The 72,089-nt window shown below is 35.8% G+C and overlaps 3 protein-coding genes across 5 annotated transcripts; 1 reads left to right on the top strand and 2 right to left on the bottom strand.

The window, feature by feature from the left end:
- Positions 1 to 29,879: 29,879 nt before the first annotated feature.
- On the top strand, positions 29,880 to 33,655 carry LOC111376220 (ankyrin repeat-containing protein At5g02620-like). The gene is made up of 3 exons (XM_022999172.1): positions 29,880 to 30,265; positions 31,391 to 31,832; positions 32,361 to 33,655. The coding sequence occupies exons 1-3, from the start codon at positions 29,880 to 29,882 to the stop codon at positions 33,291 to 33,293; spliced, it is 1,761 nt and encodes a 586-aa protein (XP_022854940.1). The 3' UTR covers positions 33,294 to 33,655.
- A 62-nt stretch (positions 33,656 to 33,717) lies between these two features.
- On the bottom strand, positions 33,718 to 43,999 carry LOC111376215 (exosome complex exonuclease RRP46 homolog). Its single transcript, XM_022999168.1, has 8 exons — positions 43,788 to 43,999; positions 37,896 to 38,009; positions 37,422 to 37,522; positions 36,431 to 36,451; positions 35,525 to 35,597; positions 35,324 to 35,391; positions 34,824 to 34,953; positions 33,718 to 34,056 (listed from the first exon to the last, which is right to left on the bottom strand). The coding sequence occupies exons 1-8, from the start codon at positions 43,891 to 43,893 to the stop codon at positions 33,941 to 33,943; spliced, it is 729 nt and encodes a 242-aa protein (XP_022854936.1). The 5' UTR covers positions 43,894 to 43,999; the 3' UTR covers positions 33,718 to 33,940.
- Positions 44,000 to 63,664: 19,665 nt separating this feature from the next.
- LOC111376214 (protein EMBRYONIC FLOWER 1-like) lies at positions 63,665 to 70,152 on the bottom strand. Of its 3 annotated transcripts, none has more exons than XM_022999164.1 (8): positions 69,901 to 70,152; positions 68,644 to 68,831; positions 67,783 to 68,108; positions 67,568 to 67,699; positions 67,306 to 67,413; positions 66,115 to 67,211; positions 64,732 to 65,677; positions 63,665 to 64,411 (listed from the first exon to the last, which is right to left on the bottom strand). In XM_022999164.1, the coding sequence occupies exons 2-8, from the start codon at positions 68,805 to 68,807 to the stop codon at positions 63,963 to 63,965; spliced, it is 3,222 nt and encodes a 1,073-aa protein (XP_022854932.1). In that variant the 5' UTR covers positions 68,808 to 68,831; positions 69,901 to 70,152; the 3' UTR covers positions 63,665 to 63,962. The 3 variants fall into 3 exon arrangements, with proteins under 3 accessions (XP_022854932.1, XP_022854934.1, XP_022854933.1); XM_022999166.1 differs by having other exon boundaries at positions 67,801 to 68,108; XM_022999165.1 differs by having other exon boundaries at positions 68,644 to 68,822.
- Between the last annotated feature and the right edge of the window lie 1,937 nt (positions 70,153 to 72,089).

Genomic DNA, 72,089 nt, shown 5'->3' with positions numbered 1-72,089 from the left:
GATTGAACCTCCTTATTACATCGTTTGCACTCTCTTTTCCCTCCCTCTTATTACTTTTGTGTTATCTTACTTATTCATTATTTTAGTTGCTTAATTTGCACTTATTTTCGAAAAAGTTTCAAATAACCAATTCACCCTCTCTTGGTTAGTTGTTCTTGGGCTTTCAATTGGTATCAGAGCTTGGTGCCCTTTTTTTTTTCTTTTAAGATTCTACAATCTTAAGTTATGGCTAACCAAGTTTTCAAAATTTTGAAAGGCACTCTACAAATCGGCCTCCTTTCTTTGATGGTATACATTATAACTATTGGAAGGCTCGGATGATGATATTATTCAATCTATTGATTACAATATTTGGGAAGTTATAGAATATGGTCCATTTGTTCCCACTAAAACCATTAAAGTAGATGGTAGACTGGACCAAACTATCCCCAAGTCTAGAGAAGAATACGATGATGAAGATAAGAGAAAACTATTATTAAATGTCAAGGCTAAAAATTTACTTTATTGTGCACTTGATAGAAATGAATTTAATTAAATTAGTACATGTGATTTGGCATATGATTTTTGTCATGCTCTTGAAGTTACTCATGTCGGCACAAGTAAGGTTAAGCAAACAAAGATAAATATGCTAGTTAAAGAATTAAAAAAAAATTATGAAACAAAATGAGCCTATTGTTGACATGATTACTTGTTTTACCGATATTGTAAATGGTCTTAAAGGTTTTGATCATAAATTTATTAACGGTGAACTTGTGAGTAAAATGTTCAGGTCCTTATCGGAGGAATGGGGATCATTGAGGATGTTGATCGAGAATACTATGGATAAAAATATATGTCCTTTGGAAGAGCTCTACGGCACATTAATGACCTATGAGCTAAATAATACCGAGGTTAAGGAGAAAACAAGAAAAAGCAAGGAGGAATCCAAGGAGCCTCCTAAACGACAAATTGCATTAAAATCGACAGTTGAGGAAGGAACATCAAGTGAAAGCATGAGCGATGAAGAGCTTGATATGGTTCTTCTTGTCAAAAATGGAGAAGCTTTCACAATAATCGAAGACTCCAAAAGAAAGAAGAAAAGGGCAAAAATATTATTTGCTATGATTGTGATAAGCCGGGTCATAAGAGAATCGAGTGTCCGAATAAAAAGAAAAATTTCAAGAAAAAGGCACTTCAAACCACATAGGATGATAGCGACGACGAAGAACAAAATGAGAATAATAGTCAAGATGAAGTGGAGAATATGTGCTTCATGGCAATTGAAGATGAGGTATGTTCATATGATGAGTTTTCAAATTCATATGATAAATGTTTGATAAATTTGAAAAACTTGCTTTAAATCATGCTATTCTTAAAAAGAAAAATTATATTCTAAAAGAAGAAAGTAAGAAAATTTCAGAAAAGCAAAAAGAAAATAATGACCATAATCTTTTGATAAAAGAAAACATCTCTTTGAAAAAAAAGGTCAATGAGTTAATAAAAATAATCCATAAGTTTACCGAAGGTAAGAAAAATCTTGATTTAATGCTTGGTAGTCAAAAGTACGTTTTTGATAAAGGGAGAATTGGATACAAACCCTCTCTAAAACAAAAATCACTAAAAAATATGTTTGTTAGAACTTCAAATACTTCATGTAGTTTTTGTAATAAAACTGGACATGTAGCCTTCAATTGTATAACTAAAAAGAAATTATTCCTTGAAAACAAATACAAATGGATATAAGAATTCACAAAAACTAATTACCAAGGACTCAAGTTTGTATAGGTACCAAAAGTCAAAACTTAAATTGCCCTTGTAGGTACCAAAAAAAACAAAAAGCAAATGGTTCTTGGATAGTGGATGTTCGAAGCATATGATCGGAGACCAGTCATTGTTATCAAATTTCCAAGAGAATTATGGAGGCCATGTGACCTTTGGAGATAATGCCAAAGGTAAAATAATCGGCATTGGAAACATTGGTAACCACTTGTCCCCATCTATTGAACATGTTCTACTAGTTGATAACCTTAAATATAATTTATTGAGCATTAGTCAATTATGTGACAAAGGATATAACATAAAATTCGATTCTACTAAATGCCCTATTAAGGACACTACATCTAAAGAGGTGATTTTCATAAGAAGTCGAAATAAAGATGTTTATATTATAAACATTGAATTTGAAAACAATGAAAAGTGTTTACTTAACTTGAAAGAAAAATTATGGTTATGGCGTAGAAGACTTGGACATGTAAACATGCATCTTCTCTCAAAAAATTTTAAAAATTGTTTTGTAAAAGGTTTACCAAATTTGAGATTTGAAAAAGATAAAATTTGCGATACTTGTCAATTTGGAAAACAAGTAAAGAAATCTTTCAAATCAAAACTTTATGCTTCAACTACAAAACATTTACAACTTCTCCCTATGGATCTTTTTGGATCTTCTGGGATGACTAGCTTAGGAGGAAAACATTATGCTTTTGTTATAGTAGATGATTTTTCAAAATTTACTTGAGTTATATTTTTAAGCTTAAAATAAGAAGCTTTGAAAACTTTTTAACATTTTTGTAAGAAAGTTGAAAATGAAAAAGGCTATTCTATTACAACAATTAGAAGTGACCATGGTGGAAAATTTGATAATGTTGGCTTCGATTATTTTTGTAAGCAACATGGATATGAACATAACTTTTAGGCTCCTAGAACACCTCAACAAAATGGTGTAGTAGAAAGGAAGTATCGCACATTGTAAGAAATGACTTGGACTATGTTAAATGAAAATAATTTGCCTAAATACTTTTGGGTGGAGGCCATTAATACCGCTTGTTACATTGTTAATAGAGTATTAGTAAGCAAAAAGAAAATTAAAACTCCTTACGAACTTTGGAAAAATAGAATTCCAAATATTAGTTATTTCAAAGTTTTTGGATGTAAATGTTTTATTTTAAATACAAAAGACAATTTGGGAAAATTCGACGTTGGAGTTTTCCTAGGATATTCATCGACTAGCAAAGCCTATATAGTTTTTAACAAACTAACTCTAGTCATTGAAGAATCCATGCATATTACTTTTGACGAGACTAACTCATTTGATCAAGAGAAAGGCAGTGATGACGATGTAGGATTAGCTCATTTTGAACAAATGAAAATTCAAGATCAAAATAAGGAGGCACCAAATGAAGAAATAAAGTAATCAAATGGTAAAATAAATAAAAAAAGACAAACTGAAGAAAAAAGTGATCCCTTATTGCCAAAAGAATGGAGGTTTGTTCCATCTCATCCCAAAGAGCTTATAATTGGCGATCCATCAAAAGGTATCACTACTAGAACTTCTCATAAAAAATATTTTGGTAGTTGTACATTCATTTCTCAAATCGAATCTAAGAATTTCAAAGAAGCCGAATTTGATGAGTTTTGGATTCTAGCGATGCAAGAAGAATTAAATCAATTTGAAAGACACAATGTTTGGGACTTAGTCGCTAGACCAAACAATCAAACCGTTATTGGAACAAAATGGGTCTTTAGAAACAAAAGAGATGAAAATGGAATAATTGTATGTACAAGGCTAAATTAGTGGCCGAAGGTTACAACCAAGAAGAAGGTATCAATTTTGAAGAAACATTTGTAGCCGTGGCAAGATTAGAATCCATTCGTATGCTTCTTGCATTTGCATGTTACAAAGGTTTTACACTTTTTCAAATGGATGTTAAAAGTGCATTTTTAAATGGTTATATTCAAGAAGATGTTTTTGTTGAGCAACCTCCCAATTTTAAAGATTACAAGTATCTGGATCATGTATTTAAACTTAGAAAAACTCTTTACGGTTTGAAACAAGCTCCTAGGACCCTAGGACTTCGATATTTAAGTGGAACTAAGACCCTAGTGCCGTTAAAATAATTTTTCAATCTAATCCTAACGAATCTCATTCAAGTGCTAGGATAAATGATCTTTCAAAATTTAAGTGGAACTAGGACCCTAGGACTTTGATATCCAAAGGGTACACATCTTGATTTAATTAGTTATTCGGATGCCGAATGTAATGTTGACCGTAAAAGCACTAGCAAAAATTGTCACTTTCTAGTCTTTGCACTAGTGTCTTGGTCTAGCAAGAAATAAAATTATGTGGCACTATCCACCGCCGGGGTGGAATATATCTCAACCGCCAGTTGTTGTGCACAAACATTAAGGATGAAACATACATTATGTGATTATCATTTATCTTATGATCATGTGCCTATCTTATGGTATAATACTAGTGCTATTAATCTATCAAAGAATCCCATATTGCATTCACGAACTAAGCGTATTGAGATTAGACATCATTTTCTTTGTGATCATATACAAAATGGAGGTATTGAATTAGAATTTATAAAGATCGAGGATCAATTGGCTGACATTTTCACCAAACCTCTCGCACACGATCGTTTCTCTTCTATTCAAAGAGGTCGAGGAATTATTGATGAAAATTTAATTTTGAAAAAAATGGCATTCTGACGCATCCTATCCAGACCAGACAGTCCAAACTGAATCGTCCGGATTGACAGTGTATTTTGAACGCTGTCAATCCGGACGTTTGGATGTGTGGCAAATCAAAGGTCACTTCTTCTTTTCTTCAATTTTTCCCTCAAACTCTCTCACCACTATCAAATTCCTCTCCTAACATCGCTTTCCTTTCAATTTCTTGTTCTCCACAAGATTTAAACTCCAAAATATTCACTTTTCCTAAAATCATTTAAAATCTTCATCTTCTCACTCCACTCGAACCTCCTGTGACATTTGGCTAATTTTTGCTCAAATTGCTCAATCTTGTGTCAAATTACACTACCCACTGTAGTATGCATCACATATTTAAGCATTTTACAAATTCAATTGTGAATTTTGGCCATGAAATCTCCAAACCCTAACTTTCAAATTTTGGGCTTATTTGAAATTCTTGGAAATATCATCAATCTTCAACAATGTCGAGATCTCAAAGAGGAAAAAGGGTGAAAAGAATCGAGAAACGACCCCCTCCATTGTCATTGGATGAAGAGATGGATTTGGAGCCGGAGGTGCCACCGAACCCCTTTGAGAAGTCGCCCATTTTAGCTGGTAAGAATGTTGATTTTGCGGATTTTACAATTGAAGCTCCCGCATTTCACATTGAGGAATATTTTGTAAACATGGGGCGGGTAACTATCACTACTATGGAAGAACATGTATACCCACATCTTATAAAAGAATTTTATCAAAAAATGCAAGTTGCACCTCGTTCTGGTGAGATTACATGTTTACTTAAAAATGTACCCATTAAAACTTCAAAAGCATTGATTTGTGAAATTCTTGAACTTGAGCCTTGTGACTTGGAAGTATTCGTGCATGAATCTCCACCTACTGTTGAAGGTTACGATCCTTCCGAGGCTTGTCGACAAGTCACCGAGAAAGACTTCGTGAATATCACAAAAGTTAAGCACAAATCAATTAACTCTCCCATGCAAAGTTTTGCTAAATATAATTGCCCACATTATTTTTCCCTAAAAAAGACACCGAGACGAAGTCAATTACTTTGATCTCTTTATTATGGACTCAATTGTTGTTGGGCGTCACATTGATTTTCCTACTATAGTCATGGGACTTATGAAACTAGTGCATGCATCACATCACACTAAAACTTTACCTTACGGGATGCTTCTTACAAAAATTTTCAAACACTTTAATGTTTCACTTGACGGGGAGGATTTTATTACATTATGCCCTACCGATACTATCAACATCTAAACACTAAAAAGGATTAAGATAGTAAAGGAACACGAGCAATAGGTGGCTCACACGAAAGGGTTCGATCCTACCTTCGATCCATCTACTCTTCCATTTGAAGATAAACTACCCAAGACTGAGTCTAATGAAGCACATGCACGCGATATTCTAGGCTCTAGTACATCTCATCCTTCAAGACATCATTATGGATTCACCGGGGAACAGTATAGTCTCATTCATGGGCGTATTGACTCACTTACCTCGACAGTCGATAGCATGGATAGCCTACTTCTCCAGATTCAGGCTCAGCAAACTGCTATCCATGATCGACAGCTTGCGATGCAGCAGCAGCATCGTGAGATGCAGGTTCAGCAGGCTTCCTTTTTCGCTAATATCTATGCCCGAATCCCACCATTACCACTGCCTCCGGCCCCTTAGTTTATTTCCTTATCGTATTCTACTAGATATTTTATTATCTAAATTTATATTTCTTTTATTGAACTTTTATGCTTGACTATTGCATCATTCATTCCTCCTATGTACTTTGCCTATTTTCCCTTAAATGGTTGACTTTCTCCATGCTAATATTTCATTTCTACTACTTGTGTTCTTATTTTTCCTTATGCCAAAAGGAGGAAGATAGGTAGATGATTATGCAAAATAGGGAGAATATTGTAAGGGGAAAGGAAATTTATTATGCAAAATAGGGAAAATATTGTAAAGGAGAAAGGAAATTTAAGTGAATTCGATAGGGGGAACATTACTTATTGTTGACGTCAAAATTTGTAAGACTGATCTTGAGCCAACTTTAAGGAAAATGGCGAGTTATTGCTAAATGGGTCATAAATCAGTTGAGAAAATATAATCGTGTAATGGTTTTTTTATATGAATTCCTCTCCCTTGGTATAATAATTTCTCTACTATTTAAACATGTTTTCAGTCAAAATTACCTCAAATCAGTCAAATAAGCTATAGTATCAAGCTCGAAACTCGGGTTGTCGAATTCTCTTATGATTGGTCAACGAGGTAGGTAGCCATGTTCAAATTTTCCTGAGATAATGATGACCCTCAAGCAACTTGAAGATTTCGAGCTACGAATTGGTAGCCATGGGCGACGATGATGTCACTCCTAACGAATGGGTTGATTAGAGAGGCTGATGTGACAAGGGATAATTATGATGTCTCTTGAGTTTACGGTGGTAAATCCAATATGGGGCTCTTAGCCGAACTTGCATTTGCTTGATGTGGGGCCTACGATCTCATGAGATCGGAGTTTGGTGGTCAACAGTTACCCCCAAGTCAGTTCTGCTGTAAGGGGGGACTGACCTTGTAACTCGATTGGTGTTTTCCCAAGAAGTGTAATTATTACAGTGCCAAGTGTCACGTTATGATGGGAATGAGCTGTATACCACTCATGGTGGCTTATTTGGGAAGTTTCAAGCTGATTACATCTGGTCCATCCATTTTTCCTCCATCTTTTGGACAGACGACTTAGATTGAGCCTTTTAATCTTTCATCCTTTTAAATTCTTTTTGAGCCTCTATTTTACCCTACTTTATGCAATTTTTCCTCTCCAAATTAGCAAGAAAAATCTTTTAGTACATCCATCTTTATTCTTAAGTGAGGTCATTTTTTTCTTTAGATCCCAAGTATTCTTCTGCATCTTTTCTTCATCCTTTCAATATACATTTTCATCTTGATTTGTATATGAGTTCGAACGAATCTAGGGCTCATTCCTGGAAAACCAGCAGGAAGAATCAGTCCCTTCGTATTCCAGCTCGTCATCTAGTTGTAGGGAGATCTTCATCCCTATTTTCCTTTTGGTTGTTAACCTAGTTATTGTAGCTCAACCTAGGTAGATGGGGCGGATTAGGAAGGATTTGGGCGATGAGGAGGTAGAATCTCATAAAGGCAGTGAGGGGAATGCCCAGGAGGAGTGGGGGACCAGTTCCTATAGGTCTGTCATAACGGGAGATATGCTAGCGAGCTATAGAGGCAAGTATGTCATTCCCAGCTCGATCATAATGATAATCCCCGAACCTTCTAACCGTGCTGATAAACCTCCCGTAGGATGCGTGGTCTTACACTCTACCATTTTACAGGCTGGCCTTAGGCTCCCCATTACTAGGGTCATACATAAATTTCTTTCCTACTGGGTTATAGCTACAACACAGCTGTGCCCCAATGGGTGGCGGACTCTGATTTTCACCCTAATTTTATAGAGTCAGTTAGAAAATCCTGAGCTCGGTGTCGAACAGTTCAATTCTTTGTTTACCTTTAAAGAAGATGATAGGAATTCCAATTGGTGGTACACGAGTGTTAGACCTAGGACTGGTGGTTTCCTAGTGCTAGACACTCCTTTTTTCGATTAAGAAATGGAAAGATGAATTTTTCTATGTGTCGGGAGACTGGGAGTTCCATCCTGCAGAGGTAAATAGGGAAGATGTTGTTCCCAAACTCTACCATTCTATGTGTAAGCAATGTCCTTTGATACTTAAGTCCGAGTTGATGTTGAAGAATTAACGGATCGCCTTTGTTTTGTTTTGCATATTACAAGAAGGTGACCTTAACCAAAGATACTCAGAGATGAGCTGAGGCTATAAGGGCCCTTCCAAAAAGACAAAGGTCTTGTAGATACGTGATCTCTTATTCAAACTTATTTAGGGTGGGTTTGATTCAACCGTCTCCTCAAGTCAAACTTTAGCACAGCCTTCCGCATCAGCCCAAGCTTGCCCTAGTAAGAATTGAAATGCTTTATTCCCTTACTAAATTATAAGAAAATACTGAATATTTCATGCATGTATTTTCTGTTCGTCGTCAAGAAATTTTGGGGTATAAAGCGGCTAAAGCGAATGCAGCGGCTAAGAGGAAGTGGATCGAGGTTCCAGATCAGCCTGAGAACCGATCTAAGGAGACCAAAGAGGAGGTCCTTCCTTTGAAGAGAAACTGAACTTCTACACCGACTGAGACCTCGATCCTTGAGCCGATCTTTGCGGATCCGCCTAGTCTAATTCCAATATTCCCTTTCCAGCCATCACCAACTCCGGTGATATCTGTTTCTGTTCCTCCTACTGCCACAAGTAGGTCCTGCTGACCTCAAGAGAGGTGCCCTGATTTGCAGAGGCTGAGCGTGGATGCCTTGGTGGGCTACCAGCCTGAGATATTACTAGACTTCCTCCGAGCTCTGTCCCCTTTAGGGAAACAATAGCTGCCCTTGCTCTCCTATTCTGCCAATCTCCTGACCAGGAGTTGGAATGATAGAGAGCAGAGTTTATTAAATGAGATGCCACTTGGGGATGCCATTGTCACAACTTAACTCCACAGCCATTGATCTATCCTATATATGATGGCAGTAGCTGATAAGGTACATTATCCGAATTTGTATAGTTGGATTTTATAGCGTATTGTGTCTAATAGGTTTATTTGACTTAGATCAGCTGAAAGCCAAACTCAACAAGTTGATGGAGGCTAAGGATTAGGCATTAAGCCTTTATCAGGGCATGGAAAGAAAGACGGCTAACTTTTCTGCGAACGAGAAGGACTATAAGGATAGGTTGAATAAGATGGGTGTTGAGCTAAACTCCAGGCTAGAGTCCGAGGTGAAGTTATAAGAGGAGATTAGAAATCTAAGAGCTTTGGGGGAGGAGGCCACCGATAGGGCTGAGGTGGAGCGAAAGAGGTTTGAATTAAGCCTTTATCAGGGCATGGAAAGAAAGACGGCTAACTTTTCTGCGAACGAGAAGGACTATAAGGATAGGTTGAATAAGATGGGTGTTGAGCTAAACTCCAGGCTAGAGTCCGAGGTGAAGTTATAAGAGGAGATTAGAAATCTAAGAGCTTTGGGGGAGGAGGCCACCGATAGGGCTGAGGTGGAGCGAAAGAGGTTTGAGGAGGAGCGATCCCGGGTGGAGGAGGCAGTGAGGAAGGTTTGGGAGGCGAACGATAGGGCGAGGGTAGCAACCAAAAAAGTGGAAGAAGTTGAGGCAAAGGCTATGAGGACGGTCGAGCTCTGGAGGTCATCTTATGAATTTGATGCTTTGGCCTAGGATGCCTATGTTGTGGCACTAGAAAAGGTCATCAAGCACATTCGTAGGGAGAGACCTGGGTTTGACGTGGCGTTCCTTGAGGAGGCGGTAGAGGAGCAGAAGAAGGAACTCTAACTATTGACTGAGGAAGCTGGAGTTCGAGTTGCGCTTGCTGACGAAGATGCTGCTGCTGTTCCTGAGGACATTCTCCCCTCTGGATAGGCCCCCTTCTCCCTAGTTCTTCTTAGATTTTGATGATCTTTGTATACCTCTTGCCTATGGTGTTTTGCAATGACTGTTTGCGTTATGATATTCAAACACATCGTTGTTTTGACAGTACTTTTAACCTTAAGCATCACTTATTTTGTTAAGTTTAATGACTTCTGGATGTCTTGATTATTGTTTGATTGACGTGCCTGCCTTTATACGATTTTTGATTAAAATTCCATAATGTGCTTATCGCGACCTAAGAAGGAATTTCCGCTAAGGGTCGTAATACTTACGACCTTAGCTCGGCCTGCATTGGAGCAGGGCTTCTGAAAATTCCTGAAGAGGAATTTCCGCTAAAAGTCGTAACACTTACGACCTTAGATTGGCCTGCACACAGAGCGAGGCTTCTGAGAATTACTAAAGAGGAATTTCCACTAAGAGTCATAGCACTTACGACCTTCGATTAGCCTACACATAGAGCGGGACTTTTGAGAATTTCTGAATAGGAATTTCCACTAAGAGTCATTGAACAATATTTTCAAAATAAGGAGTCTCTTTTATTTATACAATCATCATTATAGATAATGTCCACATATTATGGATCTTCCTTATTTTACTAATAGTACTGCCTAAGGTGCTAGGCGTTCCAAGGGTGGGGTAAAGGTCTACCCCCAAGTCTTCTAGTTCATACGCTTCTCTTGGTAGGATCTTTGTTATCAGATAGGGACCTTCCCAATTTGGTCCCAGCCATCCGCTGCCGGCCTCCCTCATAGCGAGGAATACCTTTTATAGGACTAAGGATACTACTTCGAATTTTCTTTTTCGTACTTTTTGATTGTAGTACTTGGCATTCCGTTGTTTGTAAACGATGTTTTTGAGTTCAGCATTGTTTCTTTTTTCTTCAGCAAGGTTAAGTTCTACATTAAGAGCCATATGGTTCTTTTCTCCATCATAAGCAGTTATGCAAAATGAGGGAATGTCAATCTCTAGTGGGATTACAACCTCTACATCGAAAGCCAGTGAGAACAAGGCTTTTCCTGGGCTGGTCCTCGTAGTGGTGCGATATGACCAAAGCACACTAGCGAGTTCTTCGACCCATCCCCCTTTAAACACATCAAGTTTGCTTTCAATTTGTGTTTAATGATTTTGTTAATGGCCTCAACTTGGCCATTTACCTGCAGGTGGTTTGGTGTTGAGAAATGTTTCTTGATGCCGAACTTTTCACAAAAGTCTGAAAGACAGATGTTGTCAAACTGTTTTCTATTGTCCGCGACGATGGAGTGAGGTATGTTGAATACATATGATTGATTTTCATAGAAAGTCAATTGTTTTTTGTTCGATAATCTTGGCAAGTGGCTCTACCTCAGCCCATTTGGTGAAGTAATATACTGCAACGATTGCAAATTTGACGCCACCCTTTCCAGTGGGCATAGGTCCATCGGGTCGACTCCCCATTTTGTAAAGGGCCAAGGTGCTGTCACCGGGTTCAGTTCGCACGACGAAGTGTTTATGATGGGGATGAGACACAAGCACTTGTCGCATATTTTGACAAACTCGAGGGCGTCACGTCTTATGGCAGGCCAGAAATATCCTTAACGTAGGATCTTATGGGCCAAGGATTGTCCATCGGAATGATTTTCACATATTTCCTTGTGAACGTCTCGCAGGGCGTGTTGTACTTCATCTTCGTTTAAACACCTCAATAAGGGTGTAGTATATCCCCGCTTGTAGAGGACATTATCAATGAGTGTGTATTTGGCCGACCTGATTCGGAGCTTTCTCGTATCCATCGAATTTTTGGGGCATTTCTCGATCTTCAGGTGTGCGATGATCTCGTCTTGGTAGGTTGGCTTGGGATCTATCATCAAGGGCGCTCTTTGGCTAATTCAGTGGTAGGTAGTGATATCTTCCATGGGAATGCTTTCAAATTCTTCAATTCTCTCACAGGTGGCTAGGCAAGCCAGAGCATCAGGGTGGCCATTCTGAGATCGGGGAATTTGCTTGACTTGGACAGTGTTGAAGCTTTCATGTTCTTTCCTTGCGACCAGTAGGTAATTTTCCATTCTTTCTTCTTTCACCGGATATACACCGTTGATCTGATTTACGACTAGCTAGGAGTCGCTGTGTATGATAAGGTTGGGAATTCTCAACTCTAAGGCCATCCTTATTTCGACAATGAAAGCTTCGTACTCGGCCTCATTATTCGAAGTTTTGAAGTCAGAAGACAGGGCTTCACAGAATATACGTTGTTCTGGGCTGATTAATACAACGCCAGCCCCAGATCACTCTCCGATAGATGAACTATCAACGTAAAGTTCCCAAGGAGTCTCTTTTGGTGGTTCATTGGTAGGCACATTGCAGAACTTGGAGACAAAGTCGGCAAGCGCTTGGCCTTTGATGGAGAAATGGGGTGTGTACCTTATGTCAAATTGTCTGAGCTGTACTACCTATTTTACCATCTGACCTGAAGTGTTGGGCCTTTGCAATGTTTATCTAAATGGAGAGTTGGTTAGGACTTCAATGGGGTGTTCCAAGAAATACGACCTTAATTTCTGGGCTGCCATCAGCAAGATGAACGCCAGTTTTTCTACGGGTGAGTATCGTAGCCCGGCTTTGTGGAGCTCCTTGCTCACGTTGACATTCTTTAGCCCATTCGAACTTCTTTTCTCATTGCAGTGTGTCAAAGAAGGGTTTGCATCGATCCATAAATCTAGAGACGAACCGGCTGAGGGCGGCAATCCTCCCTATCAAACTTTGCACCCCTCTGGGTTTGGTTGGGGCCTCCATTTGGATAACAGCTCGCATTTTTTTGGTGTTTGCTTTGATTTCTCAGTTTTTTACAATGTGTCCTAGGAATTTTCCAGAGCTGACCCCAAAGGCACATTTACTAGGGTTTAGCTTCATTCCGTACTTTCTTAAAATATCGAACATCTCAGCCAAGTGCCGACAATGATCTTTGGCTCTGATGTTTTTTACTAACATATCATCAACATATATTTCCATTGTTTTTCCGATCAGCTGGGAGAACATGGAATTCACAAGTCGTTGATAGGTGGCCCCAGCATTTTTGAGACCAAATGGCATTATCCTGTAGCAGTAGAGACCTCGGTCAGTGACAAACGAGGTATGTTCCTGATTTGGTTCGTACGTCGGTATCTAATTGCATTTGGAGTACGCATCCATGAAGCTGAGTAATTCATACCCCATAGTGGCATCCACATTTGATATATTCCTGGTAAGGGGAAGCTATCTTTAGGGCATGCCTTGTTGAGGTCGGTGAAATCTATGCATACCCTCCAATCTCCGTTGTGCTTTTTCACAAGAACCGAATTTGCGACCCACTTGGGATACTTTGCCTCTCAAAGGAAACCAGAGTGTAATAGTTTCTACACCTCCTTGTTGAGCGCCTCATATCTTTCGAGATTTAGAGGTCATTATTTTTGTTGCTTCGACCGAACTGAGGGATCCATTTGCAATTTGTGGCATGCAATGTTGGTGTCTATCCCTCCATGTCTCCATCGTTCTAGGCGAAGACATCGAGGTTCTGTCTAAGAAAATTCACAATTTCACTTCGGATAAAGGGCTGCAACTCACGCCCCACTTTGAGTTTTCTCGATGTGTCGTTGGCACAAACTTGAACTTCTTCCAGCTCTTCCACGGGTTTTTCCCCTTTGATTTTGATCCACGGGTCTAGTGAACTAAGCTCGGGCTCCCATATGTAAGCCATATACACTCTTGGGAGGGTACATTGATCGTCGGCGTAGGCTTTCAGTTGACACTTTTCGATGAGTTTCCTATTTCCTTTGACTTTTCCCACACCCAATTTAATTGAATAGTGGTATAGGGACACTACTGTGATCAAGTTAAATATCATGGGTTGTCCCATGACAGCGTCATAAGGCGACGGAGTGTTGAACACCACGAATTCAAAGTTCATCTTAACTTGACGAGGTGTCGATCCAGACTCGACTTTGAGTTTGATCGATCCTTTTGCCGTGGTCAAGGCTCCACTTAATCCAAGGACCATGTTTGAGTACGGCCTCAGGAAGTTGGCAGGTATGTCCATCTATTTAAGAGTGTTGCTGAAGAGAATGTTAAGAACACTCCCTGTGTCCACCAAAACTTTTGGGATGTTACCCCCACTACAGGTAATGAGATGACCAGAACCCCGAGGTAAGATGTGGGTCTACCTCTTTTTCGTCAAAGGACAATTGGTCATCCATGGTTTTTTGGAGATGCTTCTCTGTTATGCCGATCTCAGAGAGATTTGCAACGATTGGCCTCTTCAGTCTGGCTTCCCTGGCTTGTGTATTTGCCCTGTCCTTTAGCATGTTGACATGTGGTTTAAGCAGGTCGATATTACACGCTCTAACCCCAGCCTGATCCCCTCAGATTATTTCAATCCTGTAGGGGTGGGGAACTTCATATAGTAATGATAAATTGACATGGTGGCTTTCAGCTTATACGATATGAGTTGTCGAATCCTTCCTTGGCAAGGAGCTTCGCCCAGTTCTACAATAAAGACTATCTAACCTCGAGCTTCAATAGGATCTCCAGAGAACCCCCTACAATTTTCTTGAGTATGGTTGAAGATAGTGTTCCGATATTTGTAACTGACTCAGAGTTTGTGAGTATAGTATGTTAACCGAACTTCCATTATCTACCAATGTTCGGTGGACTTTTACCCCAGGAACTGGCATGGTTATCACTGGGGCATCGCTTTGATCTTGGAAGATTCCTTGGGAATCTTCCTCCGTGAACCAGAACTATTCAGGGTCTATACCGATCTGCGGGGTCTGCTCTCCATAGTTTGACATGGTTCGTACATTTTGGGCTTGTTTTCGTCTTACCCATCTAGATCCTTAAAAGTACTGGTTTCCTCCAACCATCATTTTGATATCGACGTGTGGGGTAGATTGCAATTAGGAATCGCCTGCTGAGCTCATATGAGTGGTCCCTGCCGCATAGGCGGTTGCGGCTGAGGTCGGTCTGCTTCTTTTAGTTTGGCATCGAATTCTTGTAGTCGACCTCAGTGAATTAAGGACTCAATTTCCTCCTCCAATTCTCCACAGCTGTCAGTGTCATGACCTACCATCTTGTGATATCGATAGTATCGTCCTTGTTGGTGTCCTACCTGCCTGTTCTTTGGGGCTACCGACCTGCAGAATGCCTCTTTCTCCCCAGTTTGCATGAACACCTCTTCCAAACAAGCTTAAAATGGGTAGTACTCTTGAAACTTGTATGGCTGAGCCTTAGGAAGATCTCATTCCCTTCTATCCTTCCTTTCGAACTGGGCGATGTTATTAAACTTTTTCTCTTTCCCTGTATTGCTGAGATCAGGATCACATCTGGTTTTCTCTTGGTCAGAGGTTACTTATTCAGCACTTATGTATTTCTCAGCTCGGTTCAAGAACTCGTGATAAGTTCTTGAGCCGTCCTCGTGTACCGACCACCAGAATCTCATTCTGGGCCTCAGTCCAGCCAGTATGACCATAAGTGCGGTGTCGTCGGATATCTTCTCCACTTCCATGGATTGTTTATTGAATCTGTTCAGATAACTTTTGAGGGATTCACTTTTTCCCTGCTTGATACTTACTAGTCATTCCTTGGGCGTGGTTCCGACTTTGAAGCCCATGAACTGGGCCAAGAATGTTGTGGCCAGGTCGTTCCAATTCTTTATCGACCTCTGATGCAGTCTCCTGAACCATCTATGTGCTTTGTCTCCTAGGGTCAGGGGAAAAGCTCGGCACATGATGGCATCGCTTGCCCCCTACAGTTCCATCCACTAGGTATAATTGTCGAGGTGGCTGAGGAGATCCCTGTCTCTTTCGCATGCAGTCATCTGGGGAATCTTTAATTTTTTAGGTAATGGTTCCATAAGGACATCCTCTGTAAAAGGTAAATGTCGCTTTGTGAGCAGTCTTCAGTGCCGCCTTTGTTTTTTGCCTCCAAGTCAGCGATGCGTCTTTTTAGTGCGCTCAGTTCGGGTTCTGTCTGTTCCAGAGGACCTTTGAGGTCGGATTCAGCTTGTCCTTCTGTAGGGGTAAGCGAGTGCTGGGTCCCCAACCTGTCGAATACACTGCAAGTCCTTCTTGTCATGGAATCTTTACTCCTTACTTCGTTAGTTCAACTTCTTAAGGATTCTCCTTTTAAAAAGTAGAGAGTCCTCCTAGTGGGGGGACGTCTTTCCCTTGTCCATGCAGGGGATTCCACCTCGGTATCTGGTGGGGACAAGTGGGCTTGACTCCATTCCAATCGTCCCACTGCATTTTTCAATTTTCTCAAAGCTTCTCTCATGGCGGTCATTTATTGGTCTTATCATCTTGGAGAACTTGGTGGAGTATTAATTTCATGAGGGTAGGTATGAGATGGATTTCTGGAACTTGAACTATAGCTCATGGTTCTCCGATTTTGTGGGGAGAATGGGGGCTATTTTTCACAATTGGGGCCCTCCTTCTAGCACCAAACTGTTGACGTCAAAATTTGTAAGACTGATCGTGAGCTAACTTTAAGAAAAAGGGCGAGTTATTGCTAAATAGGTCATAGATCAGTTGAGAAAGTGTAATCGTGTAATGGTTTTTTATATGAATTCCTTTCCCTTGGGGTAACAATTTTTCTACTATTTATACACGTTTTTAGCCGAAACTACATCAGATCAGTCAAATCAGCTACAGTATCGAGCTCGAAACTTAGGTCGTCGAATTCTCCTATGATTGGTCGACGAGGCCGGTGACCATGTGTCAATGTTCTCCTCAGATAATGATGACCCTCAGGCAACTTGAAGATTTCGAGCTAGGGATTGGTGGCCATGGGCGGTGGTAACGTCACTCCTGACGAATGGGTTGATTAGAAAGGTTGATGTGACAAGGGGTAATCATGATGTCTCCTGAGTTTAGGCAGGAAATCCAATATGGGGGCCTTAGCCGAACTTGCATCTGCTTGAGGTGGGGCCTGCGATCGTTTCTCATGCGATCGGAGTTCGGTGGTCAACACCTGCAATTTTCAATATTTTTGTTTGCGCAAATTCAATTTGTTTACTATTTATATTGCAAATCATCTTGTTTATCATAATCAAAAAGGGGAAATTGTTGATTTAATGGTTGACTTCTTGTTTTGATTATCACAAACAAATTGCTTTTAATTCTACCAAATTGAATTTTAGTGTTGTTAGTGACTATTGTGAAATTAACGAAGAATGAAAACACAAGAATCGAAGTCAAGATTCATGCATATAGACGAACTACCTTGGCGCCAAACGATCAATGCACAAGCAAAGTTTGGAACGAAGAGATGAAATCAAGCTTTCAAGTCAAAAATTCATTTGAAAAGAAGATTTTGAAGACATTAGATATAGATGCATGTTTTGTACTCAAATCTTAAGGTATAACTCTTCAATTTCTCGCATCGACTATAGCTCAAAATTTTTTATGCACGAGACTCCGTCACGACAAACAATACTTGCATAAAAAATTATTCTTAAAAAGATAAGTATCTCGATTTTCAATATTACACAATTACAAAATACTTATCTATACAATAAATGTGAAAATCCTTCAAGTACTTGCATGAAAATTCATCACGAAGGAGAAAGTCCAGAGGGGCAATTTTCTGTCCATTCGGACATCCAGATGGATCCTTCAACAATCATTTCAATGATCGTTTTACAAACAACCAGTTAACCGTCCGGGTCCTAAGTGGACGTCTGGATCCCGTGTTCGGATTGACATTTTTTTTAATGTTTGATGGCTATAAATATTCCACTTTCTACCACAATCATAATAAGAATTCTAAAGCTTTAAAGTGCAGCATTTATTGATCTTTTCTACCTTGTTTTCAATTCTTTTAAGATCAAATCATTTGACTTTTGAAAAACTTTTTTAGTTATCAAATTTGTGTGAAATTCCTATATCTTAAAAAGGTTTTCTCCTTTACAACACTTGAGCTATACTTTTTGTGAATTATTGAAGTGTTTTATCTACTTCTCTCTCTTGATTCTTAATTAAGTTGATATCATTAATTAAGAGAGAAGTCTTTGATTGTAATTTTAATTTTCTTTTAAATTTTGAATTGTGTGTCGATTGAGGTCCCGGAAAGCTCAACGTTGTAAAGGATCGGTGCTCCTTGTTTGTAAATCATTGAAAGCTTTGTAAGAAGGTTGGATTGTACTATAAGTCAATCAAATATAGTGGAAAAGGTTTTGCTCATGACGGAGAGCTTGGTAACGGGAGACGTAGATCATTGATTGGATCGAACCTCCTTATTACATCATTTGCTATCTCTTTTCCCTTCCTCTTATTACTTTTATTTTATCTTGATTATTCATTATTTTAATTGCTTAATTTTGCACTTATTTTCGAAAAAGTTTCAAATAAACAATTCACCTCTCCTCTTGGTTTTGTTCTTGGCTTTCACAATCTTCACACAGAAATCAAACGTGGGTTAGAGGAAAATGGATCCAATTCAGCCCAGCAACAATGACAGATATAAGGTTGAATCACACTCATTCAGAGCCATTTCCAAAGAAGCAAGACATGGCACTGGTAGCACATTTTCTATATGGTAGAGAGGTTAATTGGCCACTTAATTCATCTCGGTTCCTGCATAATGAGCTAACTCCAGAGCTCAGACTCTTGCGCATCATCTTCTGCACTAACATTTACCCTACATCCCAGAGGACGAAATTCAATGAAGAAAGAGAGAGGTTACTTTATCATATGGCAAAAGTGCTTAAGTGAAGTGAACGCGCGTAGGCAAATGCTATGGAACCCACGAACAAGATGGAAATCTTCCCAAGAAAGCCAAAGCAAGGTTTTGGATTCGAATTTGATAAATCTAGAACCAAACAACCCAAATCGCCGACGATGTGCTGACCTCTTGATTACGCAAAATTATGAAATCTCACCCGGTTGATTTGAACATCACAAGAATTAGATCTTGATAAGTTCGAAAGTTGTTCAATTGGAAGAACAAAGAGAAAGCAATCAAAGCCTTTCAATTAATCAATATGTCAAATGTTCTTTACAATGAAGGAGTAAACTTCTATTTATACTAAATTCTAGAATAGAAGTCCAAAAGGAATAAAATACTAATAATCTAATAGAATCTCAAAAATAACCAACCAATATCATAAGAATTTGACTAGGAATAAAATTCTAACAAAATATGGAAAAAACACGAAAAAAAGAAATTTTGTACCCGAAATAACACTATGCAACCGCATAGTGAAACCTATGCAATCGCATAGTTCACTTGAACTATGACTGCATTGGCCCTACCACACCCTATGCGACCGCAAGCCCCGTTTTACTATGCGGTTGCATGGTAGACCAGTTTGCCACCATTTTCGTCAGCTTGTATTGAGTTGATCCAATTCAATTCGGCTCTTAACCCGAACATGAAAATTGCCTCGTTTTGCATCCCGAACATCGTTCCATCAATTGTTTCTTGAACGAGCAATCTCATCGCCTCTTCTACTCACTTCGTCCTTGCTCGAGTCATTGGACTGCCCTTGACTATCAACGGATCTTTCTTCGGGCTTGACGTTGGACTTGACCTTGACGCTTGTGGCTCCTGGATCAAATCATCCCCTCCCTCTTTGAAAGAATTCGTCCTCGAATCTGTACTTGCGTCAAAGAGAGAAAGATCAGACACATTAAAAGTTGCTGAAATGTTATACTCACCAGGAATATCTAATTTGTATGCGTTGTCATTGATCTTCTCAAGCTCCTGAAATGGTCCATCTCCCCATGGCAACAACTTTGATTTTCTTTGTTTTGAAAATTGCTATTTCCTGAAATGCACCCAAACCCAATCTTCTGATTCGAATGTAACAATCTTCCTGCCCTTGTTTGCTTACTCTACATAGTGCCTACTCTTCTTCTCAATTTGCTCTAGCACATTTTCATGGAGTGACTTCACCAGCTCGGTCTTCCTATTCCCATCCAAGCTACCTCGTTCATTCATAGGCAAAGATATTAAGTCCATATGTGTTATAGGATTAAAATCATAAACAATTTCAAATGGAGAAAACGATGTAGTGGAATGTGTGGCCCTATTATATGCAAACTCTATGAAAGGCAAGCACTCTTTCCAATTCTTCAAATTCTTATTAACCACAGTGCGCAAAAGTTGTGTCATGATCCTATTCACTACTTCATTTTGTCCATCAGTTTGTGGGTGACAAGTTGTAAAAAATAGTAATTTTATGTCTCACTTATTCTACAAGACCCTCCAAAAGTAACTAAAAAATTTGACATCCCTATCTGACACAATACTTTTAGGTAATCCATGCAAGCGCAAAATTTCTTCAAAGAACAAGTCTACAATGTTAGTGGCATCATCGGTTTTGTGACATGGAATGAAATGTGCCATCTTACTAAACCTATCCACCACTATAAAAATTGAATCTCGACCCTTTTTAGTCCTAGGCAAACCTAACACGAAATCCATTGAGATGTCTACCCAAGGTTTACTAGGTACTAGCAAAGGTGTATAAAGCCCATGAGGTAGTACCCTAGATTTATCCTGTTTACAAGTTATGCATCGACTACAAATTCGTTCCACGTCAACTTTCATTTTAGGCCAATAAAAATGCTCAATTAATATTTCTAAAGTCTTTTCTACCCCAAAGTGTCACATTAAAACCCCCCCACTATGTGCTTCTCTAACCAATAATTCACTCATAGAGCAATTAGGAACACATAATTTGTTTTCCCGAAACAAGTACCCCTCATGTTTAAAGAACTTATCTACAGCCCCCTTATGACATGAATTGTAAATGCTAGAAAATTCAGAATCATTAGCATACATGTCCTTAATATACTCAAAACCAAACAATTTTGCACTTAAAGTAGTTAAAAGCACATACATTCACGACAATGCATCTGCTACTACATTTTCCTTACCTTGTTTGTAACGAATGACATATGAAAAAGTTTCTATAAATTCCATCCAGCATCTATGTCGTTTGTTTAACTTACCTTGACCCCACAAATGTTTCAGTGATTCATGATTAGAATGAATTACAAACTCTTTTGACCATGGGTAATGATGCCATGTCTCCAAGGCTCGAACAAGTTAATAGAGCTCCTTGTCATACGTAGGATAGTTGAGAGCTGCACCACTTAACTTCTCACTAAAGTAGGCTATAGGTAAGACTACTCTAATACCTATTCCTGATACGTCACACTCAATCTCGAAAGTTTTGTCAAAATTAGGAAGTGCTAAAATCGGTGCTTTACACAAACAATATTTGATGGTGTTGAATGCATGTTCTTGTTCTACCCCCCATTGAAACCCCACATTTTTCTTGACAATTTCAACTAGTGGCGTGGTAATGGTGCTGAAGTCGCTAACAAAATGACTAGCCCATCCATGAAAACTTCTAACTTCAGTTATGTTTTTAGTGTTGGCAATCTTAATAGCCTTTATTTTCTCTTCATCTACCTCTACACCATTAGCACTAACTACAAAACCTAGAAATACAACCCTATCCATGCAAAATGTGCACTTTTTAAAATTGGCATAAAGTTGTTCTTTCCTCAAAACCACAAGTACACACCTCAAATGTTCTACATGCTCATCAAGATTCTCACTATAGATTAAAATATCATCAAAATAAACTACAATAAATTTTCCAATGAAAGCACGTAAAACATGGTTCATTAGCCGCATAAAAGTGCTTGGTGCATTTGTGAGTCCAAACAGCATGATTAACCATTCATATAATCCATATTTAGTTTTAAAAGTCGTTTTTCATTCATCACCCTCCCTCATGCGAATTTGATAATACCCACTTTTAAGATCAATTTTACTAAAAATACATGCACCATGTAGCTCATCTAACATATCATCTAGCCTAGGAATTGGGAGACGATACTTTATCGTAATGTTGTTGATGGCTTTGCAAGCTATGCACATTCTCCAAGTTCCATCTTTTTTTGGCACCAGCAATACAAGTATTGCACATGGACGCATGATTTCCTGTACATATCATTTGCTCATCAATTCCTCAACTTGCCTCTGAAGCTCCTTTGTCTCCTCTGGATTACTTCGATAAGCCAGTCAATTCAGAATGATAGCGCTAGGTATGAAATCAATTTGATGCTCAATCCCTCTAATGGGTGGCAGCCCACTAGGCATGTCCTCCGGAAACACGTCTTCAAATTCTTGCAACAAAGAAATAGTCAAATTAGGGAGAGATGTGTTATGCTCCTCAAAGTTGAGGAATTATTCCTTGTAAACCAACAGTATCATTTGTTGCCTCTCAACTATTGCCTTTTTTCAATTCACTCCTTCTCACAAAGAAGTTTTGTTTCGACTTTTCTCTCCTCTCGAAAAACTCTCTTTCTTTTCTCTCATGTGGCCCCATTCTCTTTTCCTCTTTATTAGTCACCTCACTATTTTCTCTATTTCTCCCTAACTCCCTCACTCTTGCTTCGTCTTCATTTTTCAATTGAATTTGATCTTCATATACTTGTGCCGGTGTTAATGGTGCAAGAGTGATAGACCTCACATTTTTCACAAAGCTATAGTTATTTTTATACCCATCATGCATTGCTTTCTTATCGTATTGTCATGGTCTGCCCAACAAGATATGCCCTGCATGCATAGGTGCAACATCGCACATTACCTCATCCTGATATCTATCAATGGAAAAATTAATCAACAGCCTTTTTGTCACCTTAACTTCCCCACATTCATTTAGTCATTGTAATTTATAAGGTCGAGGATGTTTTAACAGTGTCAAACCCAATTTTTCCACCATGATAGTGCTAGCCACATTAGTACAACTACCGTCATCTATTATCACACTACATACCTTGCCATTGACGTGACATCGAGAGTGGAATACGTTTTCTCACTACTGCTCCAAGTCATCCTCCTTGATTTGAGCACTAATTCTGACATGTCTACATAATCACTCTTCCTTTCAGTTTCCACTTTCCCGCTGTCTCGCAGAATCATGGTTCTCTTGTTTGGGCATTGAGAAGTAATGTGCCCACTCCCAAGCAACGAAAACATTTGATGTCTCTATTTCTTGATGACTGTAACTCCCCTTTTAGCACGACCTTGCTAGCACTCTTCTCCTTGCCTCTTGGTACCTCAGTTCTTCCTCTTGCAATAGTTCTTTCTCCTTTGTTATTGTCCCACTTCGGTTTCCCTGAAGAATTAGAACCTGAAGATCCCAATTGGTACCTTGTTGTCCCATTTTGCTTCAACTGCCTCTCGACCTTCATTGCCACATGTAACATGTCTTCAATTCCCACATAGTGCTGCAGTTCCACTGTATTTGCAATGTCCCTGCTCAATCCACGCAAAAATCGAGCCATGGTAGCTTCACTATCCTCCTCCACATTTGCCCTAATCATTAGTGTCTCCATCTCTTTATGGTAATCTTCCACACTCCTGGAGCGTTAATATAAATTTTGTAATCTTTGATGAAGCTCTCGGTAGTAGTGAGTAGGTACAAACATCTTTCGCATTATAGTTGTCAATTCCTCCCATGTATTGATAGGTCGTTCTCCACTTCTCCTTGCCTTAAAGTCACCACCTAATTCGACCAAGTGATTGCATAGTCTGTGAATTCAAGAACTGCAATTTTCACCTTCTTCTCTCCTGAGTAATTGTGGCGATCAAAGATTAATTCAATTTTCTTCTCCCAGTTCAAGTAGGCCTCTGGATCACTCCTACCTTTAAACGAAGGAATGGTCATTTTAATGTTATTCAAATTCTCATCCACCTTGTCTCCACCGAGATTCCTACCTCTTCTTTCTTGCCTAACTCCTCTATTTTTATCCCTTCCAATATCTACATCCACAATCAAATCTTCATCCATCCCACTATCAATCTCAAATTCACTAAGCTCCTTCATCCTAGGTTCCCGTCTACCCTGTCTCCGTACATTAAGACCTTTCCTTCATCTATTGGCAGGCAATGAATTTTGCCTTTCCCCCCGAGCATCCTGCCTATCCATCTGATCCCTCATATCTACACATATCTGCTCAATTCTTCGCACCAAGTCCTCTAGCATGGAAACCCGATCGTCAATTCTACCTAAACTTGATCCTTCCCTGTCAAACATCCTAAAAATAAGTTATTTTTTCTGCCTCATAATTGTTCACTCGAAATTTCACTCAATATGGCTTTTTCCCTCGATTGTTCTCACCACTCTGTCTTTTACCACTCATTGATTTCACCAAGTCCCCAAAAGAAAAATTTTGAAACTCAATCAAATATTTAATCACATGGAATTCAAACCAGTGTGAGTGAGATTACAAGGGCAAGGAATTTAGAACAATTTGACTGGAAATTCAAACTAGAAAAGTAAAGAAATTGACTCAAGAAAGCAAACGAAGAAAGAAAATTACTGATTGAAAATTTAAACTAGTCACAAAATAATAAATTGACTCAAGAAATCGATAATTCCCAAGATTAACAATAATAATAACAATTTTTTTTTTTAAAATTCAAATTTTTTTTTTGAATTTTTTTACTGTACGAATGAACAATAATTTTTTTTTTTTTACTCTTGGGATAGAAAAATCAAAAACAAAACTGACGCAACAAACGGAAGTTGATTCGGATGCAAATTGAATCCAAAAACAACTTTTGAAGTTTTTTTATAACTTTTTTTGGATTAAAGACTCTAAAATACTAACTAACTCAAATAACAGTAAATCAAAGGAAAACTGACTCAACAAGAATTAAAAAGAGATATAACCTTGGATTTGAGCCAATCTTTGATACCAACTGATGTGAACCCGCGTAGGCAAACGCTACGTAACCCACGAATAAGATGGAAATCTTCCCAAGAAAGTTAAAGCAAGGTTTTGGATTCGAATTTGATAAATCTAGAACCAAGCAACTCGAATCGCCGACGATGTGCAGACCTCTTGATTACGCAAAATTATGAAATCTCACCCCGTTGATTTGAACGCCACAAGAATTAGATCTTAATAAGTTCGAAAGTTGTTCAATTGGAAGAACAAAGAGAAAGCAATTAAAGCATTTCAATTAATCAATATTTCAAATGTTCTTTATAATGAAGGAATAAACTTCTATTTATACTAAATCCTAGAATAGAAGTTAAAAAGGAATAAAATACTAATAATCTAGTAAAATCTTGAAAATAACCAACCAATATTATAAGAATTTGACTAGAAATAAAATTTTAACAAAATATGGAAAAAAACACGAAAAAAAGAAATTTTTTCCCTGAAATAACACTATGCGACCACATAGTGTAAGCCTATGCAGTCGCATATTTCACTTGAACTATGACCGTATTGGCCCTACCACACCCTATGCGACCGCAAGCCCCGTTCTACTATGCGGTCACATGGTAGACTAGTTTGCCTCCGTTTTCGTCGACTTGTATTGAGTTGATCCAATTTGATTCAACTCTTGACCCGAACATGAAAGTTACCTCGTTTTGCATCTCGAACATCATTTCATCAATGGTTTCTTGAACGACAAATCACATCACCTCTTTTACTCGCTTCGTCCTCCCTCTAGTCATTGAACCGCCCTCGACTATCAACGGATCTTTCTTTGGGCTTGACGTTGGACTTAACCTTGATGCTTGTGGCTCCGAATCACATCAGTAAGTTTGACCTGGGAGCCTATATATATGCCTTCATATGAGAGCTGGCCTCGTCCATAGATACTCAGCGTAGTATTATGTTTTCTTGCTTAATCAGTAGAACTTGTCTGACAGTCGGGGTACCACTGTTGCCAAGAGAAGAGAGTGTTGCTCTAGATGCCCCCAATCAGCAGAAGAACAATTGAAAATTTAGAGGCTAGGCTGAGAGGAGCAAAGAGAATACATCGTTCCGAGCAGGGAGCTCAACAACCCCAGCAAGTCCTAAATGCTGATATAGGCATCCTCAGTAGATAGCTATCTCAGATGTAGATAACTCAAGTGCAGCTGGGTAGATCTATTAGCACTATGACAAATTCTTTGGAGGAAATGCAGCGAATACAGTTGGATATGCAGAAGAAATTACAAAGAGTAAATGTACACGTGTGAGGGTTCCAGCTAAGTGATGACCGGACACACTATGATCAAAGAACAATCACTTATGCTTATAGACAAGTGGATGAGCAAATGATGCGTTTTGAGAGTCAACTGGAGACAATTGATTGGAATATACACTAGATAGCAAGGACCGTTGAATCTCTCATAACCACTAGTTCATCCAACCAGGCAGACCAACCTGACACCTCCACTCATCCGCATCCACCCGTCGGGAGTAAACCAATCATAAGCTTGACATGAATAACTGTTTCTTATGTTGATTACTGAATTTCAATCCTGAGACACGACATGTTGTCAAGTCATGTTTTATGCAGAGTTAAGTCACTATCTTATTTGAGGATAAACAATAGTTCAAGTTTGAGGAGTTTGATAAGTGCATTTGACACACTTATTTGGTCCACAAAATATGACTAATTATTGATCAAAGCATTTGGATTATGGCTTAATTCTGTATAATTTTGTGTTGTAGGACTATATTGATGGATATGACGAAATTCAAGATAAAAGAAAAGAAAAATGGAGAAATTCAAAGTATGAGGACTAAATTGTAACATTTCAATAATTGATTCTGACCACAAAATGAAGATTAAAGGTGTTGTGTGTTCAATTGGATGCAAATTAAAGTCAAGGAATTGAAAATGCAAGAGAAATGACTTGAAAGAATAAAGAATCGACTTCAAGGGCTAAAATACAACATTCGAAAGTTTTTGTAACTGACTGATAGCCTAGTTGTTTAGAGTGGGCAATTGCCCAACGTCAAAAAACAATTACAGAGAAGAAAACTTTGAATTGGGTGACTGCCCGGGTTTTGCTTGGGCAATCACGGCGAAAATTTTCTTGTTTCCTATTTTGACTGAAATTTTTATGGAAACAAATCTTTGGAGGTATTTTATAACCCTAGGGCCGTCCCTAAGCATACACCACGCATTATAACATATTCATAAGGTTTTTAGAGAGGAGAATAAGGCAAGAACAAGGAGATTGATATCAAGAAATAAGGATTCAATTCAAGATTTAGTAGTCATATCTTTTCTTTATTATTTAGTTTGTTTTCTTCTTCCCATCATGTTAGGCTAGATTTTTATGTATTAGGAGATCGATGAACCTTATAATGTGATTCTTAATTCCTTTTCATATTTTTGACATTAAACCACATTTGATTATTTTGAATGGTTTATATGCATTCAATTTCTTCCGCAATTAAGGGCCCGTAATTGTGTGAGTTTGGGTGACTTGTTTCTTGCATTCGAGAGAAGATAAATAGGTTCGACATGGTATAAATCATCATAGAGTCTGATAGAAGATAGAGATGTACCGCTATACCCTACGTGAATCTTTAAGTGCTCACAAAATCACATGCATTCTTGTATATTTTTGTATAGGCTGGTGGTATATGACAGCAGGTTTAACAGTACTCGAGAGAGAATATTAGATAAATTTAGGAGCATTGATTCTTCAAAATTTCATCGTGTTGTCAATTTGTAAAATTAGAGTTAAATTGAACATTACTTGGGAATTCGTGATCCTGGTGCGCTATACAATCACTGAATACATTAAATTGTGTTTTCAACATTTATTAGCATTTTAGTTCATTTAAACATCAATTTGCATTCTGTTCATTGCATGCATAATTAGCTTAGGCTAGGGAGTAATTAGGTTATAAAATCACTCGTGATAATTTAGTTTTGGTTAAGATCTTGATAAATAATATCGAACTGAATCAATCACTGTGGGACAACATTCAGACTCTAGAATCCACTTTATTACTTGTTGCGAATCGTACACTTGCGAATACAATTCGAAATCATTATTTCATAAACTCGACCAAACCCAATATCAAATGTAAAACCCTAATCTGTCATTTGCATGAAGTGTGAAATGTTTTCTTTGATTTGAAACATAGCCTTTTGTGGCCACTGATCCTTTTGCTCTTCTCTCCGGGTATTTGGCCATCACTTCTCAAGCATTCTCTCCAACATATTGCTTGCAAATACATATAAAATGACTATTTTTTATAATAAGAGAAGGATCCTTGGTCGAAGTGGTGATGAGTGTGTTTTAGATGGAAAGTATCTGCACATAAGGTGTTATGAGCATATTGTTAATTTGATTTTGTTTGCATGGTTGAAGGAAGCACATAATTCAATTATTAGTATTCGTAATGATGTAAAATATATCTTCTCCTGCTAGAGAATAAAAGTTAAAGAAGTGTGCGAGTGAAGAAAAATTAATTGAAAAATCAGAGAGAGAGAGAGAGAGAGAGAGAGAGAGAGAGAGAGAGAGAGAGAGAGAGAAGACGTGTGCTTTGATATTAATAAAGACTTGACGCCAGACTTAGAATTATTATACTGTTATTTATTGGAGATTTTCTTATTTAGCAATGAAAAGTAAATTAGAACTGAGGCCCTACTGATTTAAAACGTGAGAGAATTTTCTAAACCAAAGATGGGTTTGCATTGTAACATAGAATTATTGGCAGCACTTTTTAATTGCTAAGAAATTTCAAATGGTTGGTAGGAATATGGTCAAACCACCGCGATTGTTACGCTACAAAGAATGTGTCAACAACTATATGGAAGTTTATAGAGGAAAAGTTTTGTTGCTACATAATTGTTGTCGACATCATAGACTTCTCTTGAATAATTTGACATAAATATTTAAAGAAAGTCACTTACACGTGAATCATTTAAATTTTGTATTGAATATGCATATAATGTGTAGGCACACATTTTTTCCAAAAAAAATTTTAAAAAAAAAAATGTTCCCAATTTCATTAAATTGATAGACACGGTACTTTATAGTAGGACTTTTACATTCTCTAATACCATGTTGACGTTGATCTAAAAATTAAGGGTGCGTTTAATTACAAGCATTAAATTTATATGGAAAGAAAATAAATTTTAAGCAATTAAATTATCTAGAATTTATTTGCATGAAAATTGTCAATTAAATCTATTTGATTAATTTAATTTTCAACTTAGAAAATATTATATTTGTCCAGTTTTTTGGTTGGTAGAGTTTTTTTTTTTTTTTTTTTTTTTTTTTTGTTTTTTTTTTTTTTTTTTTTTTTTTGTGTGTGGGGGGGGGGGGGGGGGGGGGGGTAGATGAGAAAGAGAGAAAGAATTGCTTGAAAAATAAAAACATACTCATTATAAAGAAAATATTTTCATTATTTTCAAGGAAAATATGGTTATGTAATCTAGAGGAGGAGAATTTTTTATCAATAAAACAGCACAAAAGTAAAAATTTGAGTGAAAAATGACATTTTTCATAAAAAATATTAATAATCAAACGCACCCTAAGTGTTAGAGAATGATATATCCTTTAAATATTGTCATAAAACTTCATATGCATTTTAAAATTAAAGTTGGTGGAAAAATGGCTTCACTTTCTTTATAAAGTTCACACGGAATATCGGGAGTGAATTGTTCAAATGGTCACTAAACTTTGCAAAAGGTTTATAAGGGGTTAATGAATTTTAAAAATCACTGAAATGGTCACTAAACTTTGCAAAAGGTTTATACGGAATCACTGAACTTTAAAAATCACTGAACTTTGCAAAAGGTTTTTCAGGGGTCATTGAAAATCTTTTACAAAGTTGACTGATCTAGTGAAAACTTTTTACAAAATTCAGTGATCATTTAGGTGATTTTTAAAGTTCATTGATCCATAGAAAGTTTTTACAAAGTTTAGTGATCATTTAGGTGATTTTTAAAGTTGAGAGAATCTTAAAAACTTTTTGCAAAGTGCCAATTCACTCGAAAATCGGTGGAAAAATGGCTTCACTTTCTTTATAAATTTCACACAGAAAATCATTCGTATTAGCCATTTCTCCTTCATTCCTCACCTTCCTGATTTAAATTTTTAGACGGTGGTTCAAGAATCTTTTTGCAATGGATCGTCGGCTCCACGAGGCATTGGTAAACGGTGAAGTTTCGCTCCTTCACAGCCTAACCGAAAATGATGAAAACATCATTAAACAAACAGTCCAAGGATCGCAGCACACCGGACTGCACTTGGCTGCAAGATTCGGGCACGAAGAATTGGCATCCGAGATCATAAAACTGTGTCCAGAGATGGTTTCAGTGGAAAATATAGAGCTGGAAACACCTTTGCATGAAGCATGCAGAGAAGGGCATTTGGAGATCATCAAACTATTGCTGGAAAGTGATAGTTCGATCATTTACAGAGTGAATTCTCACGAAGAAAGTGCACTTTTCGCAGCGTGTGAGAGAGGGAAGATTGATGCAGTGAAGCATCTGATGAATTTCCCTCGGCTGTTTGTGCTATATATATATATATATAGTCCTGTTTGAGCCCCATTTTTACCTCATTAAAATGAAAAATATGACCGTTATTCATCACATCAAGTCATCATTTTTGAATTTCTATTTCTGGGGTGGGGCCCATAATGGCTCTATTTCTCATTCTTATTATAATGTGACTCTTTTAGAGTATCTTCAATGATGGTGTAAAATTGAGTGTAAATTGGTTCTTCAAAATCATTTTTGCATCCTTATTTACATCCCGGTCGATCTGAATCCAAAGTCTGCTTTCAACGGAAAGATCTAAATCTATTTTTTTGACTCTTGTCAATGTTTAAAAAAATATACATATAAATTTACATTTTTTTTATTATTATTATTAAATTTTTTTATTTTTATTTTTTACATTTTATGTTGAAAAATGCAATTTGCATCTCTTAATTGGAGAGATTTCCAACCACTTCGAAGATTTAAATCTCAATTTGCTCCATCATTGAAGATGATCTTAGAAACTAAATTTTTACTTATTCATTTAAATTTCTTTAGCGTACAGGTTAGATTTCTTTTTTTTTTTATTAAAATATCTTTAATACGAGCACAATTTTTAGAGCATGTTTGGTACGGATTAAAAGCCAATTAAAATCAATTTTTTGACTGCATGAAATGGTTGTCGAACTTGTAGTCCGAATTTTCCATTGTCAACGTGCATTGACCCATGAAGTCAATGGTTGTCGACAGAAATTTTTATGTATATTTTTTTAATCAATTTCTATTTGTCAACGTGGATTGACCCATGAAGTCAATGGTTGTCGAACTTGTAGTCCGAATTTTCCACACGTTTTATTAGGAATTTATATGAATCTATCACCTTTATGTTACAATAAAAAGATCACCACATGTTAGGTTAGTTGATCCTATTTTTGCTGTGTTAAGAGTTTTCCACATGTTTGGTTAGGTATTTATATGTATGTTATTCATATAAAAGTTTAAAAAGAAAAAAACAAAACAAAAACGTAATTATTTTGTTTTCATCTTGTTGGGAAAATTGTGTTGGGTAGCTAAGCATCTAATTGCATAAAAATCTTAATGGTGAGGGTTGACTAATTCATATTCCCGATCTTAAATTTATTGAGAACAAGATTTAACCGTTCCCCCTCTTTTCCAGAAATAGTGAAGGAAATACTGAGAGTACGTCCCGACTTTGCTTGGAAAAAGGATTTTCATGGATGCACACCACTGCATTTAGCATGCAGCAAAGGCCATTTAGAGATAACAAGAGAATTTCTAAAGCTGGATTCAGATCTTTCCTCTATACAAGATATTGAAGGCAAAACACCTCTTCATTGTGCAGCAATTAAAGGCAGAATAAACATAATTGATGAAATAATTTCTGCAAGTATGGAATCTGCTGAAATTTTGACACACAATAAGGAAACAATTCTGCACTTAGCTGTCAAGAACAATCACTTCGAAGTAATTAGGTACTTAATGGGAACACTTGACACAACAAAGCTTCTCAACTTGGCTGATAGTAATGGAAATACTGTTCTGCACTTGGCTACCGCGGGAAAACTCGCCGGTGTAAGATCTCTTAAGTCTTAACTCTTTGATTATAATTATGGAATATGGTTTTGGGTTCAAGGGTTTACACGAAGATATTGTATAAAGAAAGGGAAGAATATGCAACTCCTTAGAAGAAGAAAAGAATATGGTTACGTGTTTAGGGTCTAGGTTACTTTACATCATTTTTGAAAATTGTGCGTGAGCCAAACCTAACGTTAGGGGGACATGTTGCTTTATATGTTTAACAGCTTGTGCTCGGTATGAATACTGACAGGCCTAATCTCCTGTCCATTATGGGCGACATGATAAAAGAACTTTTTTTATGGCTCTCTGAAATACAAACTTCACAATGCTGACGTGACAAGAGAATATTGTGGTTCTCTCAAACTCAGTGAACCATAATTAAGGTTATCGTGTCACATCGGTATTGAGAAGTTTTTATCATGTCTATTGAGGGCAAGATCAATTTCATGAAAACTGATTTCTTAAAACTTGTCTAGTTCAGTATTTGTAACGTGACTTGCCTTGTAAATTAATTGCTTATAGATGGTTGTATACCTGCTTAAATTTGGGATGGAGGTTAATGCTCTTAACTGCAAGGGAAAAACAGCTCTTGATGTGGTTGAGGCAGATGCAAGCAACTCAGGTGCTCTTGTAATTGTACCAGCACTACAAGAAGCCGGTGCGAAAAGACGTAATCAATTATCTACTCAACTGCTAGACGTTCGACAAAATGCCAGCTCCACTTCTAAAAGTTCAGGTGAAAATGTTGCAAGGATGAATTCACGGCCAAACAAGAATTTAGAAGCATCTGATTCTCCCCATCATCGTCATCACAGGCGAAATCGCCTACAGAAAAAGCTGCTTGATCTCCACTATGAGAGTCTACGAAATGCTCGACATACCATAACAATAGTTGCAGTTCTAATTGCAACTGTTACATTTGCAGCAGGCATAAACCCTCCCGGTGGATTCTGTCAAGAAACTGCGTATGCAATTCTTGGAAGGCAAACTTCTTTTAAGGTTTTCTTGGTATGCAATATTGTAGCTTTATTCCTTTCTGTTGGCATTGTGAATGTTCTGGTAAGCATTATCCCTTTCAAGAGGAAATCCATGATGAAATTACTTACAATAACTCACAAGGTAATGTGGATTTCTACACTGTTTATGGCATCAGCTTTTATAGCAGCCATTTGGTCAACAATGCCAAAGGGAAAAGGAAACAGATTGGTAAAAGTGGAACTAGTAGTAATAGGAGGAGGGTGCACAATGATTGTATTTTGCGGGCTTGGAATAATGTTGGCAATGCATTGGCGTAAAAAGAACAAATGGAGGAAAGAAAAAGACAGAAGGCTTAGAGACAGAAGCCCGAGAAGTAATGTCAGTGGCGTAGAAGAAATGACAATAATGAGAAAAAGCTTCGAGATGAGTAGTAACTCTGATGTTGATAGTTCTGACTATGGTTACCACTTGTATTAGGCAATGGAATTTAGGAGTTTTAGGCAGGGTTCTGAGTAACGCTTGAATGACAGACTGAAACGTTGTTACCTCAGTTTCTGCACGCAATGATGTTCATTGATGGTTGATGTTATATAAGCAAAATTATATACGAGATCAAGTTGGGATGTAATGTAATAAAACAAAGCAAATCTTGATGAATGAAGTCTCACATTGGATCATCAGATGAGACATGGAAAACAGGCTGACCACGACCAAGCAAACCATACTCATTCAGTTCATCTCTTCGAATTTTCCTAATATTGTATTTTACAGAGGAATGTTAGTCTTTCTCATCTTTACCCTTTCCTATACGTTGTCTTCAATGGATAAGGTTCCTGCATGTTAGAAATAAGGTTCCAGAAGAGTTGTGTACTTGTGCCTTTTTGAAGAAACAGAGAGTGCAAAAGTATTAAATGCTTTGTATTTCCCTTAATAGTATCAATTCCAATAGCTCTTTAATGGGTATCGTTCATCTAAGAAGCTATAGGGTAGTCAATGCATAACTATTTCACAACACATCAAATTTCAAGCAGAGTCAGCAACCACGGGAAAGCACTATACAAGACATGCCATGAAAATCAAAGTACTTTCTGATGCAGATATCCTCTGCATTGCCCTCAATAAATTCAGCCGGCTATAGATACATCACTTTGTACCTTCGACTGCAACTTTTTCCTAAGAAAATTAGATAGCGGCTTAATTGCAGCGCGCCCTTGTTCCAGACACTGAAAGTAATCGTTCACTGTGTACAAATGTATGCAAGCTGTAAGATATGTGGAGGCAAATAAAAAACAGGCACATGTTTATGCCCAGGTATTGTAATTATTTCAAAGAAAATTGAAATACAAATGTGATATACATTTGACAGGTGGGGGACAGAGCATAACGTGCACCAACAGACCTCATCTTGAATAAGTCATGATGACCAAATGAAAAATATCTAGAATGAATTTTTTAGATATATGGGCACAGTTCCAGATTACGGCCTCAAGGGTGTAGGAGGGGAATAGATGTTAAAACTTCAAAGAACCACAGTGAAATCTACAGGCTTTAAGTTAAGCAAAGTTGAAAGAAAATACATGAAATGTCATTTTAGTTATAGAAATATATAGAGTAGAAAAAATGTTGCTTAAAATGGGTCTTACTGCCGAAAGAAGACTAAAGACCACTTTTGAACTAAAAAAACAGAAGGCTGCTTCTTTTGTGGAAAGAAGCAAAACCAATACAAAACCAAACTCATTATGAATTTTAAGCTCATCCATGGCAACAGTAAAAACACGAGGTAAGCTCGATGTAAGCCCATTACTATCAGTTAAAAGGAGAACATCCACAATTCTACACCAAGAAATACTAGAGAGAGACGTCAAGAATCTTAAACTGCTTAGCCATGACACCCAAGTCATCACTGTGAACTAGCAGGGAATCCAATGTCTCCCATACTTTTACCACTAGTTTGTCGTAATAGAAGGTTTTGAATGAACTAAAAGATACGTGAAGTATGACAAATACCTGTCATTACACCATGAGTAACAGATGTGATAATTCCATTTTCAATTGATTCTCCTTCTTGCTTTGATCCTTCATCAAGTACAGACAGGATTGAGTTTCGGAAAACTAAATATACCAGTGCCTTCATTTTCTGCCATGTTTTATGCAAGCACATAGTGAGAGAGATGTCTAGGTACAATACATACATACATACATGGGAGGAGAATCGAATATGTATTTACATGGAAGCACTGCAAGGAGTCAAAACTATAAGTATTTTCCCACATTTATGCTATTAACAGAAAATGGGTATTGAAAATAGCCAACAGAATACTGGATACAGGATCAATATAGCAGTGACTTACGGTATACTTTATATAGCAATTATAAAAAGTATATAAATGCAGATGATACATTCGTTCAGTAATTTAACTAACTCGTGGCAAAAGAAATTTCATATACAAGGGAAATATAGAATGAGAATGAATAAGTCAACGAAGAATAATTAGAATTTAGAATACCTCTTCTTCTAGCTTGTTGGGATCCATTATACAGTATTCATGTTTTGATAGACAACAACTTATGGCAACTACAGAAAACAATTGCAACAAATGTTAGTAGTACTCAACAAATTTCAATGAACATTTCAACCATATCGAAGCATGTTCAGTACACCATTCCCCAGAACACTAATGGGAAGAATCACAATATATAATGTTTACCGGCAAGATATTTCAAAGGAAATCCAGCATCTACAAGGGCAGAACATGCTGCATTTATAGCACAAGGGAGAAGCTTAACAAAAGGTTAGTCAAGGAAGTTAACAAGATAATGGCCTTCAGAACACGGAATATTAACATGTATAGTGCTTAAAGAAAAAATTTTCATGAAATTAATATAAAACCCAAAAACATCATATGTTAGCATGAAATTGTTTTTCTCCCTTAATGTTTCTGAAACCTAAATTTTCTTTCCTTTCAAAAAATAGAACAAACCATAAAATGAACTCCTTTACTGGAACTCATAATAAGAACTACCAGGGTGGTCATTTCGAAATTTCTGTTAAAATACAGCAATGAGAGAGAGAGAGAGAGAGGTCAAGAAACCAAAGTTCCAAATATTAAAGATAACAAGGTCAAATTTAACGTTTCATTTCTTTTCTTTGGTAAAAGTATATGTTTAATTAAAAACAGTCAGCAAGTACATTAAAAAGGCTTACCATCCTAAATTTACTTTTTCATTTATCCCTTGTTTGATCCCCATTATTGTCAAAATACATTTCTCTATCTTCATTTCAACCACATATTCTTCAATGAAATAATATTACACACAAACCAAAAACATTTCCTTATTTTTTAATCAAACATTTTCCATCAATCTATTATTCCAAAATGCATTCTTAGGAAATAATGGGGCTCAAACATGCCCTTAATTTGTTTAATTGGCAAATAAGCTTGCTCCGCAAATTATACCTTAGAATTTCCCCGTGCTATAGATTTAAAATCAGGTTTTGATTCAAGGAAATAGGAAAGTCCAAATACTGCATTAGTAGCATAAGAAAGCAAGCAGTGTTTCCTCTATATATGCCGTTATTTCAGTAAATTAAGCTGCATAATCATGAAGGATACTGAACCATCGTCATTAACAACCTGCATGAATGTGAAAGTTGAGGAGTCACACCAACATATTAATGCAAGCACAAAAAGATGCATAAAGATTGGACTAAAGAGACCCTGTTTAGTAAGTGAAAGAGGTAAATTATCGTATCCTATGTTTCACGGTCTGGTGAAACCACTAGCCCTCGCAGCATGTTGAATCCTAAACCACAGGCCCAAAATGCTTAAAGATATGCTTCAAGGTCGTCTATACAGTATATTATAGAAACATTCACAAAGCCACAACATATCCGATGTGGAATGATGTAGTACTTTATGATCAATAGTTGCAAATTTGAAAAGTCATAAAATTCAAAAGCAAGAAAAATAAATATGAGTTAGCCATCAAAAAACCTTTTAACTTTATTGCAAATATTTTAATCAAAAGCAAGAAAAATAAATATGAGTTAGCCATCAAAAAACCTTTTAACTTTTTTGCAAATATTTTAATGGTCTCTCTATCTCTATCATCTTATAACTTTGTAGTAACCCTGATAGTCCATCCGAATTAGGATTCACAGTAGGTTCAGACAATACTGCATTACTACTCTTGCATAAAGCAGTTGTCTAGTTAACCTTCTGTTACCCCTCCCACGTGCAAAACTCCATGATTGCTAGAAAAACAACAAACAATAGTAACAAGTTAAGCCTTATTCCAATAGCTTGGTTAACTAAGAACCATGTTTGATCTACCTATTTCTTAAGCATGCAATGATGAAGAGGTCAACATCAGTTCATATTGGAAATAAGTTTGTTTCCATGGTCATTGAAAAGGCGAATGATGTTTGTAGAATTGAAGAAATAATTTATAAGAATGTTAACACGACAACAGATATTGGACAATTCAATTTCTTTATAACACTGAAGTGACCCATTTAGAATGCCAAACTGGTTCTTGTTAAATTTAGTTAGCAACAAATTTGGAAGAAAGGTTCCAACTGAGTCAGTTGTTCAACAGTTGTACCTGGATAATAATCGATGTGGTGGTATTCGGATGAACATTCAAGAGGCAGATATTTTGCAAAGTTCTCTTCAGTATCATCTCATACTCCTTTTCCGCTTTCCCTAAAATTTACCAAGTTCAAAAAAACATCAATCAGTGGAAACAGCATCAGCATCTAGAGCGTTCAAACAAAAGTCAATATTCAGCAAACTCAACCTATACATGATGATGAAGTGGTGCAAGGTTAACTTAATGAGAAATTGTCTGAGAAAGCTAACAATACAGTATATGAAAAATAGTCAATTTGTAGGGCTTCAATCTATAAAACAATAATACGACGACGAAAGGACATGAAGGCATGCATGATATATATCTTGCAAATATGCAACCATAAGCTGTTACACATTTGAGAGGTCCATTGTAGTGGAAAGCTTTTATAATTCTTTTGTTTACAATTTTATATAGATCAAAAACAAACACTGAACATAATCTCACCAATTTGGCCAGATTTGGGCTTCCAAATGACTTCAATACAAGCTTTTTCCGGATTCTCATTTTTCTTTGTCCCAGCCCTTGGCCCATAAACAGCAGCAAGAATTTTGGTTTCCCCTGAAACCAAACACAAAAAACACCAATAAGCAGAGTAACCAAATTCCAAACAACATTAATGAAGAACAAATAAAACAGTTTTCCATTTTCCCAATATTCATCAGATAAGACATAACATCAAAAATCTATATCAAGTCTCATCTCGAAAATTCAGTAAAATAAGTGATAAAAACAATTATCGGGCTGGCAACTGTTGAAGTATGAAGAGAAAATGAAATGCCACTAGGATAAAACAGGTCAGCAACCCCACCTCAAGCCATGTCAACAGCAAAACATTCTAGAAGATGAGAGACCCGACAAGTTGCATAAGGAATATACTGTGGATACCGGTTGAAGAAGAGTGTAGAAGAAAATTCTGTTAGGCAACATGTATAACATTTATTCCGTTTTTTTATCTGTTATGTGTGTATATATATACTGTAATTGCAAGCATTTGAGAATATACAATAATCATTTCTTCTTCTCCATTTACGTGCTGCAATAGCCTCATTATTCTTCTTCATTCATACCTTCATTTTGTAATATGGTATCAGAGCCATAACAATGGCTGAAAATCACAGCACAGATACCCAATCTGCCACGCATGAAGACCTCAACCCAAATTCCCAATCTACTGCACATCAAAACCTCAATCCAAATCCTCAACAATACCAGAACACGTACTCCACACCAAATCCTGATGACCCTGCTCATCCCCACAGTCCATACTATATAAGTGGAAGTGATAGCTCTGGGACAATATTGGTCACTCATGTACTTGATAACACCAACTACTATGCATGGGCAAGATCTATGAAGAGGGCCCTCAGAATTAAAAACAAACTTGGGTTCATTGATGGAAGCCTAACACAGCCAGACCCCAGTAGCTTTCTGATAGAACACTGGCTCCACTGCAATGATCTTGTGATAGCCTGGCTACAAAACACCATGTCTATGGAAGTAAAATCCTGCACTCTTTATGCAGAAACCGCTAGAGAGCTATGCCTGGAACTAGAACATCGATTGGCTCAACAAAATGCCCCACGAATTTATGAGGTAAAACAAGCCATCAGCAACTTAATGCAAAACCAAGATGCTGTGAGCGTTTACTTTTCGAAATACAAAACTCTCCTTGATGAATTATGAATCCATACCTAATTGCACTTGTAGAGGACTTCGCACTGTTGTGGATAATCAGAAAAGGGATTGGGTCATGAGATTTCTTATGGGCCTGAACGAATCTTATAAGGATATTAAAGCTCAAATTCTTCTAATCAAACCTTTGCCTGATCTCAATGAAGTATATTCTATTATACAACAAGAAGAAAAGAGAAGGCAGATTTCAATGGACTCTCCAACCAATGACTCCATGGCAATGATGACTCGTGGAATTCGAAATGGAAATCAGCACTCAACTAATCGAAATGCTAAGTATTTTTGCACTCATTGTAAAATTGCAGGGCACTCGCTGGAAAGATGCCTCAAGGCTAATCCTAAGATACCAATGTGTTCCCACTGTAACTTTCCTGGTCATAGCATAGACAAATGCTTCAAAATCCATGGATACCCCCCAAGGACACAAACCCTACAACAAAGTTAAACCCCCAAATCATTCTGTAAATCAGGTTACCAGGAGTGCTCATTCTCCCATTACAAAAGGGCAATACACTCAGCTCATAGCACTTCTCAACAAGCAGAGTGTTTCACCATCAACTCATTTGGCAAGCCAAGTTTGTTCAATCATTACTCCTTGCACTACTGAGGATCAAATGCCTAATGCTTCTGGTATATCTCTATGTCTCTCTGCGTTTGCATCAAAATCCAAGACACGAGCTATAACACCTTGGATCATAGACACAGGTGCCACAGATCATATGATCTGTGACATTTCCTTCTTCACTAACATTGTGGCACAGGTTTCCCACTCAGTCACACTCCCTAATGAGAATGGTGTTGCTGTCACTCATACACCGTGCAAATTTCAGAAAAGTTAATCCTGCATGATGTACTTTGTGTCCCATCCTTCTCTTTTAATTTGATTTCAGCTAGAAAACTAGCAACCAATTTGAATTGCTGTCTTATTTTTCTGTCTCACTTTTGCTTTATACAGGACCTTTTAACCTGAAAAACAATTGGGATGGGTAAGGTACGGCATGGTCTGTACCATCTCCAACAAAAGGAAACTTCACCATCAGCATTCTTTGATATTGTAAGCAACACCAAAACCATCACAGCAGCTGTCACACACAATGAAGAGTTCGATCTATGGCACTACAGATTAGGACATCCTTCATTCAACAGTCTTAAATCCTTAAATAGCAATCAGATCTCCACAAATAACAGCAAGCCTTGTATGATCTGTCCTTTAGCCAAAATGCACAAACCCCCTTTTCCTACTAGTCAATATCAGTCAGCAAAATGTTTTGATTTAGTTCATTGTGATCTTTGGGGACCATGTAATGAAGTAGCATATGATGGCTCAAAATATTTTTTAACAATAGAAGACTACAGTAAATGCACTTGGATATATACCTTGAAATGCAAATCTGATGTTGGTGTTACTTTGCAAAGGTTCTGTAAAATGATTGAAAATCAGTTTGAAGCCAAAATCAAGACAATTAGAAGTGACAATGGAGGGGAATTTAACATGAAAGAATTCTATCTTGAAAAAGGAATTGTGCATCAAAAATCGTGTGTTGAAACTCCACAACAAAACTCTGTAGTGGAGAGGAAGCACCAACATATTCTCAATGTGGCAAGGGCCCTAAGGTTTCAAAGTGAAATTCCCATGAAATATTGGAATGACTGTGTACTCACTGCCGTATACCTCATAAACAGGACTCCCTCACCCCTCCTAAAACACAAAACACCTTTTGAAATTCTCCTCAACAAGAAACCAAACTATTCCCACCTTAAAGTTTTTGGATGCCTGGCATTTGCCACTACCCTCACTCACAATAGACACAAATTTGATCCAAGAGCTAAACGATGTATTTTCTTGGGGTATCCATTTGGAATGAAAGGTTATAAGCTGGTGGATTTAGGAACTAACAAGATCTTTATTTCAAGATATGTCACATTCTATGAAAACATTTTTCCTTGCAAGGCTACAGATCAGTCAAAAACTAATGCATTACTTGATCCATCAAACTTGCCCTTTGTCCAAACACCAGCCATAAACCATTATCATGTGATTGAACCTCAAGATTTAGAACTTCTACAGTCCTACAACAAAAGCAATGGGCCACTAAATGATCTACCATCAAACATCATCACATCACCAACAAAAAATCCTAGTTTTACAATCTTCCCAGATAACTCAAGTTCAGAAAATCCTTTAAACGAATCTGAAAATATCACCTCACCATCCATAAATACAAGTCCTCACCTACCTAGAAGATCTACCAGAACCAGAAAATTTCGGCCATACTTGCAGAATTTCGTATGCCAGCAGGCCAGCTCACCTATCCCTTTCCAAGAGTTTGAAGGGCAAAAGGTTCAACCAGCTCCAGGTAATCCTTTCCCACTTGAAGCAACTATTTCCTATCATAAATTATCACATGCACACAAAGCTTTCACCACATCTATCACTTCCCACATAGAGCCAAACAGTTACAGTGACGCATTAAAGTCCCCAGAATGGTGCAAGGCAATGCAAAATGAGATTGATGCACTGGAGCAAAATAACACATGGATTATCACAGATTTACCAGATGGGAAATCAGCCATAGGGTGCAAATGAGTTTTCAAAATCAAACATAATTCAGATGGGTCGATTGAAAGACATAAGGCACGACTAGTCGCCAAAGGATACACACAACGGGAAGGACTAGACTTCCACGAGACCTTTTCCCCAGTTGCAAAAATGGTTACTGTCAGAACTTTACTGGCCGTGGCAGCCATCAAAGGATGGTTCCTATGCCAATTTGACGTAAATAACGCACTCCTACATGGAGATCTTAATGAAGAGGTGTACATGGAATTGCCACCAGGCTATTCGAAGGCATCTCAGCCTAGGGTCTGCAAATTGCGTAAAAGTCTATATGGCCTAAAACAGGCCTCACGGCAATGGTACTCAAAATTGTCAACCTTCATCATAGGTCTTGGATTTGTCCAGTCAAAAGCAGATTATAGCCTATTCACCAAGTCTCAAGGGAACTTATTCACTGCCATTTTAGTATATGTGGATGACATCATTGTGGCCAGCAATGATATGTAATCAGTCAACTCCCTGAAATTGTTGCTGGATGAAAACCTCAAAATCAAAGATCTGGGAATGTTGAAGTATTTCCTTGGCATTGAGATAGCAAGAATAAAAGAAGGAATCATGCTTTGTCAAAGGAAGTATGCCCTAGACATATTGAGAGATTCAGGCACAATCGGAGCCACGCCAGCAAAAATTCCTTTGGACCAGAATATGAAGCTATTCAAAAACCAAAGTGAATTGCTCAAAAATCCATCTATATACAGAAGGCTAATCGGAAGACTTCTCTACTTAACCGTAACCAGACCTGACATATCTTATGCTGTCCAACTCTTAAGCCAATACATGGATGAACCCAGAATTCCACATATTAATGCAGCACACAAGGTACTTCGTTATATTAAGAGAAGTCCAGGCCAAGGTCTATTCTATCCAGCCTCATCAATGCTGCAACTTCAAGCATATAGTGACTCTGATTGGGGATCATGTCCTGACACACGAAGATCCATCACAGGCTATTGTGTTTTCTTAGGATCTTCCTTAATCTCCTGGAAATCAAAGAAACAGCAAACAGTTTCTAGATCCTCAGCAGAGGCTGAATATAGGGCCATGGCAAGCACTTGTTGTGAGCTAACATGGTTACTGTTCTTACTCAAAGATTTGACAGTATGCCACCCACAGGCAGCACCTTTGTATTGTGATAGTAAGTCAGCAATCCATATTGCTGGAAATCCTGTTTTTCACGAAAGAACTAAACACATAGAGCTTGATTGTCATTTGATACGAGACAAAGTTCAAGAAGGAAGTATAGTGACTGAACATGTAAAGACCAGTGCTCAAGTTGCTAATATTCTTACCAAGGCATTAAGTTCACCTAGTTTTTATTCTCATCTGGCCAAGATGGGAGCAGAAGATATCTACTCTCCATATTGCGGGGGGATGTTGAAGTATGAAGAGAAAATGAAATGCCACTTGGATAAAACAGGTCAGCAACCCCACCTCAAGCCATGTCAACAGCAAAACATTCTAGAAGATGAGAGACCCGACAAGTTGCATAAGGAATATACTGTGGATACCGGTTGAAGAAGAGTGTAGAAGAAAATATATATATATATATATACTGTAATTGCAAGCATTTGAGAATATACAATAATCATTTCTTCTTCTCCATTTACGTGCTGCAATAGCCTCATTATTCTTCTTCATTCATATCTTCATTTTGTAATAGCAACAGACATTTATCTTATTCCTTTTCGTCTGCATTTCAAGAAATACATGTTTAAAACTTCCAAAATGAATAACTGTTGTTCAGGCGAAAACTTTTGAATTTCATACAATAGAACTAGAAAAGTCATAATAATACAAACCAAATAAAGAATACAACTTGAAAAGTAGATAATCATTACAAAAAAATAATAATAATAATAAAAATAAATAAATGTATTATCACTGAAGCAAATAATAATTATATTAAAAAAATGAAGAAGAAAAAAGAACCTGCCCAAGGAAGTATTTATAAGTAATTAATTAACCAATTCAAAAAAGGAACGAATAAATAAAAACAGAAAGAAGAGAAAATTCATAAAAAATTGTACCTTGAGAAAAACTAGCAGAGCCATGGGCACGGTTGAGAACGCTACGAGTACAGCTCAGTGGCCTCAGCTGAGTCGCTGAACGCCCATCTTCTCTCTTTTCGTCCATAATATTGATTCTCTCTCTCCACACACGCGGAGAAGGAGGTTTTAGCTAGGGTTTATATTTTTCTAATTTTGTGGGATGTTGTCATGTTGAATAGAAGCGCTACTTGAGGGAGGTAGAGTAAGTTGCCGAATTTTATTATAAACAAAATAAGGCTGGTAGGGATTTTTTGCCTCAAAAAATTGATTTTTTGATCGTTATTTTACTATTCAAGTCGTAATTTTTGACTTCTTCTATTACATGTGGACCCCACTTTTCTTCTAACGGTCAAAAAATCAATTCTCAAAATCCCTACCAAACGGGGCCCAAAACATAATATAGACAAACGTAAAGTGGTGTAGATTAGTGGAATATTGTGTCTAATTTTATAATCCTACAAGTAATGAAAATTATGAACATATTTTTTCTTTATAAGAAATTTTTTAAATTTATTAAATGAATTTTTGTTAATAATGTACTTGCCCGGAACAGGATGAAGGACCTCCAAGTCCAAGGCACACTGAGGATGGTCAATTCAGAGATTTAGCTCCTGTTTGGTTCTGATTTTTTTGGTCAAAAAAGATTTAGCCCCTGTTTGGTTCTGATTTTTTTGGTCAAAAAATCAATTTTTTGACCGTTATCATGATCATTCGTCATTTTTTACTTCTTTACTCACAAGTGAAATCAACTTTTCTCTTTAACGATCAAAAAATTAATTTGAAGAATTAGTACCAAACAGAATAATTTCTTTCCCTACATGTCTATATGTACACAAACCATGCTACGTGTGTGATGTAGCCGATGGAAGTAACGGATGCATTGAATCACAAAGAATATTGTTATGCTTTTTCCAACAGAACCCACATATGTGAACTAGGTGGCAAAATCTAACGGCCAAACCCCATGGACGAACCTCTGCTGTGGCTGAACCCATGCTATAGTTGAGCCATGTGGTAACCGAGCTCTTGAGGTTAAACCTCTCGGGCAGGGGAGGAGACTAAAGAAAGAGCCTGGCAGAAGATTTTTTGAATCAAATCTATTGAAGTGATTGATATAATAACTCCCTACCACCGTTGCCACAACCAACATATTTGGTCAAGTCTATCGCCACAGGCTATGACTTATGGAAAACAAATTGACATTAGCATTTATGTCTCAAGATTGATGGACGTCCATGATGGGAAGTTAAAATCACATAGATGAGGCCACGTGTCCTCTTATCTAACGGTTCTTACGCATTCTCTTACAATATAAAAGCTCACAGTGAAGGCCACTGAAAGATAATGCAAGTTTAGACTTTGATATTATAACTTTGCTCTCCACATTTTTATTTTACTCCCAATATCGACCCCTTTTTTTCATTGAAGGCTCACGTTAAAAGTCCTTCCACACTTGTATATTTCTTCCCAAAATGACTTGATCATTGGAGTATGCGCGATCGGCTCCATCCCCACCGAAGAAGGCCACGTGTAGCAAACGGTTTGTCTTAGTGTGCAGGAATACGGCTTAATTTGACGTGAAAGATTTTGAGATCTGTTGGCCACATTAAAGATACATTTTTTATGTCAACAGATTGACGTCATCTATGGGAAATCACACGTTACAACCTCAAGGGTTTTAAATTGATGGCCTTGATGAACCTGCGCTTCTCACGCGCCCCAAATTCATCTCAATTCTTCTAGTTGTCCTAGAATCATCATCATCACGCAGTTAATGCTCACTTAACACGAAAAGTGGGTACCATCAAAGCCATAATCTTGCCCTATCTTAAGAACTGGCATCGTTGTCAAATCATAATGCCACACGTGCAAAACCTCTCTTTAAAGCCTCATCACGGCTTCCACCTAAGTACAATAGGTTCACCTCTCTTGAAGGTATCGCTTCTTCTTTTTGAAGCCTCATCACGGCTTCTACCCAAGTACAAGAGGCTCGTCTCTCGTCAAGGCATTGCCTCTTTGAAGCCTCATCACAGCTTCCACCCAAGAACGACAAGTTCACCTCTCTTTAAGGCATTGCCTCTTCCATTTGAAGCCTCATCGCGGCTTATCAATCCTGAATCTTAAGCGCACAAGTCGCAATAACTTGATGCATTCACCATTTCTACTTCTTCAACTTTGAAGTCCATGTTCTTTTTCTTTCTCCTAAACTTTCAAGTCTAGGCATTGTATAAATATCCATCCCTGGACTTTGGGGACTGTGTGTTATAACATGTTCTTTTTCTTTCTCCTAACTTTCAAGTCCACGTATTATATATAAATATCTATACCTGGATTTCGGGGGCTATTGTTATGCCTTTTCCAACAAGGTCCTGGATACGTCCTACGTGGCAGTCAGTCCCATGAGGGCAGAACCCATGTATGTGAACTAGGTAGCAAAATCTTATGCCAAACCCCATAGACGAGCCTATGCCATGGCCAAACCCATGCTATAGCTGAGCCTATTTTGTAGATAAGCTCTTGAGGCTAAACCTCTTAGGCAGGGAAGGACTAAAGAAAACTAAAGAAAGAGCCTGGCAAAAGATCTTTTGAAATCGGATCTATTGAAGTGATTAATGTGACAACTCTCTGCCTCTACCACCACAACCAACCTATTTGGTCAAGTCTACCACCACGGGCTATGACTTATGGAAAAGCAAATTGTCATTAGCATTTATGTCTCAAGATTGATGGACGCCCATGACAAGAAGTTAAAATTACATGGATGAGGTCACGTGACCTCTCATCTAACGGTTCATACTCATTCTCTTAAACTATAAAAGCTTACAGTGAAGGCTATTGAAATGTAATGCTAGTTTAGACTTTGATACAATAACTTTGCTTCCTACATTCTTTATTTTACTCCCAATACTGACACCCTTTTTTTACGTTGAAGGCTGATGTTAAAAGCCCTTCCACATTCATATATTTCTTTCGAAATTGATTTGACCATCGAAGTGCACACGGCCGGCTCCACTCCCACCGAAGATGGTTAACGATTTGTCCTAGTGTGCATGAATACGATTCGCTTGGATGTGAGAAGTCTTGGAATCTGTTGACCATGTTTGAGGTACGTTTTTTAAAATCAACAAATACTGTAAAGTTAAATATTTGTTGATTAAGAATACAAAATATTTGATTTGATCAAGAAATCATTAATTCGAACGAATACTAATTTGAATTGAAAATTGGAGAAAATCTTAACAATTAATATTTTATTATAAAAAAAAAAACTCATTGTCAAGATGGCTTACAACTCATATTTAAAGCAATAATTAAAATTTGGATACCAACTAAACTTCACCCCTGTTTGTGCCCATTATTTTTAGAAACACATTTTTCTCTCTTATTTTTAACTGCATATTTTTCAATAAGATAATACTGCATACAAATTTTAAAAAAATCTTATTTTTTAATCGTATATTCCCCAACAAAATATTATTCTTAAGTGCATTTGAGGGGGAAAATGGTGCTAAAAATGTCTAAATTCTTGATAATGACTTAAATTAAAAGTCCTAATCAAAATTGAATTTCAAATTTATTTAATAAAGAAATACTAACTTAAAAATAATTTAAAAATCCTAATTATGAATGAAATATTATAAGATCAACCATATTCAATTTTCATATAAGCGTGGCTAGCATATGCCTCCCAAAACATACCAACACTTTAGCAAGCTAAGGGTGTAAATATGTCGGGTCAGTCTTCTGAATGACCGGAATATTGGTTCTATTTTCCACAATGACCTTTACTATTAGAAATACTATTTTACCCTTATTTTTATTATTTGCAAGATGTATCCTGTATCTTTTCTAAATCTTTCAATATTTCTTCTCCTTTCGGGATTCATTAATCAGGACTTATGTTTGTATTTTTCAATCTTTCAAACACCTCTAAATATTCTCTATATCTTGATAATTCTTTAAAGATTCTAGGCTGATCTTTCTTAATTATGTATCCTAGAACTATTCCTTCTGAAACTTCTTCTTGTATATCTTTATATTTAGTTATAATATCTTCTACATTTTTTTATTTTTCTACTAGTTCTTACAGAATCAAGTCTTATATCATGCTTACAATAATAATCTATATCTCAATATATTTCTTCAAGTTTTTCTTGGCCAACAGAAAATATGTTTTCAGACTTTTCAGCTAATTTAAGTAAAAGCGAAATATCCTTCTCATCTGAATATAATCTGGGATCATTATCACCATTAGAAGTGGATGTGGATGCTTGTGAATTGTTTATTAAAATTAATGAAAGCATAAGCATGTAATAGCGAGTAAATAACTTATAGTAATCCAATAGAAGTAAACAAGATTTCCCTCCAGTATGCTCTTATAGATGCTTTGCATGTACTTAATCAATTTTCTGAATCAAGTAAAAGTTTTTTCATTTGGGTCCACAACTGCTTTCGCAAAAGGCTTTTCAATTAAAGTTGCATTTCTCACTCTAGAAAACTAGCCGTGTTACCACAGACGCTATCTCTCAGTATTCAGAGTCTCTGTTTTCACCTCTATTCAGACTCTTTTCAAAATCAAGTTCTTACTTGGAATGAAATTTTAAAAGATAACTCACACACAAGGTACTACGATTTTGTTAGAAAACTGCCTTTTTCTTCTAAACCATTCATCAAAGACGGGTACTTTGGCATGACTAACATCCATTCAAAATCAACGTTTTGAAAATCTTTTAAAATCTCTATCTGTACTGCCGAGGAATCATGAGAAACTTAACGAAATCCTTTTACGAAAGTTTTGTTGAACATAACAAACTTTACTTTAATATTCATAAACTGAAATAGTACATGCTTAAAATCTATATTTACATACCTTTGGTACTCACCTTATGAAGTTTAGAACTCCATAAGTGATTACCTTATTACAAGCTTTGCTTTCTTCTGACTATCTAATATTTCGAAATACAAGTGGTGTATACAGATTACAAAATGTGTATTTTTGAGATGTGATTATTCAGAGTGTTCTCGGGGTCTGTTTTCTTCCTTCTCTTGCCTCCTTTTATAGAAGATTTTGAGAATATTTTCTTGACAGGTGTCTCCTTCTTTTTGTTGGGTAGCTCAGTAATCTTATCTCCACCGATTTCTCCATTATTTTCTTGCTAGGTGGACCTTTCTTTTAGAAATTATCTGCCTTATCTTGGAATTTGTCTTTCACTTATGACAACCAATAGATAAGTAGTCACAAATATGAAGCATTTCTTGTACTATCTTCTGTCTTTTAGTAGTCACAATTTTTCTTTAATAAATTTCTTTATTAAAGTAGTGATAAAGGGCCACTTTTGTCACTATCAATTTTCCATCTTTGAATTAAAGAATTCTGCAGGGAATTCTTCACTGTTAAGAGATGCTTGACTCATATCTTCCACTACGCAGTATTCACAATGGTGGTCACTGTAGTTCCAGAATAGTTTGCACAGTTGTTTCGCCATATCTTCTGATCCATGTACTTGGTTTGAGATAATTGCGGATAATAATTGGTTAAGATAACATATATCTTCTTCCTTTATAGTCATCCTTGCATTAGAATAGATTATATGATTTTCAGATGGATAAATCCATATTTTTTCTTTCTCAGTAATAATTTGAATTACATGTTCAAATATTTCTTTGTACCCTTTTGCTCTTCTGTATGGTATCATATTTATAATATCTTGGTATCCATTTTTAACAACCTTTTGACTGGTTGGTAAAAAATATTGGTTTGTAAGTCCCATTTTAATAACATGGAATGATAGATGCATATATTCAAGAACGGAATCCCATTCCATAGTTGCTGAATGGAATCTGATATATATGTTTGTTGTCTTGACTACTTCAGTATATCTTTTTACAACTTTCCTGACGTTGGCTGGAAGCTGGGCTATTTCTTTGAGATCTTTGCTAGGATATATACAGAGTATATTTCCTATCTCAAAATAGTTTCGTACCCAGTTGGCTGGTGCTCCTGGATAGAAGTTTATCTTGTTGTATTTTACATAGTGGAGAGTTTTCATCCACTTTTCTATTTCCAGATACCAAACTGATAAAACATTAAAAATAACAATAAAGAATATGACTTCTTCATGGTTATCTTTTCTGGGAAATCTTGCCTTATGACATATTTTGACAATATCTTTTGGATCTATTCTTTCAATAGAAAATTTAGTTTGGCTCTGTGTAGAGCTACGTTCACTTTTGATATTTTGAATATCTTTCCTAGTGGAAATTTTGATATCTTCATTACCAGTAATAGGCTTAAGTATTCTCTGTGAAGGGGTTCCTACTACCTTCTTCTCTTTCCCTTTATCCTCGGAGAGAGCGCTAGTATTTACTAGTCCATGTGAAGGGATACTAGACTTGGTATAAGTTACTTCTGCCTCAACAACTATATTTTTGCCTTGAAGGCTATTTTGGATATTTTGAATTTGTGTTTCCAAATAGAAAACTTTTATCTCAAGTATTTGGACTTTCGTCCTTAGTTGTTCTAGCTCCATCCCTGCTGAGATAATCAGGAAGAAAGTTAGTTTTACCTTTTATGTATTCAATATCAAATTTGAAGTATGAAAACCAAATTTGTATCCTGATAATATATCTATTGGCAATAGATGGATCAACATTATTTTTCAAAAAAGCTTTAACTTGAGTATTATCAGTTCTAATTAAGAATTTATTTGGTAATAAATAATTTTCATATTTTTGAACTCCCCTTTTTACAACAATGAGTTCTCTCTTGTTCGTCTCATATCTCGTTTCAACTTTTTTGAATGTTCTTGATATATAACCTGCAAGTATCTCAGGACAAGAACAATTCTTTTCTCATTTATATTCTTTATAATTCTTTTTAACTTTTATACTGCTTCCCAGTAATTATTTGAAGCATCAGTTTTCAGAATAAAGAAATTTTTTTCTTGTGGAATTATAAGTTTGGGCAATACCTTTAATTCTTCTTTTACATTCCTTATATTTTCACAATCCTGTTTTTCCCAAGACCATATTATATTTTTTTCTTAACTTTGGAAAAAAATAATTTTTTAGTTTGGCACAATTTTCAATGAATCTTTCAGCATAATTTAATATACCAAGGAAGTTTTGTAATTATTTTTTATCTTTGATTTCTTCAAAAAATTCTTGAAGTTTCTCTCCAATATAAGATTGAAATTGCAATTCTCCTTCTTTTATAAATAATCCTAAAAATTCTATTTCTGTTTTAGTTATCTCAACTTTCTTTTGAGAAAGTGTGATACCATGTTTTTTCATAATATAACAAAATTTCTCAAAATGTTCAATATGTTCTTCAATCTTATTTGAATGAATAAGTAAATCATCTACATATGCAATACAAAAATGAGTAATTGGTTTAATTACCTCATTCATTCTTCTTTGGAATATCTGTGGTGCATTTTTCAACCCAAATGACATTACATTCCATTCGTATTGTCCTAAAGAATTGGGGGGTACTAAATGCAGTTAATGGTTTACTTTCTTCTTTAAGCATGATTTCCAAAAACCTGACTTATAATCAAATTTTGAGAATATCTTTTTATTCTGTACTTGCTTAATAAGGGTGTCCTTATTTGGCAAGTAATATCCATCAAATTTGGTAACTTCATTAAACTTTTTATAATTTATCACCATCTTGGCTTTTCCTCTTTTTATCTCGTTATATTTTCTAAACATAAAAGCTGGGCTGCTATATGAGCTTTTACTATGCCTAATCAATTTGGCTCCTAACAGTTCTTTTATCTGGTCTTTAAATTCCATTTGGTCATCTATACTATATTTTATGGGTTTGACTCTTACTATAGTGTCTGGATTGATTAATTCTATTTTTACCTTTACTTTGTCTATATTCCATTTTTCTAATGGATTTTTAGAATATGTTTTAGAATTTTTTTTTTCAATTTTTCTAACCTATTTTCTGTTGTCATTTTTAGGACTGTAACTAGTTTAAATTTTTCTGTACTCCAACATCCACCACGCTGGGTTGAGGAACTCTGATGGTCTATGTCTTTATATGCTATGATAACAGCCTTATTTATTTTTGGTGTAAATATTTTGTGTGCACAAGGAGTTTTGAATATATATTTATCAATATATTGTGTAATGGTGCATATTTTAATAGGAAATGTTGTCCTAATAAAATATCATATCCAATTGTGTTTGACATATATATTGTATCAACAAATACTTCTCTAAAGGAAATTAGAAAAGGTACTTGCGTAGCATATTTGCTGTATATTACATTATTTCCATCTGCTGTTGTAGCGGTGACGATCTTCTTTGAATTATATTTCCAGTATTCAGATGGTAGTACATTTGGTAAGCATAAGTTTATTGTACTTCATGTATCTAAATAAGAATGAAATTTAATTCTACAATAACTTTTTTATATTGAGTATAATTTCAATATATGGACTCGTGGGATTAGTACAAATTACTCTTTCCATGATAACAATAATTTCATATTTTCATCTATTCTTGATATGATGATTAGATTATCATCAACTGTTATTTTTAAATATTCTTGATAGATTTTATAAGAACTATATTTTTCAAGAAAGTTCATTCCTAATAGTATAGGTGAACAATCAACTCCATATAATTCATCCTTATATAGAATTATTTCTTTAGTATATTCTTTCTGATCCTCTCCCATAAGTATAAGAGGGAAGTTTACATATTTTCTTATTTCAAGATTATTTTCTAAATAATTCTTGAATATATATGGTTCTGGTATTTCAAAATTTATTAAATGACTAACAAATTTAGCATTTACATGACTTTTATCTGCTCCAATGTCTATGAGGACAAGAGGATTCTTCTTATATCCTTCTTGATTTACATATCTTGTTTTGATATAATATTGCGAATTTGATGGTTCAGCAATACTTAATTTCTTGAGTTTGCTTATCTTAAAGTCTTGTCTAGAGGGGAATCTTGCAATAAAATTGTCTCCTTCTAGGCTGACACTATTTTTTCTTATCAGTTTTCCTTCAGAATTAATTTCTCTAGCTTGTTTGTGGAAATCAAGCATTATCTGTTCTGGTATAGTGACTTCATGTTTTTGGTATTTTCTAGGAGGTATATATTGTGTTAATTCCTCAAAATCTTTATGTATTATAATATTATCAGTTATTTTTTTTAGATTGTTATGATGGCTAGTACTAAAAGTAAAAATTAATTTTATACTTATACTAATAGCCTTACTTTTTCGTATCATTTTCAAGTTTCCAATTCTATAATATAGATTGAAACTTTGGTCAACATTTTCATCAATTAGTGATATTGCATATTTGATTTTATTGTAAATATTATCTTTTGATAGACTAAGTTTCCTAAAACTGTTCCTAATAGAGCGTCTATAGGATCTTGTAAAATTCTATTGTCCATACAATATATTTCTATTGGTATATTCATACATTCTCTAAAGAATCCTTTTACCATTATCTGGACTCCTCCTATTTCAATACATTTCAATTTGTTTCTTATGTTTTCCGGAATTTTGGATAACTTTTGTTTTACCCATTTCTTTGTAATTATAGGAATTCTTGCTTTTCCTATAGTATCTTTTATATTGATAGATATTTCTTTATAATTCATACTTACAATTGTTTTATTTACTCTTGGTAGTATTCCTAGGAATCCTTGATGGAATACATTTTTTTCTTGTAGGTCTATTATTTTCTTGGTTATTCCTTTGTATTTTTTAATATCAAACGTAATTTCTTGATTTATACATTCTGGCGAGTCTTTAACTTCTTCATCTTGTTTTCTATATTCTTCATTAGAAGCATATCTATCTCCCAAAAACTCTGTTCTTGAGACTCTTTCAAACCTTTTTATTATTTATTGTATATTTCGATCATTTAAAGTATTCCTATTATCTAATGTTTCGGTTCTATTTTCTCCATACTTTATTCTTTCTTTTATAGATTCTGGTAATTTTCTCCACCATTCAGAAACAATTCCTCTGAATGTATGATCTATAAATCCAAAAGTTGTATATGTTTCCCATTTATTAAATTGTATTGCTAAGTCTGTACTTTTCATCCATATTTCAATAACTTTATTTTTATCTACACAGTCTAGATCTAACCATATTCCTGTTGTGTGAATTGGTTCATTATAAGATTTCATTGGATTTATTTCTTTTATGAATTATTTTTTTATATTTCCCGTGTATCTTTTCTGTGTTTTTCTATATTGATTAATACCTTCTTTAATTGGTGTCGTTGTATGATAAGAATAATCATATTCTTCATCACTACTGAATTCTATTTTTATATTTCGACTTGTTGATGGATTAGTATTCATCTTCGTATTTTCCATTTTTTCAGTCAATTCTTCTAACTGTTTTTTATATTCATCATACTTTTCATCAGTAGATTCTAAGAATTTTTGTTCTAATTCTTTTACATCTGTAATCATATATTGATTTTCTTCATTTTTTTCCCTTTATTATTTTCTTTTTGTGTTATCCTAAAATCTTGAGGTGGATTAATTATAATCCTCTCTTTTCATTTAAGGTTTTTATCTAAAAGAGCATTTCCTACTTGTAGATTATGTTCTAAATTTTCTAGTCTTTTGTGTATATCCTCAAAACTTTCATTTGTGGTGTTTTTAGGTAAGTATGGATAACTTGATTTTGTATATTTTTCAACTTTTTTAAAAAATTCTTCAATTATATTTTCTTCATCTACTAAGTTCATCATAATTTTAGGTTCGTAACATGACTCTGAGACCATTGTGTCAGAGTGTGCAGCGGAGGAGTTAAGATTTTGAATCCAATTAAAATCTTCATAAGTATTTAAAATATTACAATAGAATTTATAAAATTCACAATCTTTTGTCAAAACCTTTTCTTTAATAATTATATTTAATTTGTTAATTCTTCTTTCCAGTTTAAGAATTTGTTTATGTATATTATTTTCTATTTTGATTGCTCTATGATCTATATAAATATTTTTATATTTTAATTTTGGATCTAAATATTCTGTAAAGAAACTCTTCAGATCTTCATTTAAATAATTTAATTCATTATCTGTTGCATTTCTTAAATTAATAAAATTTTGCATAATATTTGGAGTTAAATTTATTAAAGATTCATGATCTATATTTCTTTGGAGACCTAATTGAAGGTTTTTATACATTGTAATGACTTTGGTTGCAAATTCTCTATGAGGGGGTATTTTTGGAAAGATTATTATTCAAAATTTATTCTTCAAATAATTATCTTTTCAGGTCTAATCTCACAATTCACTCTTATATTTAGGTTATTTGAAGGTATTTTCTCAAATATGTCAGCACAAGCCTTAAAAATAGGGATGAGCCAAAAAAAAAAAATTAAAAAAAAAATCATCAAATCCAATCTCTGTAGGAGATTTTGCTCTGGACGGGTACGGGTAATAGAGGCCTCGTCCCATCCCGTTAATTTTTTTTTAAATTAAGAATTTAATACTTTAAATGAAAAACTCTACGAAATTTCATTAATTCTAATAGAAGATAACAACTAAAATTATTTTAAAAATATGATAAACAATAAAAATCTTAATTTATTAAATATATTCAAATAATTTAACTTTTAAAAATAAATAATTAATTAAAATTTTTAATAATTATATTTTTGTTTCACTTAATGAATGGGAGCAATAAAATGAATTATAAATAAATAAACGGGTACATAAATGCCCGTCCTGTCCCGACCCCACCTTAAATTGATACCCCCGTTATCATCCCTACTTAAAAACATTCTGATTGATACGTTACATACTCATTAGGAAGAAAAATGATACATTTTGTATGCGTAGCTTCCACGGCTCTTCTAAAATAATGATACAGTAAGAGATACACTTAAATATTGTTTGTGTCCATTCAAATGGATATAACCTCATCGGATCTCTTTTAAAGAAGATGGAGACTTTCCCTTGTGTAATATGAAAAACTGAAACCTTACATGATTATTTGTAGGCGATTAGTAGATGCCGCTTGAACAATACTAAGAAAGATAAATGAATTGAAAAAAAATTGTCGAAACGTCAAGCACCAAAGCCTAATTTAATTTTTCAATTAAATATGAACTAATCAATTTAATTTCTTTTATATTATTTGAAAATTGTTGCAAGGTCAAGTACCAAAGCCTACTAATGGTATATGGTTGATAATAGAAGCTGGAGAGATTTTTCGTTAAATAAATTCGACTTTCAACGACCGTCTTCTTTAAATTTCCCTCCAATGTTATTCATAACTCTGGTTTTTTTTTTTTGCTTCCAGGAAATTTCTAACTCCTGCAGATATAGAAAGGTATAGCACCTCGCATGGCCACATATCAAAATTATTGGTACTCTCAACTCTCTTCCACGAACCTTTCATTGTTTACCGTCATCATCTTTACCGGCATACACGGAGAACTTTCGCCATCTTCCAACATTAGTATTCCCAATAGCAAATAACTCCTAAGTTGAACCGTGAACTTTAATATTACTTGTTGGGAAAACTCATGTCAAACATTTCTATATTTGAATAATAACAATAACGCCACAATAAGTGACAAATGCAAAAGAAAGGAAGATAAAAAAAACATGAAAATTTACTAGGTTTAGTAAAATTTATGTAGTCCTCGAGCATCACAAAACCACTTTATTAACTTCAAAAGATTAATATTACAAACTTTAGGACAATGGTAGAATGAACCACAACTAGATCTTTGAGGCAAGACCTTATTAAACCAATTTTTACTAGAAAATGAAACAATTACTAAGGCTGCTCCTTGTTTCGTAAAGAGCTCCTCTACTTCTTTTCTTTTTTGTGTCTAATCTAAGGGGCGACGGTTTCCTTTTATAGTTACGGTACGATTCATCTTTTTTCAACTTTTGATGTGGGATTGAATAACATAAGCTAATAAGGTAAATTCCTATACTTTAGAGAGTGGTTTATTTATTTATAAAGATAAAGAGCTGTTGAGACTTAATAGATTTAATTAAATATGATTAGATTGACAAAAATAAGAATAGTAGCTAGCCTGCTCGACATAAAAATGTATTCCTTATTTTCTATTTCAATGATACTAAGAAGGAATCCCAATTTTTAATATTTTTTTCCTCATTGATTGTAGTAGTTTTGTTGTATTTATTCATTTTTTTTAATTTTTTAATGAAATTTTAGGGGACGATATGATTGATTTAGTAGTGATAAAGAGATGTGAGACTTTATACAATTAATTTAATCTAACTTTATGTTACTCATATCTCTATGCGTGGATGCATGCACATGTATATTGAATAATCAGCACTAAAACTTATACGTACTGATCATGCCGTATTATACTAAAAAATTTCAAGAATTTGCAAAAGGATTTGTATAAAATTATGAATCAACTTATTTCAGTAGATAATTAATTTATTCGTAATCTGATTTCAAATTTTACTTAAAAGTACTTACAACAGATTTTCAGGACAAGTAGAGATGATTACTTAAATCATGGTTTTTATTGAGAGATTATTACAGGCAAGTAGACGAAGCTGAATGGTTCTTCTTTACCCCAGGAACAGAAAGTACAAAAATGGGCAGCGGCCAAATAGAGCCGCTGGCAATGGCTACTGGAAGACCGTCGGAGCTGACAAATATCTATTAAACATAACGGTGAAGAAATTGGATTAGAACAGAAAGTACAAAAATGGGCTGCGGCCAAATAGAGCCGCTGGCAATGGCTACTGGAAGACCGTCGGAGCTGACAAATATCTATTAAACATAACGGTGAAGAAATTGGATTACGAAAGGCTTTGGTTTTCTGCCCGTTAAAACCTCCAAAGGGTTAAAAATTCTTCATTGGATAATGCAAGAATATCGACTGAAAAATGCCCCAGTTCGGTCTTTCCAGCGATGGTGACATGAGGGTTCAAATTTTTCTTTATGTTCCATCTGTGGGAAATAATGTCACAGCCAGCGACAGTGGAACCACCAAATAATTCATTCATGACAAGTTCTGTCATGACCCTAAATCCTTTGAAATATATGGACTAGATGAAGAGCTCCCTTAAATTCCAGTGATTAAAGGTAACGAGTTATTTTTTCTTTATGTTCCATCTGTGGGAAACTATGTCACAGCCAGTGACAGTGGAACCACCAAATAATTCATTCATGACAAGTTATGTCGTGACCCTAAATCCTTTGAAATATATGGACTAGATGAAGAGCTCCCTTAAATTCCAGCGATTAAATTAAAGGTAACGAGTTATTTGATTGGCTAACAAATGAAGACTCTGGGGACTATAACATTTCATCCCTCATCTCCTAATTAGCATCTGGAGTGGTTTAAGATTTGGATTTTATATTTTTGAGTCTCACTCTTCCTCAAATGGGACTCGAAAATAGGTTAAAAAATGATGCTCGAACGTTGGTTGTTAACGTGGTAAGACTTCACTCTTATCACTTAAGCTAAGTCTTGATCTTAAATTTAAATTTTATTCGAAAACCTCTAATATTCAAATTTAGAGACATAAACTCTTGTTAGTTTCGCTGCTTAAATTTAGAAATGACATTTTGGTGATGTTTATTACCATATTTGTAAATCTATTTTCCATTTTTGTTGCAAGTGTATGGCTAGGTGATTATGTTTCAAGTTCATCCTTATATAATTCGATAATACGACATCAAGAATTGGCATTTTGGATTTAAATTTCGATTTTGGGTCTATGTTTATTAGCTAAAGGATTTGATTTTTGTGTGTGTGTGAGACCCAATTATCACTGAAGGCCGAGAAGAACAATTAGAAAATTATAATTTGAAGATTTTGATATCAAAAATGGCATTTTAGAAGACTTAGAAATATTATAATTCTTTTTGTATTTACCTCATTCATGCCGAGTTCCTTTAAAACCCTTTAAAGAGTACTTTAGACTTGAATTTTACACATGTTCTATAGTATATTAATTTATTTAGCTTGACACATACGTCTCCTAAATTTAATTGTACAAATATGCATCTAATTAATATACTAATTTTTCCTATTTGTTCCTCATTAAAATGGTTCCATTTTTCCTGTGTGATGCAACGAAGAGAAAAGATAAAGAGGGAAAAAAAACTGTCACTTTTTCAATATTTTTTGAAAATATTAAGTACCATAAAGCCATACACTGGTTTTGAAAGAATAAATGTCCCTGACAAGTTTTTAAAACCTAGTATTAAAACAAAATTTGAAATCCAAACATGCATGCCCATGTCACTGTCTAAATCATATTTATTGTAAATTTGAGATCAATTAATCAACCTTTTCTATTAGTTCAAAATAATATTAATTTCAACCACACATTCACCATTACTATTTATTTCTTAACCACACATTTCATGAGTCCAATACTATCTCTCTTAGAAAGTTTTCTAATAATTTTACCGAACTCTTCATGAAATCTCCCAAAAAAATATTAATCACGAGTTAAACAAAGAATACAATCATATTTCAAGTTCGATTTGGCACAGACGATATAGCAGTTAGACTCATTATAAGACTTTCCACCATAACATATGTGATCATCCTCGATCGGGACTATAGAGTACAAAAAAACAAGATTTTACCCCCTTCTTTAATGTAACATTCAATACCATATACCTTCGGTTCTCCCTACTCGACAAAACTGTCTTTTTCTTTACTAGTGTTGCTCAATGCATGCCGCTTCATAGTGTCACCGATATCTTTCGAATTAAGAATATTAGACAAGACTGTACCATACACTCGACTTTCCTTTTCTTTTTACCTTTTAAATGTATTGCAGTGCTTCATAATTTTCCTCACCGAACAAGCCATTAACAAGAATTTGTGCCACAACAAGAACTTTCAGCCAGTATCCTTTGGGACACTTTTGAAGAGCCTATGGCCCGATAGGACTGTATCCTTCGATTTCCGTGCATTGACAGCGCGTTATTGTATATGGATATTATCATAAATATTGAGCTAAATATTTGTGGTGATTCTCTAATTATAGCCCCCCCGACGACTCCACCATATCTCGTTCAGTATATAGATGGTGCAGAAAAAAAAGTTTCCTTTGGTTAATGAATCTGTTTTTGTTCTTAGCATTTTATCAGTTGAAATCAAGCCTGAAATATGTGGAAACTTTCTTCGATTCCAGATTTTTGGTGCTTCATGGTAGATAATATTTTGTTTGTAGAGGTAAATCATATATATATGCATGTTATACACGGAAATGATTTCCTAATCACCGATACTTAGGTTATGTTAAGCACTGGTGACATAACACACCATTTAATTCGTAAATAAGTTAATGGTATATCTCATGAATTTAATGATTCGCCAATTAAATATTATGACATGTCATCGATACTTAACATAAACTAATCACCGGTGCTTAGTAAAATGTTATTGTGTGTATATATATACACACACACAACACATAAAGGTTGTGAGTACTTCTTTTGCACGGTTAAACTTTTAAGATGGACCTCAAGATTTAATATTGCTGACTCAACAAATTCCATGTGTGGATGAACATATTTTTTTAGATAGCGATTAAGATTTTTAATTTCTTCCAATTTTCGTTGCGCAGGAACCAGCATGGACAAACACTTTTAAGAAATTTGAAATTCATGCAATTGTGAATGGTATATACTACTAGTAGATATTAAAATTTGTAGTTCATCTTAAAAGATTAACTTTCTATTTCGAATTCATCTCAAGGATTAACTTTCTAAGAAAAGTACGTTCAAGCGTCTATGTGCTATATATTTATTTTATATTTATTCAATGCCGAATTCTACTCTTAATATTAAATATGTTATCCCTCTTTATAATCAAAGATTGAGCATTGTAGATATAGAAATTGTTTAGCCGATATTCAATCTTATAGGGCCGTTGAGAAGCTCGAAAGACGGTAATGTTTTGAGTCGCTTGCATCGTCCCAATTTGCATTGAATAAAAATCATATTTTAATAGATTTTGATAAGATTTAATGAAACGTATAATTGAAAAGTTGATAAAAGTTGTGGCTCTCACTGCTGGCGGGCGCACAGTGACCCACCAACTTTTTTAAAATTCGCGACTGTCGATTTTGATTGATTCACATCAGAACGAATTGGTGCATTATTGGTTGATGTTAGGACATGATATTGATCTCCTAAATGAGGGCTATCGGTTGTTGGTGGTGCGCGACAGTGGGAGTTGTCGGAGGTGAATATTCCAACAGAAAAGGGATCTGCAATTTTTTATTTTTGGGCTGGATTTTCTATTACTTTCGGTTGATTTGTGGCTGTTGGTTGGTTGGAGATTATAGAGTGGAATGAGGCGAGGCTGATGGTAGTTGTTCCGATGGTTTCGTCGCCGGAAAGTCTTGATTTGGCAGCCGGAATGGGGTGTAGTAGCAGAGAGTGGAGAGAGAACGATGATTTCTTTTGTTTGAACAGTGATTTTTGAAAATGCCGTGTTTTCATTGTTTTCCATATTTTGGCACTTTTGAATAGAAAACACCAAAAACGAAAAAATGGCATTTTGGGTTTTCTTTGTTAAATTTTCTTCCGTTTTCAAAAATGCATTTTCGAAAATAGCCTACCAAACGAGTTTTCTGTTTTTTAGAAAATGGAAAATGGCCCGAAAACGACAAAAGGAATGCACCCTTAGGTTCTGAAAGCTTCTAATATCAAAAACCGTATTGAACTGAATTCTTACTTTTTTATTGTTTTATTGAGTGTTTTGGGATCGATGTGAAGCTTAGTATTTATATACAACATAATTTGTGTGAGTTTCGTTAACTATCCGATTTAGTTTGACCTTACGTGCATAATTATTTTATTAAAAGCAATAAGTCACTTTTTAATATTTTCCAAATGGTTAACCAAACGGTCCAATTATCCTAAGTTGAATTGTCGCAATTTATAATAAGAAAACGGTAAATAACACCAATATGATGATGGAGAAACCCCAATTGGGTAAAAATTTTGGGATCATGCTAGTTACCTTCACTATAGACAATGAGCATTTTAGTTAGATACTGTCTAACCAACTCCACTAGACTTTTCTATCTACCTTCTGTAGTCTCGAAGATCTGTTAACTCCACTAGCTTCCCGATCTTCTCCAATTTTCTCTTCTGAATGGAGTTCTAAGAATAGCCGATTCTTGTGCTTTTTCTGTGCTTGCAATCCACCACTCCCAATGCCATACCTTCCTTATGGTGTTAAGGAAGTTAGGTGTTTTGGATTCAAAGATTGGATATTTTCCCAAATATGTGATTGCAGGATCTCAAGAATCAAAGGGTTAAATCAATGTTTGAATATGGTGTTGATCTCCAAAGAAATTGATATGAATATGATATGTATATGAGGCATAACGAACCACTTTAGAAAATTGTGCAAGGTTTAGATATATATAGTTAGGGATGATTAGATATTACAAGCAATGTAAAACTCTCCAAAATCACGAATTAAGGTTGGTCGAATAACATCGTCGCTTGAGCGACCCTCCAGCAAGAAGCGAGCGACATACTTTCGCTCGAGCGAAGAGGCAACGACAAGCGAGCAACGACCATTCTATTTTTGTCGCTCAAGCAGCGTCCTGGTGAGCAACTAGTGAAAATGCGGCGTCTCTTCTTTCTTTATTTCGGACTCGAACCTTAACTTATCTAACTCATCTATACAAAATTACACATAACTCGTTGACTTTTACACATGTTCAATTTAGTCCTTTTTGTTTACAGAATCGCCAATTACATAAAACCTAACAATTTGGAAAGTAATTTTGTGGGATTCTTGAATGTGAGAAAACTGTAATTATTTACAAATTGTATTGATTGTAGTATATGAAGAGATAAATATCTTCCACGTCTTGAGGAGTTTATAAATTTTTTTTCATGAGTTTTTCGAATATATGATAAAGTTTTATTGAGTTTTATCAAATTTTTTAATGATATTTGTCGAGCAGTGGATCCTCGAACTTTTGCATTTTGCTCCAGGAATCCCACTTGTCGTAGTCAGCACCAAACTATGTTTCTACAAGAGGCCCGAGTTAGTCTTGAGTTTTTCGTTGAAATTGTCATAGTTTTGCTTTTTTGTCATCTCTACTTATCATGTGGGGAAAATAAGTATGCTAAAAATCGACTCATATTTATCTTATGAATTTAGCATTTTGCAAATTTGATTGTGTCCCACTAATTCAAAATGTCTGCGTCCGCCCTCTCACAAGATGTATAGTTGAAAATAAATTTGGAAGAAAAATGAATTTTCAAAATTTGGGACCAAGCAGGACTTTTTTTATAGTAATTCTTACTTAGGTATTGAAATAAGTAATTTACTTAATTCTAATTTTGATTATTAAATGAATTACTTATCTAAAACTTTACTTTCAAGTTTAGGCAAACATGACTTAGAGGTCCCTCTTCCTCGTAGTGTAAAATAAGAATTCAAGCAGACACTATATCTACAAGATGAAAAAATAGCTACACACAGTATATCAATGCTCTTAGTCAGTTTTCCATTGAGCTAGCTCCTTGAAATTAAAACGTCAACACACTTGTTTACTCGACAATACATTCTAACTTCTAGTGACCAGAAGTCCGAAGAAGGTAACAAACGGATTTGTCTGAAAGGGTAAAAATGACATTTTCCTGGATCAAACATGCGGCCCATTAAGTATTCCAGAAAAAGAGGCAAGCATTGACAGCTAAATACAAATTTAAATTACGAGATATGTCAACCCCAAAATTACGAGATATGTAACCTCTACTAAAGAACTACCAGGTCATAAAGCATCACATCTCCGCCAACACAATTTTGCTGCTAAGGAAAAGTACAACACAACTATTAATATATATTCCAAATGTATCAGTTTGAAATTATACCAAGTCATTCATTGCAATAAAGATCTTATACAGAACCATGATCCAGAGTCAATAACTCATTTCTAAATCATCAACATATTTGTATGCATAATTTAATTGACTTTCCCTGTCTTAACATGCATATAGTTGTATAATTTTTCTTATTTGCTAAAATCTGAAAATTATACAGCTGAAAACCAAACAAACAAAATCTCACATGAAATTCCATCCAAATTTTAGATTAGAAGTTACAAAAGGAACACGCAGAAACTCTTCAGCTGATGAGTACCTCAGAATGAGCTATTTTCTTGCATACTTCTTTGCTGATGCATCCTTTGTAACCCTTTGTCTCTTTTGCTCATTCACCTTAATAGAGCGCGGTATTTCTTTGTAACCACTCCTCTTTCGGAACTTCAAATCTTTTGCACCTATGGTATACTTGTTTTGAGGATCAGGAATGCTAAATTCAGCAGGGTTTCGGTTGAGAGCGCAAACAAATATTTCCGTATTGTTTCTCACTGGCCGAGCTGAAAGTTTAGTGGGGACCTCCAAGTGCATGGTTCCTGATGGACTTTCATGTCTACAAGATTTCTGAGAAATACCCATAGGACTTGAGGTACCAAGGATGCCTTTTCGCTTATCCGTACCAAAACAAGAATCTCTAATAACACATGAAGCACCTCTCGAGAACTCAGATTTCTGTGGTCTTCCTGAGATTTCTTGCTCCAAAAATTTAGAGGACATTTGATCTACAAAACCCGTTAGCCTTTTCAGAAATATTTCAATGAATTTGAGCAGAAAATTAGTTAAAGATAAATGCCATTAGTGTTATCTTATATCCAACATTAAACATCTGTTTCGTACTCTAATTAGTTTAGTGAGCTCATTAGTTATGTCCATAGATATATGGAATAGATGGGTACAAACTAATGTATAAATACACTGATTCTGATTAATAATAATTTTTTTTCCAATTCTTACTTCAAATAATCATCTATGTCTACTTTTCCAACAAAGTAAATCTACAGTAGGCAAAAAAAATGACATTTTTAAAAAGTTAGGCTCTTACAGTTTAAAGAAGATGCAGGCTTCTTGGAGCTTTCACCGGCACTATGAACACCAGACCGCAGCCAAATTAGATCCTTAGGATGATGTTGTTGAGTAAAGAGTGATCTATTGAGTAAATTCTCTTCCCCATTGAACCTGGAGTGGTGATTGCAGGGAGAAAAGGGTTTATTGATGAACTCTTTTGCACCGACATTGTAAGAATTGGATATCATTCCCCGATCCATCAAAGACAGCAATTGCATTGCTGGAATTGTGTCATTTGAGTAAGGATCTAACGATCCAACGGATTTCCGACATGGCTCAATTATCCCCTGTTCAAGTAACAACGTATCACGTAAGGCTAGATTTTCCATATCGCCACCCTTTATGTCACTAACAGTCTTTCCTTTATGGTGCTGGTCTGAGAATGTAGGCGTGTTTTCCCTCCTAGGAGGCCACATTGTCTTTGCTCCTTCGCTGAGTCTTGATCCCATTATGTTGAAGCCTGAAGCTGAAAGCTGCATTTTATTTGGTCGATTCTGTGGAAATGAGCTGAAGAATGTTGATTGGTTTTCCTCTGGTTTTCCCATGTTGAACTGATTCGTGTTCGAGAGAGGAAAGCTTATAGGACTGTTTTGGATAGTTCCAACATTATCACTTGCCAAAACTATGCCATTGCTTCTTGTGCTCCCAAGTGAAAAGTTGGTCGTGCCAGGACATTCAATGCTGTGAACAGCAGGAAACCCTATAATGGGTTTATTGATCTCCTCGGGTAGGGTGTACTTTGAACTACCAACAGCCTTTTCATGTTGAATTTTAGCCATCAGCTCAACTATGTCCATCGGGATGTCATCCGATGCTCTAAGTTCAATACTCTTATCAGTTTCTTTGTCAATTTGTGGATTAGAAACTCCTGGACGCCCTTGCCCCTCTCCAGCATTCTCTTTGCTGCGGGAGGAAGAGGTATCCTGGAAAAAAAGTTTGAATACTTAGGATTCTAGCTTGCACTATTTCAAGTAAAACAAATAAGTTTTGATTTCCTGACATAGGAGGGAAATTTGTAATAAAAAGAGTTCTAATCATATAAATCAAGTATGAAACTGGTATAGTGATCGGAAGAGTATGTGATATCAAGGAATTTTCTTTCAAGTGGAATCCTCATAATGCAGCCAATATATTGTAATTCCTAACTGATGAATTATTGAAAAGTCGTCGATGAAATGGTCTTTGAAGTTTACACTTGTTACATACATCAGTTTAACTAAAACAATCAGCAATATCAGGATTTAGTTCCCATCACCCCCCACCCCTGAGTCCCTGACCTTTCCAGACAAAATTAAAAGTTAAAACATAAACCAGCAACTAAGTATTTGGACAATAGTACGTTAAAGAGAAAATTGCTTACCAAATTCTTGTGCAGAGGTAAACCACCATTATCAAGTAGATTTGATTGTTGCTTCTCCCCCAACATAGCAGTTTTATGAGTAATTATCTCATTCAGATCCCACAGAAATTCTTTCCTCTGAGGACAGTTATTGTGAATGCCCTTTTGTTGCACGATTGATGACCTAGCATTATCATTTCTTTCCGAACTCATTAAGCTGTTGAGAGAAAGATCCAATGCCACTCTCTCTTTAACTAAACATTCTCCTAGTTTGCTGCTTTTGGGAGCCATTTGACCAGCTTCAACTTCAAACCTCTTATTTTTCGAAAAGTTGGAGTTCAACACAGTTTGTTGTGTAGACTGGAAACTACTAAAAAATGGTTCCATTTGTCCTGATGAGGAAGGAACATTGTATTTCGGCAAATCAGTAGAGACCACAGAAATTATCTTCGGCACCTCTAGCTCAGGAACTGGGAAAGACAACCCCTCATCTGTAGGGATCTGACTTTTCTTTTTACTGAGAAAAAGATCTTTGCTTTTGCCCAGCTTGATCTTTCTACTCTTCGTGCCAGTCTCCAAATCTACTTGTGTAGATGCACCTCCTTCTGATTGAGAGTCAGAAATTTCAACAGAGTTATCTTCTGAATTTACTTTAGAGTCCCTGAACTTTTTAGCTGAACTAGTTGGACAGCTAATTTCTGGGGGTCTTTTGTTTTCTTCTTGAGTAATCTTTCTTTTCCTCGGAGTGCTCCTGTTACCTTTTCCAACATGTTCAAGGAAATCTTCCTGATCCTGAGGAGATGAAACTGCTCCTAACTCAGCAGACACAGTATGCATTCCACTGGATGAAGCACTCAGTTTTGGGTGATTATTTACAGAAATTCTTTCTCCATCCAATATTTCTGCAAGATAACGCAACTTAGGCTTTCTCTTAAGTGGCAATTCACTTAATTTATTGTCACTTCCAGATGATGTGTTGTCATGCTTATCCACTTCAACTGAAAGGAGTTTAATTGCATGTGCTGTATCAGAATTTGCAGCCTTATCACTGATATCACCATTATCATTCCTTAAATTGTTTGGCTCAAGGACATCAACATCTCTAGATTTTATAGCATCTGTAAAAAATTATCAAAATATTACTCTTTTCCATAATTGAACAACAATGAAAAATAAGCATTTTTAAAGAATTCAGTGATGCTGTCAAATTACAGGCTGTACTGGTATGTGTCTCTTGAGCCTGGCCAGGATTAGACTCTATAGTATCAAAACTCAGATTGCAGCCTTCTCCATCCACGATATTTGCTCCACTTTTCCCGCCTGCACAGACATAAAGGATATAACAGCCAGGAACATGGGAAAATATTCGAGTTAAACCCACTACCATGTTCAGAAGAAAGACACCAATATCCTGAGTTCATAACTCCACACTGAAAGTTTTCTAACAATGTTTCCAGATTAATCACAAACTCACATGTTATAGCTATCTGTCTGGTTGTCGAGCATGGATTAGAGTTTGTGAAATCATTTACATGACTGCAGTTTCTGCTATTTCCAAAGCCATCTGATCCATGCTTGTCACCTGCTAAAGTAGTCGGGATACGTACTGCAATAAAGAGACATCAAATAGGTAAGCCAAACTTATGCTTGATTAATACATTAGTAATGAGATCGTGCGTAAGTATGTACAAGCAACAGCTTGATCACCAATTTCAGAATTTCTTGCTTTCTTGCATCTGGACGGCAACAATATATCTTTTTCTCCATCCCTGGTAGGAGAAGTTGTACAAATATTAATTGTATCTTCATTTAATGGTATGGGAGATTGTTCCATCATTATTTCTTCTGAACTATTTTCTGTCACAATATCTGAGACACAGTTGAAGCACTCCCACCATCTAAATCTGGGGACGTATATTGGAGGGAGGTTCTCCTCCAAATCACCATCATTAGCTTGTGAAGCAAAAGGTAAACAAAGCTTTCGATCCTTTTTCCTCATGCCAGCGACATATCCACTGCATTCACAGTGGAAAATTCAGAAAGATTTACATTGCAAGTTTCTAAGTAACTTTCATGTGTACACAACCTGATTAATGAACCTTGATGTAATCATGTCTTCATACAATATGAGTAAGGTAGTTAAGAGATCATGCAACACTCCCTGTGCCTATATCAATTTTATCTAATAAGAATAACAATTAATTTCAGTCCTTCTGAAACTTAAAGAACTCCTACACTGTACCTTACATATAAAATAATGTCCTCAAACATTCAACAAAGGAACCCATGTGAAATGAAATGTGTTATTATCGGGTCCTAAGGAGAAAGAACATTGGGAACTCTGCATCAACTTGAGTCTGCTTGTATGTTCAGTATCTTCAATGTAAATTATCATGAACTATTCTCAATAGGGAATCGTACATGTAAGCGTACATAAGTGCACACATTGACACACATACAAAACCATAAAATGAGTAGAGGAATGCCCTTGAGGACGACAGTATTGAACAAGTGAAACAAGCTTGGCGAAGTCTTATAGCAAAGGCTTACCGTATGGAGAAGTGTTCGTGCTTTTGTGTATCCTCTTCTGCAACCTTTCCGAGATCTATAGCTATTGAGTTTATCCGAATGAGCATTCCTAAGGGCCTTGGCGCAGATGGAGTAGAATCGCTTTTTTGATGATTTACTTCCATCTCCACAATACTAGTCTCCATTTCAAAAGCAAAAGCCTGAAACCACTGGATGAAGTGATATGCACGCTTCACATAACTAGGTAAATGAACCCACACCAATGTACAATATACATACACCTCAAAGTTCAAAGCATGATGAAAGTTCACATTAAGTGCAAGTTTGTTAAACAGTATTAGACAAGACTCATGTACAGTGAACAAACTTTTAGGTTCTTTTCTTTAATAGTATAGTGGTCCAATCTTGTCCAACCCTTGCTATGAAAACATAGTATAAAAGGTAACAAATGTATGTTAACATCCAATCAAATTAAAGAATGTGAATTAATGCACAATTGATTGCAAGATAAGTCAATTTGTTACAATATTGTATGAGAAAAATTTGAGAGATAGGCAGGCAATTAAAAATAAATTAGTAGTGGTGGCAGCTCGAAGATAGACAATTAAGAAATTAGAGTAACGTGTGGCAGCTCGAAGAGTTAACAAATGTTAGAAACCCTAATCCACAGTGTCAACATAGATGAGGCTGTACCCAATTCAAAATTCTTCGAATTCTGCACATGATACAATCACACACAGATAAACGAATAAAATGGACAGCAAAATGATTCACGAAATTCAATTTTAGGGTTTTCTCGAGATGAGAAATAGTAATCTTATTTTTCATAAGTAATATTAAAAAGATTCATCAACGCGTTGAAAATTAATTCAAAACCCATAATAAAAATTCGATTATAATTGCAAGACCAAAAAGCCACATGATTTAATCTTAAGAATAAATTTCACTAACGTAATTAGGGTTTAGATATTAACGGTTTTGATTATTCCGATGGACGCGGCCTAATTCAGATGCATCATAAACAGAAAAGAACAAATAATGAGTACCATAAAATGATAAGAACAATCACATGAAATCAAACCCAAAAAGGACAAAAATGAAAAGAAATGGACCAACGAAATAAATAGAAATAAAATCACTTTAACAGAAACAGATATTTAAGGGAAAAAAATAAGTTCAAATTCAGCTGAAACCCAGTAAAAATCAAGACGGGAAAACCAATAATTTCATAACAACATATACATACAGTTAACAGTGAAAAGATAAGAAAAAACGGACCTTTTTTTGGAATCGAAAACCAGATCAATACCTCACTGACCGACCCAGAAAAAAATCTCCACGGCTCACAGAAATTTGCGTCTCATTTAATTAAGAAGAAACTTGAGAATTCATACATACGATTTTCTTGAAGAGATCCGAAGGTTGCTGTGAGGAATTCGAGTGCGAAATCTTAGATAACCCTAGGATTTTTTAGGTTTGAAATTTTTGAGAGAGAGAGAGAGTGAGGGAAATGGTTTTAGAAAGAGAGTGTGTGCGCACTGTTAAGACATACATTTTTTTACGAACAAACATATACAAGTGTGCATTGTAGAGAGAGGAGAGAGAAATCCAATCAGATTCGGCCAGCAAGGCAACAAGGTGGTGGGATGACTTATCACCATCCATTATGCGTTTTTCGAAACCCTAGTCAAACCTCAGTATAATGAGTGACATACACTCTCCTTTCTTCCAAGGGAAAGGAATTGATACTTGATCCCAATTCTTTTATGTTTTTGCAATCACATCCTCAAAATTTCATAATGTGTCACGTGAGTCCTTGATGAGCAGCTATACCTTTGTCATCAAACATCCTTGTGCAGCATTTGGGACATGCTGGGCAAAAAAAAACTAAAAAAATAGTTTTCTTTCTTGTTCTTCCTTTTTTTTTTTTAAGATAATAGATTCAGACCAAAATCCACGTAAACATGGGCCTCCCAACTTCTACGACAAATAAGTTGGGATAAATTGTTTTTCTGTATAAGTTCTGTACAAAAAAATGTACTTATAAGTTGTCTTGCTGTAACCAGTTTTTAGCTTGTTGCTAAAAGATAGCTCTCTTCTTGTTGTTGCTAAAAGACAATTTAAACAGTTTTTAGCAACAGTTTTTGACAATAACCAATTATTGGAATACAACTGTCTTTCTGTATAAGTTCTATAGAAAAAAAATGTACTTATAACATTGTTCTACCATCAGTCAAGATAGAAGCCATGCCATGTATATTTTCTCAAAGGGGTTTAAAAAACCTTCATCCCCAAAAGAATTCAACGTCTTCGTCAACCAAATTCACAAATACGCCTCTCCATTTTCCCTAAATACTCCCAAAGGAACTCTGCTACTTCCAATGCGTTAAACATCTTCCCTTCATTGTCAAAAGTTGGGTGATCAGTCCAGCATGTATTCAACTACATCAAACTCATGATTTTTTTCTAAAGAATACACCAAGTCCCTCACATCATACTGCAATCAAGTTTCTCATCCGCCTGATTCATCGAACACAGCAACAAACCCACCATATTTATCACTTTTCATCCGCAGCAACTAGCCTCATTGGATTCAATTGAGGTACAATCTCTTCAGCGGACTCATCTTGTTGTTCCCTAAGAAACATCACACTTTCCCGTCAAGGTACAAACTGGTGCTTAAATTCTTTGTCAAGCCTTTCCCACGTCATAATTTTCGTCTTCCGACATTTATCTTCTTGCATTCCTGTCCTCAACCACACTTTCTCATCTCTCGATAAGTACATATTCGCAATGCCAATCTGATCCACACATGCGTTGCCTTGAAATGCTGCACCATATTCCAATGAAAATTATTCAATTATTTCGCATTCTGTGTACCGTCAAACGATTTTGGCTCCAGTATATTAATTTTTGACATATCACCATCGTCTCTTAAAATGCGGTCCCTCGTTTCAGCAACCCCTCCAGCACAGTTAGGAGAGCAATAACATTTTCTGTCAGTGTCATTACGTCCCCAAGCAACGGACGTAAACTTTATGTTTTTCTCAGCAATGAAAGTTTAAAAACCTGCTTCACTCCGGCCGGCCTGTAATTCCCTCAATTCGTACATCGACGCTTCCAAATTGATAGCATTGTCAGTCATTGGTGTACCGACAAAATTTTTCCAACATTTCAACCAATATTCTGACTTGTAGTCATCTTCTAATTTCACCATCCATCATCCCAACTGGGCTCTAATACCAAATTATCCTTGCCCAAAAATATATTGAGCATTTTCTTTTAGCATGGTGTCTTCATTTTCGTTGAGATACCCTAGTGCAGAACTTAGCTTCCACAGAGAAACAAAAGCTTCTTAGAAAGATATTTAAGAAATTAGAGGAGAGGTTACTCTTAACCTATGTTTGACAAATGTTTATAAATAGTTATTTTTATGAATATATAAAAAGGGGTGTTGAAAAAGCCCT

The sequence above is a fragment of the Olea europaea genome, unplaced genomic scaffold (assembly GCF_002742605.1).
Source record: "Olea europaea var. sylvestris unplaced genomic scaffold, O_europaea_v1 scaffold1471, whole genome shotgun sequence".
Classification (NCBI taxonomy): Eukaryota; Viridiplantae; Streptophyta; class Magnoliopsida; order Lamiales; family Oleaceae; genus Olea; species Olea europaea.
The sequence above is the reverse complement of the archived record's forward strand: the minus strand, read 5'-3'. Positions and strand labels throughout refer to the sequence as shown.

Coding starts and splice junctions, on each gene's coding strand:
- LOC111376220 (XM_022999172.1), top strand. CDS start 29,880: ATGGATCGTCGGCTCCACGAGGCATTGGTAAACGGTGAAGTTTCGCTC. Junction 30,266..31,390: donor CTGATGAATTTCCCTCGGCT/GTTTGTGCTATA, acceptor ATTGAGAACAAG/ATTTAACCGTTCCCCCTCTT. Junction 31,833..32,360: donor CCGCGGGAAAACTCGCCGGT/GTAAGATCTCTT, acceptor AATTGCTTATAG/ATGGTTGTATACCTGCTTAA.
- LOC111376215 (XM_022999168.1), bottom strand. CDS start 43,893: ATGGACGAAAAGAGAGAAGATGGGCGTTCAGCGACTCAGCTGAGGCCA. Junction 35,392..35,524: donor TCCTTTGAAATATCTTGCCG/GTAAACATTATA, acceptor TGTTTTCTGTAG/TTGCCATAAGTTGTTGTCTA. Junction 34,954..35,323: donor CCAACAAGCTAGAAGAAGAG/GTATTCTAAATT, acceptor AAAACATGGCAG/AAAATGAAGGCACTGGTATA.
- LOC111376214 (XM_022999164.1), bottom strand. CDS start 68,807: ATGGAGACTAGTATTGTGGAGATGGAAGTAAATCATCAAAAAAGCGAT. Junction 67,414..67,567: donor CAGACAGATAGCTATAACAT/GTGAGTTTGTGA, acceptor ATGTCTGTGCAG/GCGGGAAAAGTGGAGCAAAT. Junction 67,212..67,305: donor GACACATACCAGTACAGCCT/GTAATTTGACAG, acceptor AATTTTTTACAG/ATGCTATAAAATCTAGAGAT.